This window comes from Urtica dioica, chromosome 7, assembly GCF_054948205.1.
Source record: "Urtica dioica subsp. dioica isolate 48M chromosome 7, U.dioica_male_clone48M_v1_H2, whole genome shotgun sequence".
NCBI classification, from domain to species: domain Eukaryota; kingdom Viridiplantae; phylum Streptophyta; class Magnoliopsida; order Rosales; family Urticaceae; genus Urtica; species Urtica dioica.
In genome coordinates this window covers 30,437,001-30,506,931 of record NC_142762.1, presented here as the reverse complement: position 1 = coordinate 30,506,931, position 69,931 = coordinate 30,437,001, and the positions used below count along the sequence as shown (strand labels likewise).

The following is a 69,931-nucleotide window of genomic DNA, read 5'->3' as shown; positions in this document are numbered from 1 at the left end:
CCGTCATTCGTAGCTTTCATATCTCTGAGTTGCAGCTTTTGGTTGTAGCTACAAAATACAATCTGCTCCAAGTGTTTGAAGCCAATCGGTTCCTTTGTTTGGTGTGGATCAATGCAAACTTACTCCAATTCCTCTCGCATGCGGACAATTATGTTGTTTGGGACAAGATGCGCATTCCCAACTTTCGCAATGTGAGACATTCATGCCCAAAAACATTCCACCATTCGGCTGCAAATGAAAACAAGTCATATACCGTGTAATTAACAAATTGATACTTATTCTTAAATTAAAAAAAAATAACATACTTGGTGGCGTGTTTGTTGTTGCAGCTATGGCAACTCGCTCTCCAAATCCACCCTTTGCATCACGGAAAAAAAATCATCTACACAAAAAAATAGTACATGACTTCAATTCTGTACGTACAAAAATTAATATGCATGTACTCAATATCGAATTTAAAATCAAACAATTTCTTACTTCTTTGCCAATATCAGTGTAGTTTTCATGTGGATGCAGTTTATCGAAGACTCTAGTCACCATTTGCATATATTCGCTACGCATGTCAATATTGGGATTATATTGAAGCATTGGATTAAGCCAATGAGCTGCTTCATGTAACGGATGATGTAAGTGTTTCTTCCACCTTTCAGTCACAATGTCTATCACCCATTGTTTGCATTGAAGGGGGACAAACGTTAAACCATCGACTCAAAACACGTTGTACATCATTCCGAGAGTGGGAACCACTTCAGTGTTCACGACACGTAGAGTTGGGTACATCAGATCGTAAATGGAGCAAACCATGTCAAAAGAAGTTCAAAAAGAGGTGTCCATCACCGTTTACTCCACAACTTTACTGGCGGCAGTATTCTTGAGCTTGGACACTTTCCACGATTATGATATGAACATGTTTCGCAGTTAGACTATGTTGCTACGTATGCTCTTACATGCCAAGTAGTTCGTCGCGAATCGTGTCTTCCCAGGACGAATAAGCTCAATCGGGAAGAATTCACTCATCGTTGCTTACATGTTCAAGTGGTTGTAAATGAACTTCGTGATGTTATGAGCTTTCACAACTGGTTCCGCAATAATAGTACGTTTCCCGATGTCCTCGAACATGAGTACGATACAATGTGTGGCGCGCAGCGTCCAATACACTTGGTACTTCTTCATCACTAACAACTTGCACCACGTTGTGCACCTCAATATCGTCTATGGCGTCCTTCAACACGTCATATTATATATATATATATATATATATATATATATATATATATATATATATATATATGCGGCATCTATGATCTTATTCGACACATCGATAGACTTCAAGGATATTGTACGTCCAGCGAAGTATACCATTATGTTGAGACATAATGGTACATCCATATTGTTCTCACGTGGGTCATTGTGCATCCACGTACTTCTTGAAATCTTCAACCTCCATCGGTAAGTACATAGAGAATATCTCATAATGCGATGGAGGAATAGGCACACTGGGACCTGTACAACGATAAAGGAAAAATTTATATTTAAACTCGTCGGAACATAACTAGTTCTATATTTAAGCATTTAAAAAGTAACTTCTTACCCGCTTTGGTGACTCCAGCTATTATGTTCTTGAAATGATGGGATTTTACTTTGTTTAACGCGATATTCGTGTGGATGACAAACTTGCTAATTAGACGGCCTACTCTTTTTTTCTTACCCGGATTCACTATCTCCGGAATCCTTTTCAGCTTCGCACTCTATGATCGATATAGAGACAGAGATGAGGAGGGCACTGTCCCCGAGCCTCCACCGAGACCCTCATACCCTAGCAAATCTTTCGCGGGTTTTTTCTTTACGGTTCTTTTTGAATTGTCTAAACAACTCTCTTTCCACCTCGACTTCTTCATCTGCATCTTCAAGAGTTTGTGTCAACCTTCAACTGACGTTAATATTAGGACTCTTCTTCTTCTGCCTCTTTTAGGATCTTTCTAGGATCTCGGTTCGAATCTTGGAGGAACTTTAGTGCATGCTCTCGCATTTTTATTGGGATTAATACCACTCAAGTGGTATTTCATTCGAGTTATCCCGCTACCTTTCATTTGCCAATCACAAAAATGGCACGTGAACCCATTCATATTCCCATGGATGGACGTACAAAACTTTCTTACCCCTTCGTTGGTCATTTCAGTGAATAAAAAATTCACAATCACAATCATAATTTTTAATTCGCAAATTAACAACCTTAATCACAATTTATGATTCACGATTCTTTAATCACAATCACAAGTTTTGATTCGCATTTTCTAAAATCACAATTTATCAATCCTAATTTCAATATCACAATTTCCTATCCACAATCATAAATTCCAATTCACACGCCGGAATATTCCAATTTCTACACTAATCACAATAAAATAATGATTCTGGAAATTTTCAACTCACCAGCAAATTCACCGGCCACTGTCAAAATGGGTGGTGGGTCGCCGAAAAATTGAAAAACTAGCCGAAACTTAAAAAAAAATGGGAATCTGAAAGATAATCAAATACTAATCTCAAAAATGCAATTTATGTCAACAAAATTTGAGTTAAATCCATGTAAAAATGAAAAACAAATTTTTCCACAATCAAAATCAAATTCGAAACTTACCATGCATTTATGGTGGATATATCGACGAGTATCGGCGATATGGCATAAGAATCCTTCTACGCTCGGCGATTTTCTACAAAGATGAATGAGAGATGACGCAAATCGGCGATATGGCATAAAATTTCAAAGAGACGGGTGATATCGGACTGGTATGAATCTGTCGATTTTGTTGAAAGTATAAGTGATATTTTGCTATTTAAAACACTCGAAAATATTGTGATAAATAAAAAAGACAATATATCGTGATTTTTTCGATATTTTATTAAACGATAATGTCTATTGATGATATTTTACAGAGATATGAAAAAAATGAGATATCGACGATATTTCGAACCTTGGTCTAAAACATTATAGTTGTATCATTGTTTGTGAGAGAAAAATGATAGTTTTTATAATCAATAATACAATGGCTGAGTATATTTTATTTAATTTAGGCATACTACTAATGAATTTGTCAAATTATTTTACTTTTTCAGCATTTGTATTTATTATTTTTCAACTCTTCATGTTTTCCATACTCCACGGGTCTCCAAATTAATTCACTTCTATATTCATATATCAAAATCACATGTGTCACAGTTGTTTTTTATTTTTATTTTTTTTTCTTTTTCTATTGTCTTGTCGTTTTGGTCTTCTCAAACTGATCGGTTTCTCTCCGATATTTCTACGACCGCCATGGATATTCCTCTTCGTTTTCTATGAATTCTTCCGTTTCCTCTACTTCTTCTCAACCAAGCTTGTCTCTCATTTATTAACGGACGAAAAATCCTCGAGCTGGCCGAGCAGCGACGCCGAGTCGCGGTGCCGCGGTAATCAAAGAATCTTTACTCAAATCTAACCTGAATTCGATCAGAAATCCGCAGCGATTACGGCCTGGACGTTTGGGCTCTCCCGGAAGGCTTTTGAAATCGATCGCCGGTGAGATAAGTGCCTCTTTAAGCCGCAGGGTGTCAGGAGGAGAAAGGTATGGATGAGTTCGATAGTGGTGACCGGAGCGGCGATAGAGCTGCCGGAGCAGCTGAGGACGAAGGAAGCACAGGTCCTCTGCCGGAGAAGGTAGATTAATTTTTCGGTTTGAATTTATTTTGGAGTACTTAATTTGTGTAGTATGCCTGTTTTTCGAGTGGAACAAGTGTGAGCCTTTGTCGCCCTAGATGAAATGTGAGGTTGTGGAGAGTGGAATGTGGAGATTTTCTTGCTCTGTATTTCAGCGTCAAACCCAAACGAAGTTTCATAACCTAAAATCACGGTGGATTGTTTTTCCGAAACTTTCAAAAGGAAAAAATATTATAAAAGAAAGAAAAAGAGAACATTTCCATACATTTCAGAATCGGTATAGTTAACACTAAAGCATTCTGAAGAGAACCTTTTATGGTTCATTTACTCAGAGAATTGCTAATGGTTTTGGGGAATTCAGCTTCATGCTAATGATTTTGTTTTTTCTACAGGTTCAGGTTGGTGGCTCTCCAATATATCGGATAGGCAAGAAATTGGGGAAAGGTGGATTTGGGCAAGTTTATGTTGGTCGGAGAATCAGTCCAGCGAACTCAAATGAAAGAGGCGCTGGAGCTTTAGAGGTTTGACGTTAAAACAATATTCGATAATCGTTTGCTTGGTAATGATTGTTGTATTCGCTGTTTCGATCACACGAGCTTTGCTATCTCAGGTAGCTTTAAAGTTTGAGCACAGGACCAGTAAAGGATGCAACTATGGATCGCCATACGAGTGGACAATTTACAAGTGAGAATACTGCCTCATATGTGTATGGCTCTGCATATTTCATTTGCACCAAAATGTTCTTTCCGTAACTTGGTTTATTTGCACTTTTGTAGTGCGCTCGGTGGTAGCCACGGGGTGCCAAGAGCTCATTATAAGGGCCGCCAGGGTGACTATTACATCATGGTATTGAGTCCTTGTTATACCTCCTAGCTTGGATATTTCACCTTTTACTTTTTTATCTGCTGTGAAATGCAAGTAACCCTACCACATGCAGGTTATGGATATGCTCGGACCTAGTCTTTGGGATGTCTGGAACAAAAATTCGCATACGTGAGTGCTTCTTAGAGTATTAAAGATTTTATGATCAGTATAAGCAGCCTTATCACATAACTTTGAATGTGCTTTTTTTTTTCCTTTTCTTTTGCGCTTATTGTTTACTGCTGTTTTTCTTGCCTACAGAATGTCTATAGAGATGGTGGCATGCATTGCTATTGAGTCGATATCCATATTGGAAAAGATTCACTCTAGAGGGTAATACTTCTAACTTAGTCTTGTGCTGCTTGAAGTTGATGTGAAAGTTTGCGTTGTCGAACATATCAAATTGTTACTAGGTGATATCCAGTTAAAGGATCTCTAAAAGGTTCATTGTATTTGACTGTCTCATCCGTGTAAAACGTCTTTTGAGACTTTTTACGTTATAACGTTTTTACATTTAGACAATAACAGTTCTCTACGTATCTTGTTAAGTATAAGGTTTTCGGTTACGATAACTTAGGCAGAATGGGATCACTTGATTTTCTATTTTATTAAAAGAGCACTATGAACTCAGGATCTTTCTAGCAAGATAATGACTACCTGATATATATGTGATTACTATTCCTTGTTCCTTTCCTGTTAGAGAGGATTATAAATCTAAGTTTCACCCTTTTTCCATATGGGAATTGCAATAAAAAAAAAGTAGCTTGCTCAAAAAGAGACAAGAAAAAATATATATGGAATAATTTTTCTTCTTCAGATATCGAAGAAATTAACCTCAAGGAAATTACATTAGAAAGTTCATAAAAACAGAACCTCTTTCTCCGTCTGATTTTTGGTAACTTTGAGCCCGATTTTGTCAACATGGAAAGAGAGATATAACACATACGCAGGGTCGAAGTTGACCAGGATTTGTTCCTAATGTGTTTCATTGGGATACCTATTGACATGATCTTTTAGCTACTTGATTGTTATTCATTTAGTGTTTTTTTTTTTTTGTGGCTAACCCTTTTGCTGCTCATTTCATGAAAGGTATGTACATGGGGATGTGAAGCCTGAAAATTTTTTGCTCGGCCCCCTTGGAACTCCAGAAGAGAAAAAGTTATATCTTGTTGACCTTGGATTAGGTAAGTTCTCAAAATTCCAGTGCTTACCTAAATCATGATACATGTGTAGGGAACTAATTCTTTCTTTGTTGTTTTGAGCTTTCAGCTACTAAGTGGCGAGATAGTTCGACAGGTCAGCATGTTGAATATGATCAACGCCCTGATATTTTCCGGTACACATATGTTATTTACTTAATCATTATTTTTTTTCTTTCCAACCTCAACAGTAATCCAATGGTATACTATATTCTAGGAACTAAGGTTAAGAGTGGGTTACTCTGAATTTGAGTTATCTCTGCTCTGTGCAACATAAAGTTTCCACTATGACCGTAAAAAAGTAATGATAATTAATTACAATCTATCATATAATTCTGTAAAGCTACTTATTTATCTAACCCAAATGGTGACAACCAAAACTCTCTTGTGCACAAGGAGAACTGAGGATACCAAAATGGACTTGTATTTCTCCTCATATAGCCTTAATAAATAGGGTCAACATAACACACACACACACACACATCTAACAGTTTGATTCATTTTTATAGGGGTACGGTGCGATATGCTAGTGTACATGCCCATCTTGGTAGAACTGGTAGTAGAAGAGATGATCTCGAATCTCTTGCCTACACCCTTGTATTTCTACTCCGTGGCCGATTGCCTTGGCAAGGATATCAGGTTCACAATTTTCTTATGTTGAAGCTGATTTATTCTGAATTATCCAATTCTAAATGTATATACTGACCCATGCATTTATTAGGGAGACAATAAAGGCTTTCTTGTTTGTAAGAAGAAGATGGCCGTTTCTCCAGAGCTTTTGTGCTGTTTTTGTCCTCAGCCATTCCGGCAGTTTGTAGAACTTGTTGTGAATTTGAGGTTTGACGAAGAACCTAACTATGCAAAGTATATCTCCCTTTTTGATGGCATTGTTGGTCCAAATCCAGAGATTAGACCACTAAATACCGAAGGTGCTCAGAAGGTACTTTTGATATTGTGTAACTATGCTAATAAGCTAAAAGCTCAATAACTTGGGTCTGGATTACTTCCTCATAATGTGTTTGTATCTATACTCTATATAGCTCATATGCCAGGTGGGGCAGAAGAGGGGACGACTGACCATGGAGGAGGAAGATGAAGAACAACCAAATAAGAAGATTCGTATGGGAATGCCTGCTACACAATGGATCAGCGTTTATAGTGCTCATCGGCCAATGAAGCAAAGGTCTGATTGGCTCTCAATTTAACTCTCGAAAATGTATTTTGCCAAAAGCTTCATATTCTGAGTATCCCATTTCTTCCTGCAGATACCATTACAATGTTTCTGATTCAAGACTACCCGAACACATTGTAAAAGGAAATGATGATGGGTTACTTATCAGCTGTATTTCATCCTGTCAAAACCTTTGGGCTCTTATAATGGATGCTGGCACCGGATTCTCAGATCAAGTTTATGAACTCTCTCGATACTTTCTTAACAAGGTTTCTTGATTTCCTTTCTGCTGATTGTGAACACGTGCATCTAAAATCTTGAGTTACAATATGTTTCGTCTGCTTTTGATTCTGCTTCAGAATCATATCATGATGAATGGATTTTCTTAAGACCATTCCTCATTACGTATTGTATTAGTGCTTGTGAACAGTGCTAATGGGACTTTAGTTTCTCTTTAACCATTTCTTGCTGCTTCTTTGAGGAAGGAACAGATTATGGAACCGTAGGAGTTGATTTCTTATTATTTATTATTGCTGTCATGGTTAATGCTAAGAGAGCTAAATTTATGTTAAAATATGTCTTATTGCTTTATTTTTTATGTGAAGGAATGGATTGTGGAACAGTGGGAGAAGAATTTTTACATCAGCGCTATAGCAGGAGCTACTAACGGAAATTCATTTGTTGTAATGTCCAAAGGTTAGCCCAAGTCCAGTTGCAAAAATATTGTGGAAAATCGTGGCCTAACAATTTATGTTTCTTTGAAATAGGAACTCAGTACTTACAACAGTCATACAAAGTCAGTGATTCATTTCCATTTAAGTGGATCAACAAAAAATGGAAGGAAGGATTTTACGTTACTGCGATGGCCACAGCGGGAAGTAAGTGGGCAATTGTCATGTCTCGAGGGGCCGGCTTCTCAGATCAGGTTTACTTAGTATACTGTATATGAAAAACTCGAGTCCACAGCTTCACTGTTGCATTCGAGATTCTGATCGCTTCGTCGTCGTTCTCAGGTTGTGGAATTGGATTTCCTTTACCCGAGTGAAGGGATTCACAAAAGGTGGGACGGTGGGTACCGCATTACAGCCACTGCAGCAACGTGGGACCAGGCTGCTTTTGTTCTTAGTGTGCCCAGGCGAAAATTGACAGACGAAACTCAAGAGACGCTTCGTACTTCAGCTTTTCCTAGCACACATGTCAAGGTGCATCATATTATCAGTCGTTTCTTGTGAAAGCTCAGTTTATTTTTATGGGTTAACTCAACTGTTACATGGTGGTCTTGCAGGAGAAATGGGCAAAGAATCTATTCATATCTTCGGTCTGCTATGGACGAACGGTCTCGTGAGCTTCCGATGGTTCTTGTGGAGCTGCTGACTTACTGTTAACCACACACATTTAGGACCGGACACACGTTTTCTTATTTATCGTACTTGGAAGCAGAGCCCGTGCAGCTAATTGATTGGTCATAGCATTTTGGAGGTCATAGTATGCTTAGTGGTTTTTTTATCCAAAAATTACAATGCATACCTTGCAAGACCCTGTGAACTATATCAATTTTGACGAAAATATGAGCTGATTTTGATCCCTCTGCGTTGCTCAGATATTAATCTAATGTTCAACTTATAATGGTTTTTTTATTAGCTGTAGTTACATGGGGGATGGCATGTGTACAGGTCATTTTCGTTATTTATGGTACTTTGAGAATATCCAGGTGCAATTATTAGCAGGAGTGTTTTTTTTTTCGTTTTTATTATTGGAAGTGTTTTGAGTCTTAAGTTCAAAAAACAGAGTAGGTATTGTGTAGTCTGTGTAATGGCATATATATTGTTGCTATAGTTGCGGAGAAATACATGAATTACGCATATACAAACCAATTGGTTATGTTCATGGCTTGCTTTAAATTTGCCGGAGTCGACTTGAATTTGCACTAGTTTTTTTCTATTTATTGGCAATATTTATACTCTTGTTCCGCTCATTTGAATCGCGAATATTGCATGACTTAGTGATAGAGTTGAGAGAGGCGAGCAATGGAATAGTGTTTGGATAAATCTCAACTTACACAAATGAAATACAGAGTCTGAGATATTTATATAGGAGATAGAGAGAAGAGAGTGCCACGCAGGACATAACTGGACATAAAGAAGAGTAAAGTAATATACTATGGAAGTAGTAAAATGACACATCAGCTAGTGACTTCAATAGCCCCCCTCAAACTAAAGTCAGAGTGAGACATGACTTTGAGTTTGGAACGAAGAATTGGGAATGCCGAACTGGAGATCGCCTTGGTGAGCACATCGGCGATTTGATCACAGGCAGGAACATGCTTTACCTGAATTAACCCTTGAGCAATCTTTTCACGAACAAAATACAAATCCATCTCCACATGTTTAGTCCGGGCATGAAGAACCGGATTGGCAGAGAGAGTAACTGCACTTTGATTATCACACCAAATATCCGGAACACGAGACCGAGTAAGACGAAGTTCCTTCAGTAAGTAACACAGCCACGTAACTTCTGACACCACAGCAGCAATACTCCTAAACTCTGCCTCAGACGAAGACCGAGAAATGGTATGTTGTTTCTTGGAGCTCCAAGCCACCAAATTACCACCAAGAAACACACAGTGACCAGAAGTAGACCGTCTATCATCTTGACTAGCACCCCAATCAACATCACTGAAAGCTGTAACATTGAAGTGTGACCCAGCTGAAAGATGCAGACCAAAATCAAGAGTACCAGCCAAGTATCGCAGAATTCGCTTGACCGCAACCCAATGAGATTGAAGCGGATTGTGCATAAACTGGCAAACTTTATTGACTGAAAAAGCCAATTAAGGCCGTGTAACAGTCACATACTGCAAGCCACCCACAATACTTCGATACAATTCCACATCTTCAACTCCATCACTTCCATCACCAGTCAAGCGAAGACCACTCGTCATTGGAGTGTTGCTGGGTCTTGCAAATTGCATTTTGGCCTTCCCAAGTAGCTCTTTGATGTACTTAGATTGACACAGAAGCATGCCCTTGGCAGTTCTGAGAACCTCAATCCCCAGAAAAAAATTCAACAACCCCAGATCTTTCAGAGAGAACATAGCACTTAATTGTGTGATCACTGATTCCACTACCTTAGAATCACTCCCAGTGACCAAAATGTCATCAACATAGACAACAATATACACCTGACACACCTCAGATGCTTTAATAAAGAGAGAATGGTCAGTCTTAGATGCCTCAAACCCCAACGAGCAAAGAGCTGCACTTAGCTTTCCAAACCAGGCCCTCGGAGCCTGTTTAAGGCCATACAGTCTTTCTTCAAATGACACACCTTTGAGGGATAATTTGGGTCCCCAAACCCTTGAGGCTGAATCATATACACCTCCTCTTCCAAATCACCATTTAGAAACGCATTATCAACATCCAACTGACGTACCTGCCACGAGTTAGACAAAGCCACTGACAGAATAACATGGATTGTGATGGGTTTGGCAACTGGTGAGAAGGTTTCATTATAATCAAACCCAGCTATTTGACTATAACCTTGAGCCACTAACCGAGCCTTGTGCCTATTCAGTGTGCCATCTGCGTTTTGTTTCAACTTGAAAATCCATTTACACCCAATCACCTTTCGATCAGCAGGTAGATCAGTGAGATACCACGTGTCATTGCGCATAAGAGCCAAGTATTCTTTCTTCATATCCTCTAGCCATTCAGGAACATGAACAGCCGCAGTCACTGAGTCCGGTTCTAGAGCAGCACTAAATACCTTTGGCTTGAACACACCACTATTTGCTCTAGTAACCATGGGATGAGTATTCAGTAGTGGAGTAATCTCTTACAGCTCCTCAACTCCAGACTGAACTGGCAAGTCAGGAGAAAGTGAATCAAGACCAGAGATAACAGCCGGAGGTGATAAAACTGAAGGAGTGTCAGCACCACGACCTGCACTGTTAGTGACAGTATTGATAAGAACAGATGATTGCACACATTGGTCAAAAACACAAGAAAGACATGGTGAGGAAAGAGATGACACTATGGGAATATGTAAGGAAGGAATAGGAGGTGATGAGGACACATTAAGAGGCACAGAATGTTTGAGAAACAGTTTGGGATAAGGAAAAATTGTCTCAGCAAAAATGACATCACGAGAAATATAGAGACGACCATTCCCATCTAAACACTTATACCCCTTATGATCTGGACTGACACCAAGAAAAACACATAAAGTTGAACGAAAAGCCAGTTTGTGAGCATTGTAGGGTCGAGTATTGGGATAACATGCACAGCCAAAGACCCTGAGATGATCATACTTAGGTGGTTGAGCAAACAAGGAAAAATAGGGGGTATTGCCATGAAGCACATGGGTTGGGAGTCTATTGTACAAATACACAGCAGTTTGGAATGCCTCATCCCAAAATTTAAAAGGCATTTGTGCTTGAGCAAGGAGAGCTAACCCATTTTCAACAATTTGTCTGTGTTTTCTTTCCACTAAGCCATTTTGTTGGTGAGAATGAGGACACGGTTTTCTGTGTATGATACCTAAACTCTCTAAAAATTTTGTGAATGCTCTAAACTCAAACCCCCCCCCCCCCCCCCCCCCCCCCCCCCCCCCAATCAGATTGAACACATTTAATTTTGTGAGAGAATTGGAGTTCAACTAAGGCTTTGAATTTCTGAAACACAGAAAACGCTTCAGATTTGGCTTTAAGCATATATATCCACGTGTATCTAGTATAGGCATCAACAAAGGTTATATAATATTTGAAACCATGTCGAGACAATAGGAGATGGTCCCTATAAATCAGTGACAACAAGCTCAAAGGGTTTTGAATATTTAGTCTCAGAGGTAAAGTATGGAAACTTGTGAATCTTACCATAACAACAGGCTGAACAGATATCAACTGAGTCTTTATTGATAGAAAACGAAATGTTACACTTTGAAATGACATTTTGAACAATTTTGCTAGATGGATGGCCTAGCCTATGATGCCAAAGTTGAAAAACACGAGAGTGAGGAACACTAGCATAAATGTATGCTTTACAGTTTGAGACAGACTCAGTTGAATGATGTGGAGACCTGGACATACTAGGACTGATCTTAGATGCTGAACTGAGGGCAACTTGAGAGTTGTCAAACACATAGAGTCCATCCCTAAGCCGTCCCTCCAAAAGTGTAGTCCTGGTAATCTGGTCCTTGACAAAACAATGAGACGCATGAAATTCAAACAGCACATCATTATCTGAACATAACTTAGACACACTAAGCAAATTTTTGGTAATATCAGGGACATGAAGGAGTGTTTTGAGTTGGAGATTATGACTAGACAGAGGAGATTTAAACAATGAATGACCAATATGTTTAATCAAGAGTCCCTTACCATCACCAACGTGCAACTGTTCGACGCCATGGTATTCAGACTTGAGATCGAGATTCTAAAGATCAGCTGTAACATGATTGGTTGCTCCAGAGTCCGGATACCAATCTATCTGGTGTGTACCATGAGTGCTCTTGTGTGTGCCAATTGTGGCTTTGAACGTCTTGTGGAGTCACCGCTGCAACATTCCCTTGAGCTTGACCTGTTAAGTGAGCATGAGGTCCAGCTGACTGAAGTTGCGCAGGTCCTTTGAACGACTCGTCGAACCGATAGAAGCATTGAAGAGCGAGATGACCAATCCTTCCACACACTTGGCACTGTGGTTTATTTGATTGAAAACCTCACTGACCATATCCACGACTACGACCCCTAGGTGCACCACGACTCGAGCCTCTGAAGTTGTTGAAACTCTGACCACCTGAGTAGCCTTGACCACCTCCACTGAAGTGATTACGTGGAGTATTGTGACCACCGCCTCCACCTGAGAATCCACCACGGCGATCATTGTAGGAGGAGTAGTTCTCTGAGATTCCTGATGAAGTCTTCTGGTGAGGTAGATCTAGCTCCGAGTTTTTCGCATCGATCCTAGCTTCTTGAGCCAGGAGAAGAGCCTCGACTTCCTCTATTGAGAAATCACCAGTACGAGTGATAGTTGCCATAACAAAACTCTCATATTCATCTGGAAGCCCCTCGCAAATAGCTTCCACATGATCATTTGCAGTAAATGGAGTTCCAACAAGAAGGATTAGATCTACCATATTTCTGATCTTCAGTAGATACTCGTTCATAGTCATATCCAGCTTCTTCGTCTTGCGAAGCTAAGTCTTGAATTGTGAAACCTTTGCTTTGATTTGCTGAGCGAAATAAACTTGTAAAGTCTTTCAGATCTGAGCAGAGGACTCGCAATTGACTGTGCAAGACAGTACACTTTCAGTCATTGATGATAATAGCCATGAGACCAGTAATTGGTCTTGCCTCTCCCACATTCTGTAGGCTGGATTCACCTTCTCAAGTTCATCATCTCCGACCGCCAAATACTTCGCCGGAACTACGCCGGTGCCGAGAAGGAAATCCTGTAGATCATGGCCTTTGACTGTTGAGAGAACCTGTTTACGCCAAACCAGAAAATTATTGAGATCGAGCTTCATTCCAATTGAATTGTTGAAAACAATTGGAGCTCTTCTCGCAGGTGAAGATCCTACTGTATCTTCCATGGACACTGTTGATGATGCCATGCTCTGGATTGCCTTTTTCCGAAATCGGAATTATGGCTCTGATACCATGATCGAGTTGAGAGAGGCGAGCAATGGAATAGTGTTTGGATAAATCTCAACTTACACAAATGAAATACAGAGTCTGAGATATTTATATAAGAGATAGAGAGAAGAGAATGCCACGCAGGACATAACTGGACATAAAGAAGAGTAAAGTAATATACTATGGAAGTAGTAAATGACACATCAGCTAGTGACCTCAATACTTAGTGTCTTGCATCAAACCTAGCTATCATCGTTCGCTGGGCACTATGGGCCCAATAATGTATCTCCTATATCAAAGGAGGATTGTATGCTAACAAATAACAAATAAGTTTTCCATAAAGGATTTATGTTAAAGTTAGGAGTTTCTCTTTTCTCTTGATGTTTATATTCATGTGGTTTGTCGTGATGACTTATGTAAGTGATATGTTCATGAGTAAGACTAAAGTAGGCTGAGATATTTTAAATTAGGAGGTAAACGTCTCTAAATGCCATATTTTGTTGGGAAAATAACACATATATACCTTGTGTTTTAGTAAAATGTCGAGTTTAACCTTTGGTTTTCAAAAATATCGAGTTCATACCCTCTGTTTAACTAAAATGACGAAATTATACCCAGAAATAGACAGCAGTGCCACGAATCTTCTTTTTATTGAATTTTTATTGATTTTTCATTGACGTTGACTATAATATTTATATGTAAACACAAATAATCTTTATTCATTCGCGCCATATATGTAATTTATTTAAAAACTAAAACATAAACAATAGTCTCTTAATCGTGAAGAACACAGAAAAAGGCAAATGGGTACAAATCGATAGTTGATAGTCATCAAAATCACAGATTCGAATTAAGAATCCATGATTCAGAGTTGAAATTCGAACACGGAATTAAGTCATCTCTTGGGATATATGAATTTTATTATTTAATTTCAATTTAATGATATTTTTATTTCAAAATTGAGAATCTGGAAATTAGGGTATTGGTTTGGATTTGATTCGGTTTTTCTTATATAAGAGCTAATATCAATAAAAGGGAGATTTATGACACTGTTATCCATATCAGGGTATAATTTCGTCATTTTAGTTAAACAGATGATATAAACTCGACATTTTTGAAAATCAAAGGTTAAATTTGACATTCCAGTAAAACACATGGTATATATGTGTTATTTTCCCTATTTTGTTTGCAAAAAATACAGTACTTTTCATCATGTTGTCACAAAATACTGTAAAAAAACATTGATGAGGATAGTCACAAAATATTTTTTTTTTTTACAACCTTGTAAAAAAAATACTATTGTTTTTAACAATATTGCCAAAAAAAAAATACTACATTAGCGTGGCGTAAAATAACATATTAGTACCTCGTTGGTAGGTATGATTCTAAAAATACGTGTGCGACACAGTTTGGACACGGAGAGCATCCGCAAGGCTACATGCTAATTAGTTTGAAGGTCGTGAAACGCGAGTTTTTATATCCAACAAGACAACTTTATAGACCGAAATAAATCAATTGGCTAATGATCTTAGAAGAACGAGTTTTGACTAGCATATCTATAAACAATTCAACGAAAATGCTTGAACAAAATTGTCTTGACTCTTCGTCACCGCCAGAGTCACTCCTCATCAGTGACAAGGGGTTTCTTAAGAACCCACTCTAGGACTCTGCCCGTGGGCGACAGCATCTTCTACGAGGCTTTATTGGGTTTCTTCAGATGAAGCCATTTTAGGGTTCTTTTTGTCGGACACTTTTTCTTCATTTGAAGTTCTAGGGTTCAAGAATGAAAAAAAAAAAAAAAAAAAAAAAAAAAAAAAAAAAAAAAAAAAAAGGAGAATAGGAGAGTAAGAAAAGGGTGTTAGGACGGCCGTTTGAAATGAAAAGAAATAAATAAGATGAAAAGGAAATAGTGAGAATATTAAAGAAAGGATAAATCTATAGTTGCACCACCCAATTTCAAGTAACTACTCGGAGATGTGGAATTTTTTAAATATAGAAAAGCGAAATTCTCCAAATTTTACTGATAGACGTGTTTATTTCCCAAATGAAAAACAAATATCAGAGCTAAGCGTGAGAGTGAATAGCCACTGAGAGGTACACATCTTGAAGACCGTTGGGAAGCTGAGAGGATATGGAGAAGGTTGGGATGGGTTTCCTGTGCCATATTTTTGCTTGTCGACGCCAAATTAGAACGAGGAATTCGATAAATTTATTTGCGTATATTGCACACGTGCTTAAAAAGGGATTTGATACCTTTTTTATGTTTACCATTGATACATGCTAACAAAAAGTCTACATAACTGAGTATACTTGGGAAAACTCCTAATTTCTGGCAAGGCTAACAATATTGTTCAAAATGAGCCAAAACGATGAACAATTAGAATATTAAAGTAATTTTCATTTATCAAAATTTCATCATTTAAGTACACGCCACGATTGTTGCATCTCATAAAACAATACAAATCCCCTTTGCACTCCCAACACCCATCTCGGGAAAAACATGCTGCTAAGAGTTTTCTTTTCTATCTTTCTTTCATTTTCCCTTCAAAACCAGAAACAAAAACAAGACGATTCACTTACACAGTCAAAGCCAGTGAATCATCTTTTAGATCACCTCCGAGCAGGTCATCATCGTAAGAAACAGGCACCCTCAACCTCTCATGCACGGGCACTCGTTTCTCAACCTCATTTGACTTCCGTTCCTCGTTCTGTGGTTCAGATTTCATAACCTGTTCATCACCTGAATCATTTGTAGTCATTGCTTTATTCAACGAGACATTACTCATGCCCTGAGATGAGCCGTCCTTTTCCTTCCCTTGATGAACCGCTGGCTTCATATTTGGTCGCTTGAATTGTTTCTGCACGAGGATTAAATTAAAGAAAAGAAAAGGTTAAAAAAACGCATAATGTATAAAATGTTCTTGATGGGATCAGATGAAGCAAAGTCATTCTTGCACCTCGAATTCCCTGGCTTTGTTCATGATCTCCTTGAAAGCTTTCGGTTCGCGTGATTTGATGATGCTCCATAGAATGCCGCCACCTGTGCGAGATCGCCTTCCATCCGAAGTCATCTGACCTCCACAAGCCTGTACTGCATCCACCTGATTCAACTTTAAACTTGTTAAGACCCCCATACGAATAGATTCATTCTTTGAGAGAGAGAGAGAGAGAGAGAGAGAGAGAGAGAGAGAGAGAGCAACTAGACATGGTTTAAGAAAAAAGGAAGATTAAGATTCGTCAGTTGTGAAAGTAAATAGGAAATGGTGTATAATGATATACTATAAAGATGAGTTCTCAGATAAATTTTTATCCATAACATACAAAAATATGTCTCCCACCATATCATATGACATTATCACTACGGAAAAAAAGTGTTTGTTAGCCATCACAAAGACAAAAGAGGTTTTGCTCAAATGACTCCTTCACTCACCAAAAAAAAAGTTGTCTCAATCTAAAGCGTGTCTATTGTTCAAAAATAATACAAAAAGAAAAAGAAAGGAAACGCAACTCTTCTAAACGAACTGTAATCACCCAGTAGAAAATGCAATCATTGAAGCGCTGCAAATGTGGCTATAGCGCAAATCAAAAGGCTTCATAAATATAAATTGTCTTTGATCAAAAGACTTCTTAAATATAAAATGTCTTAAAAGGCTCCTTCATCGTGTTTTTTAAAATCTTGAAAAAATTGGATGCGTGGATGCTTATAAGCAATTGATTAAAAAGAAAATAAACAAAAAAAAAAACCACCTACAGAAATATCATATCACGAAGATTCATCCAGGGAACATCAGAGCTCAATGCAGAGGACTTGAAGGATCAAAATAGCATTTACTTCTACAAGAGATATCTGCAAGTGTTGGGAAATACCATTTTATTAGAAAGTAAAAAACCACTAGATGGCTAGCTGGACCAGGGAAAGCATTTCCTGTCCTCGGGCTGACCCCACAATCAAATATGGCCATTTTTCTCACCGTTCATTAGAAGGCTGGTTTCAAAATCTGAATTTGGAGGGGTATGATAAAGGAGGGTGGTGAATTATATTTAGTAAAGAAAAGGTTCGGAAAGCAAAACCAACCCTACATCCAAGAACAAAATGTGTACAAAAACAGCAGAAAGGGGGGATTCAACAGAACCTAGAACGACAACTCAAATTCACACAAATCGAGTTCTGGTACTGTTTAGGATTTCCATCTTGATTAAAGTAACTGCTCAAGAATATAAACACATAAAGACTCGAAATGCTGTACAGACGGGAATCATCTCGAGCAAAGGGAGCTAAAAAATGACTGTGTAACATATTTCACGACGGCCGCAAAGAAGAAACATGAGATATTCATTACTTGCAAACATTGTAAAAAAATAATAATAATATTCAAAGAAGGGGGAAAAATGACCAACATCAATGGCCTGTGAACCAGTTCTTCATTCTCGATGTCATTCAATAGTATATTTATCTAATTTCTAGTATGATTCCAGAGAAGTGAAAAGAATTCAATACCTCTTTTACAAGATCGCATAAAGCTGAAACCCCCAGACATCCAACAGCAGTGTAAACCATGTATGATTTCTTCTCCCTCAAACGCCTACACGTATCCAACACAAACCTGAAAAGCACAAGACTTCAACAGCTTCAATCACAGACAAGCAAGAGATTGTTGCACCATCTTAGCAGCAAGCTTCTTTCGGAATTTACAAGCTAATTTAAAAGGAAAAAAACCTCACTATGCATTTAGAAAGAAACATCAACAAAATGAGCTCCAAAAACAAAACTCTAGATGGGTTCATAGTGCTTCAATAAAGATATGCACATTACCTGTTTATATCTGTGATATTAGGATCGCCATGTTGAACATTCTTCTTTCGCTTGTTCCTCTTCTTGTTTGCTCTCCGCTTTTGATTTTTGCTTTGTGATTTTTGACTGGTTGGGTTCTCGTTGACATCATTGGTTCGATCCACGTCATGCCGAGAAACGTCGCCCAATAGTTCCCCTTCTTCCACATCAAGCATTTCGACATCATCATCGCCATTCTCAAATATGTCCTCTTCGTTTAACGCATCCAATATGCTCTCTCCACCTTCCATGTAATGATTCAAACTGCAAATCAATACCATACAACCAAAAATATCAAGCCACATACATTAAGGGTATCATAATTTAAAAACTGAGCTAAAATTGAAAATAAAACAGAAAGTCTCCAAAATGTATCTCGAAAGTTCAAAGTACTCCACCATTCTTTAACCTTAGTATAAAAAAAAATTATTCTGAAATTATATATATGCACATGGTTTACATCAATCCAATTAAAAAAAAAAAAAAAAAAAAAAAAAAACACTACTCCAGAACACATTTAACCACTAGGTGAAATAACTCACTACCAATTGAAAAATTGTCAGCTCCTCGTAGTAGTTCTTTATGCCCAATCACAGTTACATTCCACAAAATTCTACGTGTTTCATGAATTTCACACCAAACTGCACACACAAAAATCACACGTAGGCAAATCTCATTCTATCTACTCTACAAATACAACAAAAAAACGAACTACCCAAATCATCACAGAATCGAAACCTCCTATCAGAAGTCAGATAAAAATATAAATAAGTAAATAAAAAACCCTAAGCCAGAACGATGTGAGCACAAAAGAGCTGACACCCATGCTGCCATTTCAACAGCGTTCAAAAACCATAAATCCTAACGGATAGCCAAACACTCACATGTGATCCTCAGCACTACAAAATTCAAACCAAAAACAACAAACGGATTAGATACCTGTTTCTGAGCGAGTTAGCTCTGAGGCTCGACTCAAAAAAGGCCCAGACGGACTCCGATCTCCGGCTCACGGCAGTCGATGGAAAGCAGAGAGAGAGAGAGAGGACTGGGCTACGGTGACTTGATAGGGACAAGGACAGTGAAGCGAAGCGGCGTAGGGGAGAGGGAAATGGAGAGGGAGGAACGAAACAGGGCTTATGAATTATACTAATAATATTTACCAAATTAATTCTCTCATATATGTTCTCATTCTGATTTCTGATACAACATTTTCACATCCTTTACGATAAATTACATATTTACCCCTTAAAATGTTGCACGTCTAACAATTTACTCGTTCAGTAGTTTTTTTTTTAAATCGTTCTCCTTGATCATTTAAATGCTTGCAGCAATCCTCCTTCTATTAATTTTTTAATGGTGTTAATTTTTTTTTACACGTGTTATGTGCTACTAAATCATTTTACCAAAAGAGGCAATTAGGTCAGTATCATTTTGGAGGTGTCAAACACAAATTCGAACTCGTCGGGCGCTTGAAGGAGAGGCCGTCGCGGATGATCCCGCTGGACGAGTCCGCTGGGAACAACGTCGTGGCCGCCAAGGCCGGCCCAAAGTCACCGTGGGCTCTAGGCGATTCAATATTTTGGGGCCCTATAATACTTATAAAAATTTAAATTTTCAGAGTAAAAATGTAATTTTTTTAAAAAATGGGCCAAAAGTGTAAATTTTTAGGGTAAAAATGTAAATTTTCTTAAAAATAGGTAAAAAGTGTAAATTTTTTGGGGCCCATCCACATATGGGGCCCTAAGCCTGGGCCTAGCCCGCCTTAGCCCAAGGCCGGGAGTGGTGGCCGCCCAACTCTATGCCGCCTACAATCAGGTCAATGTGGAAATTACGAGGAAGCTCTTTCGAAGAAGACCGACCTTCGAGCTCTTCGACAGCGTCAAGGAGAAGATGATGGTCGCGACCGAAAATGCGGGAGAATCTCGAGAAGAAAAAGGCCGAGCAAATTGAGGGGTGAAAGAAAATGTGGTGGCACTGAAGAGACAGAAGAAGAGTGTGGGGGGAGAGGAAGACTCTTCAATGGAGGAGCCGCAGAGTAGGCGATGGTGGTAAGGTCGTATATTGACCGATCTAGGAATTTACGAATTTTCAAGCACTTTGGTTAATTTTCTTACATCGTGATATCATTGTCACGAAATACAAAATTTAGTGACACCGATATCACAAATTTTTTTATTTTGTGACACCTTTATTTCAAAATTATGTATTCATCATACTAGTGTCATGAAAAGCTGCGAAGTATATAACAATCTTGGTACACCTTAATAAGTAATAAATTTGTCAAATTTTAAGTTTTGGTTAAATTTGAGAATGCCACTTATTTTATTAGTAACATTGATATCAAAACATATTTTGAACCTAAATTAAAGTATTAAACCTGTATTAACCTAAATTAATATACACCACCATAATGTAGATTATAACCTATTATACTAAATTCATTTTATTGACATATATTGAATAAAGTTCAAAAATCATATTTAGAGCATTTTAAAAAAATGTATTAAAAAATTAGTTTTTGGACGATCATAATTCAACATTTAAACTTGATTCGAATTTCGCTTATTCAACATATCATAATTCTTTAATTAGATTAAGGGACTTTATGGAGTATTGACACATACGAACAAAGATTAAAGATTTAAACATTGGGTTCAAAACAGTATAAAAGTTTCTTAATTTTCATTATCGATATCCATTGATTCAACATAAGTATTGATATATTGAAAATTTCTCGATTCATATGTTTTTATGTTTTATACTCTATGCAATACGTACTTCTTAATACATTTTGGATCCATTGAATATCTTTTAATATTTACCATTCGTGAGAATTACAAACTACAATATTACCCTTTTACATGATAGTTATTAATTCATTCAACTCCTTTGTTGTTTGTGAATAAGCACGAGCATTCTCAGTAAAATGTAGCTAACACATCAAAATGCTTGAAATGCTTGATTCAATTAGAGAACTCAATGAATACTAGGTATACTTAATTTATTCACACTACTAAAGAACAAAGCATTAGGTGATACATTGCATTTCGACAATCTTTTTCATGAATTATATATCTATAAGCACTCATAACTCCAACATGAATAACTCATTTCGCCAACTGTCTATCCAATAGTCACTAAAAGGAACATTGATTAGTAAAATATTAAATGAATTTAAATAGCCATAAAAATTATATCGCATCTCGGGATTGATGTTACTATGCGTGTATTCATACATAGTAGTAAATTGTTTTAACTCTAAGTATTGAAAACTACACTAATTTTATTCAATATCTTTTTTGGATATCTAAGAAGACTTATAAAGTCTCTTTTCTCTATATTTCAAAGTCAAACATCATGAGTTCTCCTAACGAAGCAATTTTTCTCTTGATCCTAACATTGTGAATAGTGTTTTAAACAACTTAAGAATAGATGTTATGCAGATATATACTTAAATTGTTACATGTTATGAATTTTTCAAGACAAAGGCTAACAATCATAAACACACACTTGATAGTAAGAAAAAGTGTTTCAAGTTTCAACTCTATGGATTCCTGAATTATGCATAACGATGAATTTGATAAGGATGTTGTACAATAAGTAAAATACATCAGTTACATCTATTTGAGGTCATCAATTCGAAAAAATTGCCATATCCAGCCTTCGTTCGATCGGATCCACGCACCACACGTTTCAATATGCTACTGAGAACACATCTGGCTCTGATCTTGTGGTTCTACCGCAAGGTTTCCTAAGAGTTGCAGAACTCATCTCGTTTGAGAGATGTGTTGGGGAGGTTGAAGAGACCTCGAGTCTCTCAACTACCTTGCCATGAAAGTGTAGCTTATCCCCAATCGTCGTCATCCTCTACTTGAGTAGGTCCAAACATTGCAACTCAAATTTGATGCCCCCTAGTTGTTCACCCACTACTATCACACGAGCTGCTATCGTATTGGTTGACATCGTCACAACATCGACGATCTAATACTAAGAGTAATTCCAATGAGGGTTGCCCATGCTTAGTTGGAGTTTAGGTGGAAAGTAACTCAAATTGTTATTGCATTGTGAGAAACTTAGAATGTCATCATCATTATGTCAATGGTGCTCATATATGGCACTAATGTTCACCAATATTTTTATATAAAAATAATATAAAGTGGATATAAAATAAATAAATAAAAAATAATAATATGTCTTAAAATAATATTACAGTTGACAACTTTTATGAATGCTCACATTAGAATATTTTATCTAAAAAAAGTCCATTAGTAATATAAAAATAATTTTTAATAATATATAGTATTTGTGATGATGTGTCGTATGAGTGATCATCTTTTAGCATTGGAGTTGCTCTAATTTCGTGGATTTTGTGTACTTGGTAAAAGATAACATAATTCGTAATTGTATTGAATAACAAAGAGTCACCTGGCCTATCAAGAAGACCACTGCTCTCTCATTTACTACAAAATATGAGTAAACAAAAGACCTCATTTTTTCACTTGTTCCCATTATTACATTAACGAAAATGACATACCACAAATATTCTAAATGGGTCAGTAACAAAAATGTAAAATGACAACAAAATGGTGAACCGGCCACGTAGATGAACCGGATTGGGGTTTTATCTGTTGTGTTCCTAACATTTTACATCAGCTGTGTTCTTGACAACTTACAATACTGCTATGTTTGTAATCGTGTATATATATATATATATATATATATATATATATATATATATATATATATATATATATATATATATATATATATATGTGGCATAAATAGCTAATGATTTCAAAAATATACTTAAATAACTACTCTTTTTTTATAAAAAATATTTAATGTTGAGTTTTGTCGCACCGTTAAATAAAGTCGATTAAGTTTGACGGAAACACAAGTGCCACCCTCAGATTAAACATTAATAATATCACTTTTATAATAAAAAAAAATGTAATTAAAAACGACTTTTATATCATATTAAGCTTTGATGATATTATTAAAACGATTTAATATCTATTTCTTAAACTAATCAAGCATTAGTAATATATATTTTAGAAAAATGCTTAATTAATAATTTAAATAACTTTGCTTAACGGTGCAACAAATTTAAATCTAAAATGAAGTATTTTATCCGCAAAATATATATATATATATATATATATATATATATATATATTTAAGTGCATGTTCATAAAAATATTAAATATTTATACCGTCATTTCATCTAGATATATGTATATATTTTCTCTCTGTAAATTTCCAGATCACAAATGATATAGCAATTCACAAAGTTGAATGTCGGAAAGAGAGATAAATTATGTGTATTGGTGCTCAATGTGATTGATATTTTACTTGAAAACTAAGTTAGCTAGTTCAATGTGCTCAATGTATTGGTCCTCGTCAGTGACTATTTGTCCAATTTTGTTTTTTTTTTTCATAAAGTGTACAATCACATACTAGCAGGACCCTACTATCCTTGGAGAATGTACTCGAGATTAACCATTGAGACGCTAGGCATGCGCTATATTAACACCGTAATATACAACACTTGTAAGTAAGATCTGCAAGTGAAGCTTCAAGTTGACGCGAATAGGTAAACCGTCGAGGAGCGTTTGTTGATTCCTATTTCCTCACAGTCAGCTCAAACTTAATCGAACAAAATGCAAGCCGAGCATTTCCTATTCAGCTAAGACGACGGTCTACGGCAGAGTCTCTTCAAAAGAACACTTTCCTGCAAACATACAAGCAAAACACTTACCGGCTATTTTTAAACTGTCATGAACAAGAAAAGCAATTTCAGAGAAGGGAAAGAAATAAAAACACACTTGCCTCAGTGTCGTCATGATCGTACCGAACCAAGAAAACACATCTGCATCCTCTTATATCGTGCAATCTCCTTTGGATTTCTAATACGTGAGCATCGAAATAGCATGCCCCGTTTTTCCTCTCCTGAAATTTCCGTACTTGTATGAGACGATGTAAGAGAAATCTGAGAGCTTAAATCCCCTTTTGAAACAGAACCGTGACAAATTTGATTTTACAAGAACCTGGAAGCAGAGGACGAGATCTCCGACGTTGACTTTGTTACACTCGGAGTTCTCGAGAGGAATAGAACGCTCTCGTACAGCTCTTTTTATGTTGACCCACTCATCCTCTTCTGCTCCAAATCCAGCATATCGGACACGAGCTTCCTTTACAAAATATCGTATTCATACACAATTATTACAATGGATGTAAAAACATGTTACAGGGTAGCTAAATTTTATAGTTTGCTATGTGGTGTTCCTCCAGGAATTATACGTGACATTATGCAGAGCTGTGGATTAATAGAAATTACTTACGGGTTCACCCGTACTGAGAAATCTGTGAGCAAGGAAATAATCAACGTCGTACCTGCAACGCCAAGAACATTCAGTACTGAAATCAATCACATCATTTTTTTTATTGCAATCTTCGTTGCATACATGAGTTTTTTATGGAAAAAATAATCTTTGTTTTTCTAAGGTAAGACTAAGACGGGGTTGGGTTCTCTGCTCAAATGAATCGCTCTGAGAGAAATTTTATTTGACTTAATTACCGAGACAGTAAATAAATTTGTAGTGTCCCTTGCGAGAATGAACTCCTCTTGTTTCTTTTCAACCCCCAGCCAAACCCTACCATTTTTTTGGGACCCTGAAATTCTCGGTGAATTCCGTAATCCTAGATCTCAAGCCTTTTAAGGTTACCTACCAGATTGGGTTAAATCTCTTTTAGACTTTTGAAAGAACGATCACCCAAATTTAACTGTTGAAAACCAATATTAAAAAAAGATCTTACCACGCCCCATCTTTTGAAGACCTTGCCTCAAACTCGAACTTTGTCAAGTCCACCTTCTTCTCTTCTGCTTTTAATTCTTGAAGAAAAAGATATACAAAATCAAATTTCCATATAATGCATTATTAAAATAAGTACATGCATATCTTTGTACCAGTGGATAATCATAGTGTTGTAAGAGTAGCTAAATATCGGGACACACTTTCTAAACACGGGCTTAATATAAGCTTATTTCTTTTCTTTTTTACCATTCACTAGTTTTTTTTTAAAGAAAAAGGAAATTTTATTAATAACTAGATAATTCCCAGAAAGAGGAAGAACAAAAACTCAGAAAAACAAGAAAGACCTAAACAGCGGCCAGACCAAACTGAATTTTTACCATTCACTAGTTGGCAAAGCATCCTTTAATATACTACTTAAAATCTCGACCTATGTTATTGTAAGCAAGGTCGAGGTTTGGGAATACCAAAAGCCTTTCAAAGCGCCGTCTTTGCAACTGAGGAGCAAGAAGAAACCTCGATCTTAGTGCAGTGCTGATGAAGCGTCGTGACAAAGAGTATAGGGAACATCGAGAGACAACCTCGAGGAGGGGTCTCATTTACTAGGTTTTCGAACTAGAGGAAGGTTATCGAGATCTGCTATGGCCCAGGATTCGATCTCGAACGGAAGTTCCACCAATCTTTCACAGAGCTTAATCTCCCATCTTTTTGGAGAGGCTAAATTTTATTGTGATTGATTATTGGCTCCTTTCCTCATTAACCAAGGATTACAACCTAATGGGCCGTGTCCAAAACCCTAAACCTAATTACATTAACTATACCCTGATTGCATAAATAGTTAAATCTTCATCCGGGATAGTAAAAGTGCAGACCTTTAAATTCTAATTCCTAACTTTCAGGCGACACCAATACAGAGCAACTGCATGTACTATCATCGAAATATGAATCTCAACCTTCACGAACCTTCCTTTATGATTGGCAAGATCATTGTAACAAATTCCTAGGGTTGACACTATCTAGTCTGTGATCTCCCTTGTGCTAGATTTTATGAAAAACAATTCCCTAAGGTAATGGGGAGCTATGTTGCAATCTCGGCATCCTTGTTAGTTACTTAGATCTTAGCTCCCATGTCTTTCGCATCACTCACTCTCACTCTCAATCTCTCTCTAATTGATGAGAACCGGGCCTTTTGACCATGGAAAGCTTCTTACTTTTCAGAAGACAGTACATATGGTTTTCGTGTTGATCCAACTTTCAGCATTGAGAACCTCAAAGAAGAGTTTCTTAGACACATTATATCTATCTACCATCAAGAAAACAATGCAACTAAAGAATCAACATGACAGTCCAATGCCATACTGACCCAAAAAAAACCCTACTATACCACTGGTTTGATATAAAGCTGCTTCAGGAATCAACAATGGAGAGTATAAAAGAAAATGTGGATCACCTTTACACATTTCGGGCTTTTCTAACTCCTTAACTGGGGGAGAGGCTGCTGGAATCTTAGGCGCTAATCTGGGCCCATTTGCTGATTCTTGCTTTTGACTCTCAAACCATTTCTGAACCTGACATTATCCGAAACTTGAAAGGATTATAGACCAATATAAAATAAGAGGACATTAATGAAGAAGACGCGCGAAAAAAATAAAAGCAGTGTGAATCGTGGTTATTACAGTACAATAAGAGAAAGAGAAAAAACCCAACCACCTCAATCCATTTTACAAGTGGCTTCCCAGCCCGTCCGGAGGATCGACTGTAGACACGTAACATCCAAAAAAACATAACTCATTGTCTGGGAAAACACTCTAAGAAATACCAGCATGTATACAAACACACACACATATAATTGTATAAATTTAGAACCGCAACATGGGAGAAATGAGCTTTCTTTACCTAAAACGTGTGGCTATGGTCTGACAAAACTCCTTGTCCAAAACATTATCTCCCGAGTCGTTCAGCAATTTCTCCATTTTCTCAATCTGTTTGCAAGTAGAGAGAAAATACTGATTATTCTACAGCCACCCCTTATCTAAATACTAAATATTACAGCAACTACCTTCATTCCTTAGATCTTAACACTTATGCCATCAAACTGATAATATTTACAACTCTATGAAGAAACGAAAACGGCAACTTCTTTTCATGTGAGCTTCTAGATGTTAGAGCTCACTGTTAGCTGTGATCAAATGCTTGTAGTTAATTATCTTCAATTTTTCACGTGCTAGAGCTTCACGTTGCCTAATTGCCATCTATAAGAATTTTAAAGTACGTTTTTTTTGTTTTCCGAAGCCAAGGAAATCGACAATGCACTTATATATTATGTAAAACTGAATATATACGACATTTTGTTTGGGGAAATTTTCTATACAAAATGAAAAAAAAAATAATAATAATAATAATTGTTGAATCACAGCGAAAAAGAAAACCCCATAGATCAGTGCCATAGCTAAAGCAAGTATCAAAATTAAATGACTTGAGGGAATAAAGAGGAAAATAAATACCTCTGTCTTCGTAAATCCAGAGAAGAGTTTCTTCTCTCTGGGACGAAGACGATGATCCATGGAGAAATAAGCAAAACCCCTAGGGTTTAGCCAAATTTATGGGAGTCAACAATTCGATTCTGAAGAGAATAGCAAAAGCCCTAAAAACTGTAGAACTCAGACGCCATTGTTACTGACGCTGAATATGCGTTGTCGTCGAGTGATTTCTGTTTTGTTCGTTCATGTCCGTAAGTTTTTATCTTTTAATTTTATCTAGCAAAGGGAAATTAGAAAGAAAAAAAAAATGAAGAAACAAGCAAGAAACGAAACAAAATTCAGCAGAGTAGTTGGGGGGGATAGTTGCTGTAAAAAGGAAATGGAACCAGTATATTCTTTACCATTTTATCCCTATAATTCCTCGTTTAAGCTTTTTAAATTTTAACAAAATAGTCAAAATTATGGTGTTTAAATTTTTAAATAATTGGCTACGTAGTCATCTTAAACACTAGCAATTTGGTTTTAGTCAATCTTTCGTTAATTTCCCGTAAATAATCATCTTGCTTACGTGGCATCTTATTAATTGAATTAGTTTTACACATTTGGCCTTATTTATTACGCCCGCTAGTTAAATTAGGCATTTTTTTTTAATCTAACCGATTTGGAAAGATTTTTAACGTGTATTTGGAAATTTTCAGCGTTGACTTTAGCTAATTAGTTTCTATTTTCGTGACAATTCATTATGGATAAAATCTATAAATATATTCTTCATTTATTGATATTATTTGTTTTCATTTCAGTGATTATTTTGATCACCGCGCAAAAATCTTTGAATTTTACAATTCTTTTGTCTTTCATATATTCATAATTTTAGAACGTCCAAAATATTTCCAGAATTTTTTTCAGTTTATTTACACGAATATACTGTAAATATGCTTTGTATTTACAATGCATTTACGATGAAACAATTGGTATTAACTATAAATCAACGTCGTATTTACAATACTGGATGAAATTGACCAAAAATAAAAAGGACCATTTCCTAGTAGCATATGTGCATACCCATTAACCCATATATAGATCTAATTTTTTAAAAAACAACATCTAATTTTTCTAAAAAATGACATCTAAAAAATCGTTGGGTTTATGCAAACCCACCAAAACCCTAACAAGCAAAACAATGGGCATTAAGTGGAAGTTTTATCGCCGTGGGCGTCGTCGGTTCTCCGGAGGTTCAGCTCTGATCCTGAAAGCCAGCGCGTGATCGAAGCGAAGACCCAAATCATAGCGCCGCGGCTTCGCTGATGAAGGTTTAATTACTAGCAAAAAAAATCATAATGAAATCTTCGTGATATAAAACATTCCAATAATTTTAGAAGTGCATTAAGAAAACTCTCCAAACAAATATACCTGGAGAAGAGGAGCTGGAATTTTTTTGTATGGATATGATGGAGGTACATACGTAAGAAAAAAGAATTGTTGATACGAAAATCAAAATCTTGCCCTAAGAAGAAGACTGAAAGGAGATTATAATACAAAGAATCAGAAGAAAAGTGAGGAAGTGGAAATCACCTTGGGGCAGACTTTAGACGGCGGTGGGGTGAGGTTGACGTACTTGAAACAGAGGAATCCGTGACGCTCGACATTCGTGTGTGAGGCACGACCTAATCGTCGTCGACCACCATTAATTACGAATTTCGATTCATTTCCGACCGCCATCGACCTAATCGCCGCCTCCAAGAGGCGGAGGCTATGGAGAACCAAAAGAGCTTCCTCACGCTCGGAATCTCCGGAAAGGACGATCGAGGCGAGAAATTTAGCGACGCCGGAGGATTGGAGCGACAGTCTGTTGGCCTCACTCTCGACGGCGATGGATCTGAGTCGACTGAGTCAATCAATCGGATCATGAAAAAAAAACAGTTCACCATTTTTTTTATTCTTTGAACGCTTAATGAGAGGGGAGAGAGAGACACTTTTTTTATGGGTATTTATTGAGTTTTAAATCATCACTCAATTTGTGCGAGTAGTTATGACCGAATATTTGTTTTCCATTTAAATTAATAGGCTGAAAATAATGGGCCGAAATTTGACTGGGGTTATTTGAGGTCATTCACGTCTTTTAACATGTTGTTAATAAATTGTTGTGGCTATTAACAGAAAATTAACAAAAAGTTGGCTAAAACCAAAACCTCTATAGCTGCGTAGCTATATACCTATATAACCTTTAAATTTGTTGACACTTTCAATAAATTTGTTGACCCTATGTACAAGCCATATCTCGCTGTAAAATAATTCAATGACATAGTTTAAAAAAAAAAATTGACGCGTTATTGATATTGATACTTGCACAGTTTTATTTTTAAATTTTGACTATTTTTATTATTGTAGAAATTTTTTAGCTATTTTATAAATATATTATTTTTAATTGACTATTTAGTTAGAACACTTTTTCCTAAACTAATGATCAATAGGAGCTGCAAATGATGACTGTTGCGATTTTTACGCGCGCAAGTGCACGTGTCGCTCAAGTAATATATTGAATTAAGTACGAGTGTCGATCCCACGAGAAAAAAACTTAATTAACAAACAAATCAACTAGCACGGATTGAACTTAAAGGAGAGATGGAAAGATGTCACAAATTATTGACAAGTTCTAACGCAAATAAATAGCAAACCACTCAAATAGTTGTTAGCAGAAAGAGAGGCTAAGGACCAAGACTTCACGGGTTTATTCAACGGTTTGGATGCACGAATTTCACGCACAATCAATAATCAACTCACTAAACTTTGCTAATCGTACTCACAAAATAATATTGCTAAATCTCTCTCGAGCATCTAACAACTTATATCAAAATTAGAAAAGTCTTCTCTCGATCTCAATCCCTAACAAAAACACGCATTGATATTAAGAGCATTCAAACGATTCTAAGGCAACCTAACTATCTCTAACCTAGAAATGCATCATAGTAATTCAAACCAAAACACTAACAACCTAATCTTTCTCAAGCATCAAGTTGAAGTATAAAATCATGAACAAGGTAGCTAATCTCGATCAAGCGTTAAAACGGATTTGAATTAAGCAAATCAGTAGAGAATGGAAATTGAACTTCAATATATTAAATCATATCCATAACCGAATCTTAAACCCGCTACGCCGTAGTCCTTAATGAAATTAGTTCATAGCGTAGCGAGAAAACAAAAAGAGAATGAGAGAATAGGAATAAGAAACCATAATTAAAAATTCAATTGTGACTTAAAATACGGGAGTTCAAGAGTAAATGAGAAGAATAAAACTGTAATTGGCGCGAATTGATGAAGAACGACTCTCCTCTTTTTCTCTATCTCTCCAAAACACGAAGTGAAAACAATAAAAAAAAAAAGAACTAAGATCCTTAAACAAGAGATTGAGAGGTGTATTTATAGGCCTAGGTCGAAATCCTTGGGTTTCTCTTAATTTTTCGGAGCAGACTGGATAATTAAAATTGATCCAACGGCTCCACGTTTCCTCTTTTTTTGTCTCGGCGGACATCGCGGCGCATGGTACGAGGGTCGCGCTGCGAGGTTGACATATTCGGGACTTCGTGTTCCGCGCCTCATGCTCGGAGATCGATTTCGGCGATTTTCGGAACCTCACGGCGCGGCGCACTTTTTCTTCCCGCGCGCACCGTTTTTGTAACGGCCATAACTCCTAGCTCCGATGTCCGATTCTTGAAAATAAATATGCGTTGGAAAGCTAAGAGGGAGCTCTATCCAATTATGGAATTGGATCATCCAAAATCTTTACTTAAAACTCTCAGAATTGTTCACAAGAGGACGTTGTATTTCTTCTTTGCTCTAACTTGGCGAAAAGTCTTCGAATCTTCTCAAAATTGCTCCGTTACTTCACGTGATGCTCTACTAATCTCCTTTATACCTCATTGGGCTCTAAAACCTATAAAACACACAAAAAAAAATCACAAGTACTCGAGAACAATCTCAGATTTAGTCGGGAAAATAGGATTTTTCCGCGTGATTAACGCACCTATCAAATACCATCAAACTTAAACCATTGGTTGTCCTCAAATAACAAAACAAATAACACAAAATAAAACACACAAAAGAAGTTACCTACACTAAATTGGTAAATCTCAATGCTTTGAGTAGGGTTGACCCCGCTCAGCCCATTGCGAGATTTCGTGCGGGACTTTGCAAGGGACCTTAACCTATTGTTGTTGTTTTTTTAGCTTGAGCTGTATTTCGTAATTATTTTCTTTGACAAGAAAATGATCTGGAACATGTCTAATAAATAGAAATTGTTTCTTAAACTCGTTTACTCTCTTGGTTGAATTAATGATCCAACTTATAACATCTCTAATTTTTTAATAGACAAAATAAATATTTTGGATCCAAATTTTACTATAAGGTTAATGAATGAGTTGTACATATTTGGTGCAAAAGTTATCCTCACAATGTGAGGCAATTTTTTTCTTAAACCCGTTACCATGGGGCTATTACTAGTTACATTGTATAAGGTCATGAAAATAATAAATATCACATAAATTTCACTCTTTTATAATTCATGTCGCCAATGTGGCTTCCTATATTTTTTTACTTCTTCTGAGAAGTGGCACTATTGATCAAAATTACGCGATATAAAGCGCAAGTTGCACAATTGACCATATTACATAATTTAGTACATATACATTAAGTTGAAAGATGATAAATCCTCCACGTGTAAGGGGACATGCATTTTTGCCGCCCAGAGGCAATGACCATTTGGCTTTCTATTCTTACCCTAAAGGCAATGACCATTTTGCTTGAATTCCAAGACTCATGCAATGAGTAATGGGACTCGTAAAATCAATCTTGAAATTTTTCGTCTATATATTGGAGGTTAACGGTACATTAAATAATTCCAATGTTAGAATGTCATTCAAATTTTTATTTTCTTCTCGAACGTGTTTTATAAAGTATGTTCTTATAGAACCAAATTCGAGTTCTAAATATTAAATAATGCATATATTTACAAAACTCCTAAAATTTAACATAACTAAATGATTGATTAGTAGAACTGATATACTCAATAAGTTCTCGTTCTAAGTTTAATAGGATAGTGTATATTTATTTGAGATAAAAACTTGCATGATAAATAAATAAAAATATGTATTTTGTGCTAGTTACAAATTAAGTATATATGAGTTAAAATATACTATATACAACATTGTAAAAATTATTAAAATTATAAATATATAAATAAGAAATATGTATTTTTGTGTGTTAAAAAATAAAGTTTTAGATAAGAAAAAAAAACAATTTAATTTGAATAGAATTTGAGAAATTGCTCAATTTACCACCAATTTTATAATTTTTTCCCACTTTCCACCAAAAGACTAATTTTTCTCAAAATGCCACCGAGATGTCAACATTGTTGACATCTATGTCAACAATGTTGACATCTCATAGTGAAGCGCAAAAAATAGATGTGAACATTGTTGACATAGATGGTGGCATTTTGGGAAAAATTAGTGTTTTAGTGGAAAGTGGGAAAAAATTATAAAATTGGTGGCAAATTGAGCAATTTCTCATAGAATTTTGACAGGGAATTGTTCTAGAGATTTCAGCTTCTTTATTAGTTGTTTTTATTTATTTATTTTTTTTTCATCATCCTACTTGTTAAACCCCGCCACGCCTCCCCACTCCCCAGCATAAATATTTCAATTCTCAAAAAGGTGAACTATAGTACAATACTTCATTGGCCTGCTTTGTCTTGACAATGGAATCATTAAAATTTGACCAATTTACGATAAACAATACCGTTTTTCCGAGGAAAAATAATCACCGTGAAATGCAAAAATTCCGATAATCGAAACCTCAATTCAATCCATGGCTTCCGCTTCCGTTGCCCTCCTCTCCGCCCCTATCACCGCTGCCCCTCGCCGCCTCAATCGCCAAACGCCTCGCTCGGCGACGAACCTCGCTTTCGACCAAACCCTAAGGCTTTGGAAGCCGGTCTCTCTCGGCCCCGAGCCCCGCGGATTCGTTCAGCGCCTCCGAACTCCTTCGTTCGAGCTGCGCGCCGTCGAAAGCTCCAAGACCTCTCCGCCGACCGTCGGCGAGGACTCGGCGGCGTTTGACTTGTCCGAGCAGAAGATATCGTCGTGGATATACTTCGCTGCGATTCTCGGGACCGTTCTGTATATACTGGATGTTGCTTGGCTGGATAACTCGACTGGATATGGAAAGACTTTCATCGATGCCGTTTCAGGGATTTCGGATAGTCCAGAGGTATCTTAACCACTATTCCAAATTACCTATCTTATTTTGCTTCGTTTCTCTACGATGAAACCTGTGTTAGATTGATATATCAAATTAGCGAGCTTATCTTTTTCGTTACGAATACTGAGATTCATTTTGTTTTGGTCAACCTTGCAAACGAATCTTTGTTGCGAAATAAAATATTGAAAGATCAAATTTGGGAAAAATTTGTTCGCTACTTTATCTTATGCAGTGGAGTTCTTCTGAATCCGCAGGTTGTAATGTTGGCCATAGTTTTGATATTCGGAAGCGTTCATAGCGGTCTGGCGAGCGTAAGAGACTCAGCCGAGAAGATGATTGGAGAGCAAGCTTTTCGGGTTTTGTTTGCCGGCACGTCCTTACCATTGGCTGTTTCTACCATTGTGAGTCTCTCTCAAATATTTGACTTATCAAACACTTGCTTTCTTTGCTTCCTGACTGGTTGGTTGCGTGGCGATTCAGGTGTACTTTATGAACCACAGGTACGATGGGCAACAGCTATGGCAGCTTCAGGATGTAATCGGGGTTCGTCAACTTGTGTGGATATCGTCTTTCGTCTCCTTTCTCTTCCTCTACCCTTCCACATTCAATCTCTTGGAGGTCGCGGCTGTCGATAAGCCCAAAATGCATCTATGGGAAACTGGGATTATCAGGATCACAAGGCATCCACAGGTGAACTAAACTCCCACATTCATCACCTGATTTAGTTTATTATTGATATTATTGGATGCGGTTATGCTCTTTTATTTTATAGTTGTAGATCATTAGGGGTCATGAGAGACTGGAATGAGTTAATTAGCTTAGCTCTTTTAGGGGTAAATTAGTCTACCTCTTGTTGTATCCCGATTTGGTATGATTATTGAGTTTATGATCGGTATAATTATGTAGTTGTGCTCTATATGATCCTGGGTCGTATTCGATACCACACAGTAGGAATCAATGTCAAATTTCAAAGAAAAAAGAAGGTCTTTTTTTTTTTTTTTTTGGCGAATAGTCCAAGAACTATTATGCGAGTGGCATTTCGCTCCCTTTACTAGTATATATGAGCATAATAGTTTTTAATGTATTGATTTGTATGTGTTGTGTTGGTCATCTTCATAAAAAGAAAAAAAATATATCTTTTTATGAAATTCAACTTGAATTACATTTATGTATTATAGTAACTTGTTCATAAAATTGAAAATATATATAACTAATACAAGATCTTACTCTGAAAATTCCAAATTTAACTTTTATGTAGTGTTTTTAGGGAGAGAATATAATTTCATTATTTCTTTCCCAAACTTAACAAGTTACTTGCACCCTTGTAAATGTGTTTTAAGCTGTTTAGGGTTGAATTTCATCCATAATTTTTTTAAAAAAATATTATTAGAAAGGGGTGAATCCTACAAAATCAATAGTTGGAGTGTACATATCTGCTCGAAAGTTGAAACGAGCAGACTTTATTATAAATGATCAAACTACCTCACTTAAAAGGCTTAAGTTTACTCACGAATCAACCCAATTCATTTTCAAAAGGAGTATCGTGTAATCATTTTGTCTTGTTTCGTTGATAGTTGGTAGGGCAGGTGATTTGGTGCATTGCTCACACAGTGTGGATAGGCAACTCTGTGGCTGTCGCGGCCTCGGTTGGCTTAATTGGTCACCACTTGTTTGGTGCGTGGAACGGCGACAGAAGGTTAGGCTTAAGGTATGGCAAAGCTTTTGAGGACGTGAAGAGCCGAACAAGCGTTGTCCCATTTGCAGCCATTCTCGACGGCCGCCAAAAGCTGCCCATAGATTATTACAAAGAATTTATTCGTTTGCCTTATATGGTTATCACTGCATTAACACTAGGAGCATATTTTGCACGCCCGCTTATGGAAGCAGGAAGTTCTGGACTTAACTGGTAAGTCCGGAAGAAAATAAATAAATAAACTTCCTTTTATTTTGGTTGCATTTAGTTCTACTTCTGTATGTATGTCTTGGTTAAACTTATTAGCTAGATTTAAATAAAAGTATTGCAGCTTCTCTTGCCCCAATCGGATTGTATAAACAGGAAAGATTCACCTATTGAAAATAAATCAGAGTTAATTTTGTAAAAAAAAATCTATATAAACCAGATTTTCTTTGACAATCACGCCATATATTTTTAATAACGACATTTGTATTATTATTGATATTGATAAAGAGTGGATAATACATAGGAATAGAAAACTCCAACATTACAAATGTGATTCCTTAAAGAAAGAGCACTAGTTTAAAACTAAAAGCAATACCATGATACAACGAGTGACGTAGGCGGTGATGGATATTAACGTTTGAACAAAAAATTTCATCATCAAATTTTGCTAAATTAACCACCATGTTTTGCTATTGTTTAAAATTTATTGATTGAGTAACTATTTCATAACAATAGCTCGAGGTATTCTTAGATAAAAGGACATTACCCAAAAGTACAAATATCTTTCAACATAGATTATAAGACCTCAAGATAACAATTATTGTGAGAACTTTCGATGACCAAAAACAAACATATTAAAATCTAAAACACTTGAGGACCACTGATCGTAGAGAAAAACTTAAAACACTTGAGGATCACTTACCGTAGAGAAAAACGTATGAATGGAAAAAAAAAAACCTAAACTTAAAATTTGAAAGATGACTATATCGTTTTTGGGCTACAAAACCACTCATGGATGGTGGACAAAATTTCAAGTCTAAACAACATAGCAAGCCAAAATTTAAACAAATATAAACTACTAATACAAAAAAAAACCGGCTGATAATTTTAAGTCTAAAAACTTAAACCTTCCAAAGTAACATTTCCATCATCTTGAATCCAACCCAAACCCACACAACCATATCTTGAGAAAATCTCTTTAGGAAAAAACATAAAAATGGGGATCTACGGAGACGATGGTCAGTATCGAATCACCAGGACTCGCCAAAACGACGTAGCCTCCTCTGGTCCTGAGTCCACTCGATGTGGCTGATGTCCACCTGCGCGAGAGCCATAATCATTCTACCACGTCGACCTGAAATAAAACCCTCTATATGAGAAATGGTGATCTCGGTCCCGGCCACAAAGAAGTTCGCCGAAAAAACGCAAAAGGAAGATAAACACAGGAACATGAAACCTAGAGGGCAGAAGGAAAAGGATGAATTCAAATTTGAAAATTTACTTTGATCAAATTTACTTTTCTTATATTAATTTTTATAAATTAAGACGGAATATCAATAAAATATTGATGGTGATCATGGACGGAGCCAGCGTAGGACTAGGGCCAAGGAGACAATGGCTGCTGACCTCTCGGCTTGCCACAGAGGACATCAAGCTCAAGTTCATTGACTCATCCTCCAAGTTCGACCACAGTCGTTTCCAGACTAGCAACGAGAAAGCAAGGTTCTCAAGACATAGTCAGGGTCTGCCCAAACTATTATGTGGCCTTAATAAAAAAATTAAGAATTTTTTAAAAATATATTAAAAAGAAATTATGTATAATAGTTTATTTGTCTACAAATCTGAGACATTTTCCCTTAAAATTTGAGGCCTTTTGAGTCTTTTTCACAAAAAAAATTGGGACCTTAGGCAATGGTTTAAGTGGCTTAAGCCCTCGGACCGGTCATGGTCATAGTCTCCTTCAACATGATGTATGGTTAGGTAAATTTTTAAAGCTCAAATAATCTATCCATCTTGGTCAAAATTCATGATCTCTTCTCTACTAAATAATTCGGCCAACTCTATTCGCTTTTATTTTATTTGGTCCATTTATGTTATTTTTGAACAACTTAAAATATTTGTTACCCCTTCAATCAACTATTATGTTATTAGCTAATTAAGTTTGGGGCACTCTAGCTATGTAGTCATATTGAAACATGATATTTGGTATATAGCTAACGTTTGAGAATACATAGTTAATTTGCCCATCGAAACACTTACCAAAATAAAAAAAAAAAAAAGACAATTTTGCCCAAACACGGTTTTCCCACCTATAATTTCCACGAATATTTGTTTTAATTTTCAAAATTAGTCATTATTAGCAGTTAGTTGTAATTGCTACAATTGAGGAAATAAAAACTAACACAACACACAATTGTGTAGCATTCACGCCATTTCTGTTTTTCACCCTGGAAAACAATTAGATTTCTTCGCACAATCAAGATAACAAATGAAAAAAAGTTTGAATCTAGATACATTATAAGTACGATTTCGACTTTATATTTACTATTAATTATTAATCTATTGAATGGTTCCTTGCTAATATTAATAAAAAATTAACTACTGCGGAAAACAACATGAATTTCTTTCTATAAATATTAACATGTTTCTTATTTTCTTCTAATTTCTCATACATTTTCAAGGTACATAGAGTATAAGACTATAGAGAGAATAGTAAACATAGACTTTTGATTATAAAAAAAACATGGACTAAATTTCTTAAAGGGAAAATAACACATTTATACCATGTGTTTTAGTGAAATGTCGAGTTTAACCCTCAGTTTTCAAAAATGTCGAGTTCATACCCTTTGTTTAACTAAAATGACGAAATTATACCCTGAAATGAATAACAGCGTCACAAATCTCTCTTTCATTGATATTAACTCTTATATAAGAAAAACCGAATCAAATATAAATCAGTACCCTAATTTCCAAATTCTCAATTTTGAAATAAAAATAGCCTTAAATTGAAATTAAATAATAAAACTCATACCGCCTAAGAAATGACTTCATTCCGTGTTCGAATTGTAACTCTAAATCTTGGATTCTCTGTTCGAATATGCGATTTTGATGACTATCAACTATCGATGTATACCCCTTTGCCTCTTTCTGTGTTCTTCACGATTAAGAAACTGTTGTTTATTTTTTAGTTTTTAAATAAATTACATATATGGCGCGAATGAATAAAGATAATTGGTGTTTATATTATAAATATTATAGTCAATGTCAATGAAAAGTCAATAACAAAATATTTGTGACACTGTTGTCTATTTCATGGTATAATTTCGTCATTTTAGTTAAACAGATGGTATAATTTTGTCATTTTAGTTAAACAGAGGGTATGAACTCGACATTTTTGAAAACCGAGGGTTAAACTCGACATTTCACTAAAACACAGGGTATAAATGTGTTATTTTCCCTTTTTTAAAAAGGAAAAATAGGAAGTTTGGCGCCAGATTGAAAAGTTGAAAAAATTGTATTTGTTTTAATTAGCGGAAATGAGAAGGAAATATATAAATACATTCATCAAACCCATTTCGTTTAGAGCGTAAGGAAAGGAATCTCAGGGTCTTCTTCGAGGTACACTGGTCTCTTCTCCTCATACTTTCAGTTTCGTTACTCAATGATTCCATCGATCAGTCAAGTCCAGAGCTGAATCGATCGATCAATCAAACCCTAACCTGTTCCAATCTTCTTCTATTTTTTTTTTCTTTTTCATTTTGTTTGAACCGCTTTTAGCTTCAGATAACGGATCGAGTATTGTTATCGAAATTTCTTTTGTGTTGTGGTCTCTCAAAGAATGGATGATGAAAATTGTTCTCGGAAACGCGCTCACGTACGTATAGACTCACTTGTGATTACTAATTAAGCACTAATCGACCTCGTCTGAACTGAACCATTTTTCTTTGTTTTTGTGGTCACTAAATAGCTTGAAGAGGACGAGACATCAGAGGCAAAGACAGAGATCGATGCGAACGCCGAAGGATCAGAAGAGATGGAGCTTCGGATCTCTAACATCCTCGAGAAGATTGAACACTTCACTCACCTCGTAACGATCTCAGATCTCCGTAGTCTCTCACTAAAATTAACATAATGAAACAGATAATAATCGCAAGTTTGTGCAGGTGTCTGAGCTTCTCGAGTCGGGGAAGGCGATGTTCAAGGATCTGAGCAACGATTTCGAAGAGCGAATGATAATGTAAATCTCATCCTTGTTTTACCTTTTTTTTGCTCTTGATTTTAGCAGAATTTCTGTTTGTTTTGATGTGCAGGGTTCACAAGGAACAGACTGAGAAATGGCAGGAAGAATTGAAGCAGCTTCGGTCCCTCGACGCCTCCAACGAGGAAGCCAACGCTCTTCTTCACAATGCTCGGTATTTGCTCCAAAATGCTCAAACAGATTAAATGATTTTTCATCAACTAAACAGTATGAACCAAAACAAATTTGGTTCTCGGTTACTAGTAATTTTGTTTCCCTTATATTTGTGTTCTGTTCTGTTCTGAACTGAAGGAAACAAGTTGTTTCACTGTGCTTATCTTGTAGCTCGCTTTTTCACTCCCGGTAGAAGTAATGTGTTGCATCCCGGGTTTGTTAATTCATCCTTTGACTGTTTGACATGATAATGAGTTCGTTTAGTTTCATGATTTGTATATGAAGTAGATGTGTTACATCATGTACTATTGCTCATCGCTGCATATATTTCTGAAGAGGTTTTTTTAAATTAGAAATCAACTTGTCAGCGTGTTGTTTCACTTCAAACGAAATTTGCAATGTTCTGGGCAAACTTGCAATCAACTAGACTTGAGGAATTTATATAGAACTGGACCGCGGTAAGTGTGACTGTTCCATTCAGCAGTTTGCTTTGAAGAATCGATATAATAAGATGATAAGAGGTAATCATCAAATAGAGACATTAGGAAGGTGGTTCTGGAATGAAGCAGAATTTCAAACTTAAAATCGATTGAGTTGGAAGAATTTTGCCCCTCACATTATTTTAATTCATACATATCGAAACTCATATGAGTGCATTGCAAGCAGGGTTTATAAAAATTAGAAATGCTCATCACCAATCAATATTTTGAGGCTTGGATGAAGTGGGAGATGCAACTTCTCAACTCAATTCAAGAGTGAAGCTTTTATTCTTCTTAATCTTTCCTACGAGCATTCGGTAAAATGACACTAAATAATTGACCATCCCACAAAAAAGACGTGCTCAATAAGAAACAAACAAACTACGACAACTGATGAAATAAAGCCAGCCTCAACCCCTCTTATTATACAACGAGTTTAGATGAACCATGGAATTAGCGAAAAACGTAACTGATTTAGGTCAGGTGTGTTATTAGAATGACAGTTATCCTCGAGAAAAATATTAGCAATTATGCAATAGCAATGAATAGAATCTTTCTTAGCCATATATTGACAGAGCTCAGCCAAACTTCAAGTGCCTTGACTTTATAATAGAGTCCCTCAACTATTTGTGGCTTGGATCTTCTCCATCTTCTTTGTAGCGAATTGGAGTGCATTTCAGTACCCACAACTTGAGGTGTTGCCCTGAAACAAAACCTTTGTTCATGCATGACGTTATTAAAAAAAATATAAATGTACGTATTTTTTTATTTTATTTTATTTACCTCTCCAAATCTGTATCCTCGTGGACCTCCTTAAAAGCAGTGGCCAAGGATTAGTCCTCTAATATCCTCTTCAACAGAATACGCTTCATCCTTCTGAGACCCTGATCTCACACAACAGGGCACAAGTTGATAGTGGCTTTGATAGAATCTATGATAATAATTGTAAAAGCGACAAGAACGAGGGAGAGACATGAAGTTACGAGACAAGATCCGGTTAAATTAAATTATATAAAAATTGATGTACTACCGTAGGGCGTCTTGTTTGTTCTGCCAATAAATATTTGGACTAGTGGTAGTGGAAACTACTAATTCATGAACTTTGTTTGCAGATCTAACTTATGGAGCCTGAAGACATATCAAGAGTAGATGAAATCGTTGAAATGTTTTTTTAGTGCCATTGAAATTAAGTCATGTGATTTATGCCTAGCTTTTAAGTTTTGGACACAGTGCGCGTGTAATTTAATAACATTGTAAACAGGTCTTTTTAATGATAAGCTTTTAGCCAACGATCTAATTTATTGAGCAACCTGAAAAATGCCCAGCAACAAGACGAGTTCGAATGGTACATATGAGGGTCGAATCATAAGATCAATGTCCTTGGTTCATAAGATGGACAGCCACATTTAAAATGGATAGCTGTGTTCGGTCCATTTGTCTAGTGTAAGTAATTGTCAAAAAATTACAAACAAAAATTCAAACTGCGTATACTGGTGACATAAATTTATGGGTACAAAGATGTCAAAACTGTAAAAGTGTGAATATTAAAACTAATACAAAAATTAAACAAGTTTTACTACAATAAACAACGCTGAAAACAAGAATAATAACAATTAATTCAAATAATAACCTGTAATAAAGACGGAACACATAAAATTAAATGTTCTCGACTAGAAACAACGTAGATTACAAATAATGACCAGCTAGAAAAACTGACTTCATTTAGGTTATAACGTAAGAACATGGTAAATTTTAATACTTGATTTTACAACTATCATTTCTCTATTAGTCTTTGACTTATTAAATAGGATTAAAAAAAAATAGAATTGTGATTGGTTAATGATAATATCACAAGAATTAAGTCTTGGCTGTGGCGCCCTTGCATAATCAAAATCGGTAAATGAATGATAAGCCACATAGGATATTGATTTTTTTTTTCTCAAGTGATAATTTAAATAACTTAATGTGTGCTTAAACCATATTTGTTGGGTTATTTTGTCAAAGAATCAATTTTGGATGTGTAACATTATGCGAGAGAGGAATAGATTCACCCTTAGTGAGGTGTTAATCTAGACCATTGTTTCAAATCTCACGTGGGATCTCGTATTTCGCACTCACAGAAATGGATGAGTATCCCGTGGGATGGGTCAAATCCCGCGATATCCTCCTGCAAATACCGCATAAATTTTACAATTTGCACAGATTCGTCACATATTTAGCGAAATAATGCAGATGGCGCACATCTTAAAACTATTTTTTTTTTCCTCAAATACCGCACATTAACCTTTACAGTAAAATTTTATATATATATAAATGTTGTGGTATGCTTCAAAACTGCGGTATACCGTAAGCGATATACAAGTTGCCAGTAAAAGCAAAGGTGTAACGCGACTGCGGTATTTGAAAACTTGGTTTAAACTTTATAATTGGTGGATCTAAGATGACTATACACGATGTTGAGTAGCCATAATAGCCTTCATTATCACTTGGAAAAATCACACCATAACAAACATCCTTTATGTTCTAAATAATTCTTTCTCCCCCTCTCTCTCACAAAGGCACTCGGCCTTCTCTTATACACAAGTTGGCCGAGAATTCCAAGTAGCGTTTGACTAAGAAAATTAATGTATAATCACTTGATTAACTTGTGCCCATACACAGCTCCTAGACATATGTCTAAGCGTATATGCAGATTCTTTTGTGGTTGCTCATGCATATCAAGCCATGACCAAGATTAAGATACTAAGGGTGTGTTCAAAATCTAAAAGCTTCTCAAAATTCAAGCACGCTTCAAGAGGTCGGTAGGATTTTTGTTATTGCTTTATATGTGCATTGCTTAGCTTTTTTAAATGTGATTTTTTTAATTCCGCCATAATGAGTTATGTCAAATTTTTTCTAAACCTGATTTATAATTTTTAACATAGAGTCTGAGGGAACTTTTTGTTTGAGATTCTGACCCTTTTAATGAAAACTCGTTGTGTTTGTTAGTTTGAACTTTGTTGCTTGGTTGACCTCGGCTTAAATTGGGACATATAAGCCAGATTTTAGTTTTTGTAAGTTTTTGATGGTATTGACAAATGAGTCATCTATAAAGAGGAAGAGTTATAGGATGTCCAGAAGAGAAAACAAACGAAGGATGCATCAAATTTCTAAGAAACTTTGTTCGTAATTTTCGTTCTCTCCTTATTTTTTTTTTGGGTTATTTAATTATATAGCCACACAGATATAGTGGATTGAGATATAACTCACCTTTGATTAATTTCTTGTAAATAGCCAAGTAAACTTATTAACAAATTAATAAAAACCTTATTTAACACAACCAAACATATATTTTAGGTAGTTAATAAGCTGCCACGTATGCAAGTTGGCTATTTACAAATTATTTACCAAAGGTTGGCTAATTTACAATTCATATAGTTTAGGTGGCTTACGTAGCCAATTTTTTGTTTTTTTTTTTCACATAAAGATTTTATATTGATTTTGGCTATGTGATAGCTGTCTTGCAAGCTCTTTTGTTTCTAAATCAATTGCCTGCTTATAAACTAAACAACCGGGAAAAAAAAATTTGTTAGTTGTTACAGATCTGAAGAATATAGGAAGAAGAAGACAAGTGAATGTTTAGTTAGACTAATACTATGTGTATGTATAGGATTACATCAGAACTCAAAGAATTATGGAGACTGTTCTGGAGATCTCAAGACCATCATCTCAATGGACTCATAAAAAATCAAAGACTTTTGTCGAGACTATTATCGAAATCTCGAGAGTCGAGGTCGCGACCACATCCCCAATAGCATTTATGGTAAATTTTTAATTTTTATTTATGTATGCAGTATGTGGCATATAGTGTAACTTTGCAATTTGTGGGACTTTTCTTATCTGAAAAACTTCCTTTAAAATTTTGTAATTATAAAAGTTTAAAAGGGTTATAAAGCTTAATGGCATACATGTAATTACATAAATTTCAAAGACATTCTTATCACTCCATTATAAAATGAACAGTGATAAACGTACTCTATTTTATATATGTATAATAATAATAATAATAATAATAATAATAATAATAATAATAATAATAATTTGATGTCAATTATCATTCATATTTAAAATTTTATAAAAATATAATTAATTAATAATTTCAAATTAATTGATTAATAAAATAGCGAACACATTTAGAACTATATTACCTTTTAAGAAACAAATTAAAGATAGTGTCAAATAATTTTATTCTTTCATCAATAAAAAATGGCAAAATGATACAAAAAGAAAATGAAAACAAATATATGAAAAACACTAAGATAAATTAACTTTAAATGCTTTATTATATAAACAAGCAAACTTAATGAATACGTAGAATTTGACATTAAAGAAATCATATTTTAAATGGATCACAATGAAGAACAACATAAAGGAAACTGAACGGAATGTGAGATTTCAAATATGAAATTTACCAGGAATTTGTTTAAAAATTGAAATAATACCGAGTTTTAATTAGCGCTAATCTTGAAAATTATAATATTTCAAGTGTTCTAGCTCGTTATATTATTCGTTTTACAATCTATAAATTTGTAATGGCTATGTTACTATAACATGGATGAATTAAAGTGGAAGTTGAAATAATCAACTTCTGCAACATGGTATTTTTTTAAAAAATGTTCATTAATTTGGAATAGTTTGATTATCATCCATCCATACTAGACCACTGTCAAGTTGAATGTTGAAATATATTATTATAAAAAAGGAAACAAAAAACACCTTTTTTTTCGAATAAGGAAACAAACAACACTTTTTCAGCTACATTTGACTTTTTTTTTTTTTTTTTTTTTTTGTTGAAAATTGCAAATTTATATTAATCTTCACAAACAGTCAAGATAATACAGATCAATAACAATAACATATTCTTGCGAGGCCGAATTTATTTCAAAACGTATATAAAAAGTCATGACCGGTCAAAGTCAATTTCCTCGAGCTATATATATATATATATATATATATATTTTTTTTTTTTTTAAGGCATACCAGAAACTATTTATTGTTTCTTAGGTTTTTTTTTTTTTACAAACTCAAACGTCATTCTTCACAAACTCAAACGTCATTCTTCACCAACTAAAAACCCTTTTCACACTATTAACGGACCAATGTGTACACATGAATTCTTGCATGTACACATTTGTGCATAAGACCCGGCCGAGACCCAACCGTGAGGAATTGGTCTGATTCTAGGGAAAAAAAAACTTTGTACCCACAACTTTAATCTTATATACCAACAAAACAGAAACAAACTTCTATAACAATTCCGAGGAAGCTTTAAAATGTTAACAAACTATAAATTGTATAAATTTTTTGAATAGGAGTATTTATTTTTCAAGTCACTGGATAAGTAGATATTTGACGTGTTTGGCACAGTTTTTTTAAGTCTGTTTTTGCTGTTAGCAAAAACCAAAATGCAATCTTACTGTTTGGTAAAACAGTTTTTAGAAAAAATTTCAAAAACGATTTTAAAAATTGTACATGAGTCACAAAAGCTAAGAATCTTAGCTTTTAGAAAAAGCGTTTTTGTATCTGATATAAAATTACTTTAATATCCTCACGTGATTATCCATATCACTGTTAAATATTTATTTTATGTCTATTTTAGTCTTTTTACTATAATATATTTATTTTACCAAACGCTAAATCAGTTTTTGTTACCAACAACAATTGTTTTATAAACAGTTTACCAAACAACTTGTCAGTTTTTGAAAAAAACAGTTTTTTTAAAAAACTGAATGTAAAAGCACTTTTTTTTTAAAACAAAGCTATGTCAAACGATGCCATTATATATTTTTAGATGCTCCACTTTTTTTGTGCTAGACATCTATGCTCCATTTTTTAAGTTTGCTTATATATCAATGTCCGCTTGTATTAAACCATATATGAATGTGAAGCATTACTAGATAAAATAGAAGATAAAAAGGACATATAAGTTAACCTTAATAAAATAAGAGGCAATTAATGTTTTTTTTTTTCTCTGTTTCTGCCATCGACATGCAGAACCAGATCCGCAAAAATAGCCAGCCGTTCAAAGCAATCTTAACCGTTGGATCAACAATTTTTTTTAATTTAAATTATTATATATATATATATATATATATATATATATATATAAAATAAGAGCAAGTCATTAATTGAATGGAGTCAACTAAATTAGTTGTTATGAAGTTCAATACAATTCGGACAATAAAAAGCCAACAAATACGTACTATTGTAGAAATTAAAGGACTTTCGGATGAGTACACGAGCAACATTGATTCCCCGAGCTTCTATGAGCGAGCTTCAATTTTGGTGACTTCGATTCCTAGCATACTAAAACTCGTACATACTTAAACTTGTAGAGTTAAAACTTTGTGGGAATTCGCATCGTCGGTGAGCACTCACATTTAAGGGTGACAATTTGGACCGTACACGAAACACGACACGGTTACGACACGGTGTAAATGGGTTTGGGTCGACCCAAAATGGATCTGAGTCCATCCGTGTCGAATACGATTAACACGATTAAATAACGGGTGAACACGACACGAACACGACAACACATTGTGACCCAATTAGACACGAATATTAAATGGGTTGTTAATGGGTAAACACGATAAAGACCCATAATGACCCAATGGATTGTGTTTGAACTTCTCTTTTGTAGTAAAAATATTATGTTGGTGGCTTAGTTGATTATATGGAGTATTTTTATTAATTACTTATTCTGACTAATTTGTTATTTAATTTGATTTAGAGGATTTCAATATTTTGAAGTAAACATGTCTAAGGGCCTAAACCGATTCGCATGTTCAAATGAGTTTAGTGGTCTAAATGGGTCTGTGGGTCTAAGTGGGTTCGTGGGTTACATGGTCCATTGAGACACAATTAATAAAGGGAAAATAACACATTTATACCCTGTGTTTTAGTGAAATGTCGAGTTTAACCCTCGGTTTTCAAAAATGTCGAGTTCATACCCTCTGTTTTACTAAAATGACGAAATTATACCTTCTGTTTAACTAAAATGACGAAATTATACCCTGAAATAGACAATAGTGTCACGAATATTCTTTTTATTGACTTTTCATTGACGTTGACTATGATATTTATATATAAACACCAATAATCTTTAGTCATTCGCGCCATATATGTAATTTATTTAAAAACTAAAAAAATAAACAACAGTATCTTAATCGTGAAGAACACAGAAAGAGGCAAATTGGTAAACATCGATAGTTAATAGTCATCAAAATCGCATATTCGAACAAAGATCAAGGATTTAGAGTTACAATTCGAACACGGAATGAAGCCATCTCTTAAAAGGTATGAGTATTATTATTTAATTTCAATTTAAGGCTATTTTTATTTCAAAATTGAGAATTTGGAAGTTAGGGTACTGATTTAGATGTGATTCGGTTTTTCTTATATAAGAGTTAATATCAATGAAAGGGAGATTTGTGACGCTGTTATTCATTTCAGGGTATAATTTTGTCATTTTAGTTAATCAGAGGGTATAATTTCGTCATTTTAGTTAAACAGAGGGTATGACCTCGACATTTTTGAAAACCGAGGGTTAAACTCGACATTTCACTAAAACACAGGGTATAAATGTGTTATTTTCCCATTAATAAATGGGTCTTAGTGGGTTAGGTCCGGGTTTGACAAAAAAATAGTGGGTCGTGTTTGGGTTTTGCTCCTAGACACGATTAATAAATGGGTCGGGTCTGGGTCTGTCAAAAAATACATGAAAACGAATAAGACACGGCACGAACACGACACGTAACCCGAATTGCCACCCCTACTCACATTTATCAGATAACGATATGGTGATATGGAGTCACTCATTCATTAGTCTCCAAATAAAGACCTTAACTTTTGTATGAATCGTTTCATAAGAAGAAGAGGAAGCCATCAAATTAATTATCGTCCTCAAAAGCTGACGTCTGACTGAGAGCTCGTCCATATAAAGCATCTAGGTCGGTGAATATGAAGTGTCACAAGAAGTTGTGTCTTACTTCATGATTGAGTATGATTGAGGCTAAATACAAATGTATTTATGACATTAAGACTTTAAGTAGTTTATCTTCCATACAATTAACAACATGTTTTATTTAAAAACAGTGATGATGAAGATGATTACTCGTAATTGTATACAACTATGTAAAGCTATGGTTTTTACTAAATAATTTAAGCTTAACTTTTATTAGATAACCAGTTAAATATGATTTCATCACAATACTTCATAGTTCATATTCATTACTTTCCTTACTATATAAATGTTTGGGATATATATAACTGTCTTGAGGTAATTTTTGTAATAAAAGAAAATAGTACAAATGAAAACAAGTCGTAAGCAAGAAAACAACACGAATATTGATTTTTTTTTCAAGAAAAACGCGTTCAGAGTCTATACATAAAAGAATTTACGCGCATTCGTTACACGTTCCTCAAATGATCTCGCTGATGAAAGCACATAACTTTCTGGTACGCACTTTCTATTTCTATTATCGATAATGTTCACCAAATCTAAAACGAATCATTATTCTCAACGCTGACCTGGACAACAACAAACAATCCCACTATTTTCAAATATAAAACTAAAAAAATATGCTCTTAGTCTTATTCAACGGTCTCGAGTCTTGACAAATCCCCACTTTAATATTTTCTTCAATCGTGTCTTCATTTGGGCCTCTGTATATATAGCAGACCGTATCATTTGTGTTTCCCACAGAAAAAAACGAGAAATACATACAAATTGTATTTGTGCTTGCATTTTAATTTCAGAAGAGGAAGAGAAGTGTTGTTGGTGTTTTTGCGTCGTTGAGAGAAGAAGATAGGAAGTCGTTGTTTTGTTCGTTGAAAGAGAAGATTATCACAGCGATGACGAACGGTGGAGATTCAGCGTCTGAAATGGATAACAAGGTCAGTCATGTTGCTGGTGGTGTTGACGACGTGTACGGTGAGGATTTTGCCACGGAGGATCAGCTTGTCACTCCTTGGACTGTCTCTGTTGCGAGGTAACAGATTTTATAACACAACATTCTACTATCCTTCTTTGTTTCATTTTGTAATACATTTTTCGGTCCTAGAAGCCATCGATCTAATGCTAAATAAACAAATTAAATTAGGAACAAATTATACAAAATAGTAACTAGCTCATTAATAAAATAGTCAAGTTTGTAGCAAAATAGCTAAATTAGGTGGTATATATATAATATATTTTTTTATATTGTGTTAAATTTTTTTTGAAATTTATATAAGAAAATTTTCTTTTCAAAACCCTTAATCAGTGTCAATTTTTTTTATTGAAACTTAGTATTTACACATTTTGACTATTTCACTAAATTTAAATTTTGTAAATTCATTAATTTCAATTGGCCATTTATTTACCTATAACACCCTTAAATTAAAAGAAAATCCAGTAAAAATATCACAAAACCAAAAATTCTAGTGAAAAGTTGACAAAAAACCAAAATTTGGAAGATTTTGTTTAGACTATAGAAAATAACAAAATTTCGGTTAAAAAATAATAAATAAAAAAATCTAAAAAAAAAACTAATTTTAAATTTCTCTAAGATATATCTTCGAATTTACATCGACAATATTGATTTCCGTAAAATAAAAAATCACGGATAACTAGCATTTTAATCCTCGGTTGTGAATAAATAGTGGTTACAGTTTGCTGAGGGATCCGCGGCACAACAAAGGCCTCGCCTTCAGCGACAGCGAGAGAGACGCCCACTATCTCCGTGGCCTCCTTCCACCCGCCCATTTCTCTCAGGACCTTCAAGTAATTTCATGCTCATTTTTACCCATAACATGCCTCTTTTATTTCACTCAAATGCTACTATAACTTTTCATAAAAAAAAATAAAAAAAAATAGAATAGTTTTGCTTATGTTGATTTTTTGGTGTGCAGGAAAAGAGAATGATGCACAACATTCGCCAATACGATGTCCCACTACACAAATACACAGCCTTGATGGATCTACAGGTATAAAAATAAAAAAAGATGGTAGTTACTTGGGTTACAAGTAACTTCTGTTTTTTTTCTTATTTTGTGGGGTTTTTTTTGTTGTTGTTGCAGGAGAGGAATGAGAGGCTGTTTTACAAGCTTCTGATAGACAACGTGGAAGAGCTTCTTCCGGTGGTTTACACTCCGACGGTGGGCGAGGCGTGCCAGAAGTACGGAAGCATCTACAGGCGTCCTCAGGGCCTTTACATTAGCTTGAAAGACAAGTTTGTCCCTCATCACTTTTTTTTTTTCCTTTCCAAAAACACTCTTGTATAGTTTTCCAATAAATAATTATCCAATAAAATGTGTTAGGGGTAAGATTCTGGAAGTGCTGAAGAACTGGCCGGAGAGGAACATTCAGGTCATTGTGGTGACCGACGGCGAGCGTATTTTGGGGCTCGGAGATCTTGGTTGCCAGGTATATAAATATATATATATATATATGACCTCATCAATGTATGACTGTACTAATATATATGTGGTCGGGTTTCGAATTCGTTTCAGGGGATGGGAATCCCGGTTGGAAAGCTCTCATTGTACACGGCACTTGGTGGCCTTCTTCCTTCTGCAGTAAGTCAACCTTGTTGACTTTTCATGTTCCATTACTTTTGAGTGACATTGTTTCAAAGAGATTGAACTAAATTTTTGTTGTGTGAAGTGCTTGCCTGTTACCATTGACGTTGGAACAAACAACGAGAAGCTGTTGAATGACGAGTTCTACATTGGTCTCAGGCACAAGAGAGCCACCGGGAAGGTTTGACTTTTTCCTCCTATCTCTCTCTCTCCATTCGTTATAATTTGAACTATGAACTTGTTTTGATTTTCTTGCTATTCTTGTAACAGGAATACGCGGAGCTTGTAGAGGAGTTCATGTCCGCTGTTAAGCAGATCTACGGCGAGAAAGTCCTGATTCAGGTATATCATCAAACATCCTATATTCCTATGCTTATTTCAATTTAACGCATTCAAATTTATCATTTTCTTTTTTTCTGTTTTCAGTTTGAAGATTTTGCGAACCACAACGCGTTCGAGTTGCTCTCCAAGTACAGCCCAAGCCACCTTGTTTTCAATGATGACATACAGGTAAGGATATTTGCATCCAATTCTCTGGATGATCATGTTTTCTATTACGAGTTTCAATTTCTTATTCATTTTTTCCTATTCCATATGTGACTCAGGGCACGGCGTCTGTGGTTTTGGCCGGCCTTATTTCCTCATTGAAACTTCTCGGAGGAAAACTAGCCGATCACACTTACTTGTTCCTCGGCGCTGGAGAGGTACTCCTAAAAAATAAAATTAATAAAACCTGTCTATATATTATTGTATTTTTCGTGCTTTGTACGTAGCGTTGATTCTCAATTTGTTTCTTGCGGTGGCTTAATTTAAGGCTGGGACTGGCATAGCAGAGCTCATAGCTCTTCAGATATCCAAAGAGGTACATTCGGATTAAGCCATGTGAGTTTGTTCCACCTGAGAATGAAATATAATTAACTCAAACTGATTCCCTGGCAGACAAAAGCTCCATTGGAAGAAACCCGGAAGAAGATTTGGCTTGTGGACTCCAAGGTAAAATAATTAATAACAGACTTGGTAAAAAATTACAAGGGAACATATATATATATATATATATATATATATATATATATATATATACTGAATCTAAACAAGGCTGTTGATTCTGTTGCAGGGACTGATAGTTAAATCGCGTCACGAGTCGCTTCAACACTTTAAGAAGCCATGGGCTCATGACCATGAACCTGTCAAGGAACTCATCAATGCTGTCAAGGTATGGAACTAAGCTTTTTTTTAATATTAATTTAGTATTATGGTTTGGTAATACTAAGCTCATTAATCTGTTTCAGGCCATCAAGCCAACGGTGCTGATAGGATCATCCGGAGTAGGAAAGACTTTCACAAAAGAGGTGGTTGAGGCTATGGCGTGCTTCAATGAGGTATGTTTCGGATCCGACTAGAGTATTGCTGTTAAAGTCTCAGACCACATAAAACTTGCATTTTGGTTGTCTTGCAGAGACCTCTCATTCTTGCTCTTTCGAACCCCACGTCACAGTCCGAGTGCACAGCCGAGGAAGCTTACACATGGACCAAGGTACAATTTTCTGGCTTTTTATAAAAAGAAAAAAATATTGAAATAGTTGGCAAACTACTTTTTAGTAGCATTTTTGTGCATCAACTAATTTAATAGGCAAAAATACCTTCAAAGTTCCAACTATTGATCTTATAGCAGCTTTTATCTGATCGTATAAATGCAATTTTTTATTTATTTATTCATTTTTATGAATTTTGATACTAAATAAAACATATTTAAATTCTTAAACAGCTTATAAACTTTGCTAGAGAAATTAATGAAAATATAAAATTACCCTAAAAAACGTTTTACATAGCTAAACAACTACGGAAAAACAGAATACGATTCTCTTGTAATAAGGTATATTAATTTTGGTGTTGGATTCTGTTTAAAAGTTCAACATCGGTATCAAAAGAATCGAACTGTCTGTAACAAACTAAATAATTGATGATATATCTCTTAATTAAATTAGTTTAAGGACCATAATGCAACTCACATAATAACAATTCAAGATTATTTATGGGAATCTTACTCTCTCGATTTAACAGGGTCGGGCCATATATGCTAGTGGAAGTCCATTCGACCCCGTGGAATACGAGGGACAAGTATTTGTGCCCGGCCAATCCAACAATGCTTATATTTTCCCCGGCTTCGGTTTGGGCTTGATCATCTCCGGAGCCATCCGCGTACACGATGACATGCTTTTGGCTGCCTGTAAGTACACCAAAAAACTATACTGTTTCGAACGTAAATTTTTCTTCAAATAACTCGGGCTCATGTAATAACATCACTTGTGCAACAGCCGAAGCTTTGGCGAGTCAGGTGACACAAGAGAACTATGAGAAAGGACTGATTTACCCTCCGTTCACAAACATCAGGAAGATATCGGCCCACATTGCAGCTTGTGTCGCCGCAAAGGTGTATGAGCTTGGTGAGTCATCTTTTCTAGGCACTAGACTCTGTATTACAAAATGTGTTCTTATCTCAAATGGCATGTCTTTTTTGCTATGCAGGACTGGCTTCGAATCTTCCTCGTCCGAATGACCTTGTTAAGTACGCCGAGAGCTGCATGTACAGCCCTCTCTACCGCAGCTATCGCTAAAAGTTACTATCTGAGCCACTGATTTTTCTGTATTATGCGAGTTATCAATGTTACATTGTTTGTTTGATTTTTCGAGATTGTAATTTGTTTTCAACTACTGTTTAAATTCAATAAAAGTTAAGTGTTTTGAATCAAAGTTCAAAGTCCATAATTGGCGTTGTTTTTCTTAGTTGCACGACATTCATAATTCTTTATGAACTGAAGTTGACAGAACCTACATACCTGATTATGAAAAAAAGGGAAATAAAGCTACCAAAAAAAAAAAAAACCCAGTTCCAACTTCCAAGTGCCAAACCAGGAACTACATTTATAGCTGGGATTCTAATGCAAAACTGGACCCACTGAATACAGTAGAATGTTTACACAAGCAGGCTAATTTACAGATAAAACTGGGTATAATGCACAATCATGTTTTGTTAATGTGTATTATCAGAGACTTGAGAGCCACGAATTCCCCAAAACAACCTAGGCTTCAGATTCTTCTTTGTGGCTGTAAATAGCCATCCCATCTGGGTTTCACATGAAGCGCAGTTTGTTATCGTCCATGCATATCTAAAAAAAAAAAAGTCAGTTTTATTCACGGTAACACCATACTTCTGAATGAAGAATACTATATTTTTACCCTGGAAACCAGCTGTATTCGGTGACAGGCCGGCCTATAACTGCCAAGCCAGTTGCTCTGTAGAGAGTCATGACCTCGTGAACGAAACCGTGAGGATTCACATAAGCACCCAATGGACCCTCGCTAGACATCACAAGCATATCGCTTCGTCTTGCTATTACACTCTGCATAATCAGCTTGACTAAGATTTTTCTTTTAGGAGACGAGAGAAGATATGTATGTACATACCTGACAGTCTCTACATCGAATAAGATCTACACTCTGAAGCAGCTCAATCTCTCGACGCAACCGATAAGAAATGCCATCAATTTCCAGAAGCTCTTGCCGTGTTGATTCGGACACTGGGATTTTACTTGCGATGTAGAATGACAAAAGATCAGGCTTATTTACGAGTCCTTCCATACTTGGTGATCCAACTATCTGTTTCCACAGCTCTGCATTAAAAAAATAGAGATCTCCACAATATGATATTGTGACTTGTAGCGATGATATTATGATGGCCATGCTCCATGAACTCAGAAGGCTTGAAAAATTGAAATCTGCTGAAGCATGAAAAACAAAAACAACAAAAAAAATAAATAAAAAAACACTCAAGTACCTGCTGCCCTCTGAGCTAGACAATAAGAATCATACATTCGATAAACCCAATAGGGCAAGAAGGTTCTTGATACTCTTCGCAGGTGGTTAATATTTCTATTCCTCCAATATGTCATGTGTTTCCCTTTGTGCGACTCTGTTGTGGAATCCTCGTTCTCAGGTTCTGAGTTTAACGAATGAAAGGAATCAGAGTCGTGATGATCTTCTTCAAGCTGAACTTCTGATCTTTCATCATCGGTACTGGTTGATTCATCAGAGGTATCAGATTTATGAAAAGACCTAACTGCAGACTCGTGAATTTTCCTTTCCGCTAATGAAAGAGACCTCTCAAAGCTTCCATCTGAATTCGCCACAGACTCATCCCCGAGATCTCTAATTTTTTCTAATGTACTACCAAGTGAAGCCTTTGAAGGCGTCTGATATTGGCCACTACCAAGTGGTGCTAAATCTCCCATTGCATCACGTGGAGTCCTTAATGGTAAATCTTCCTGGATGATTTGTACTTCACCGCAGGGCTGTAAAAAAAAGGTATTTTGACAATCTATCAGTCTATATTTGCGAAATAAAAAAAAGAAGACAATTACTAAATAGTAACTGAAGAATGAAGAATTTCTAACCACTCCTTCCACATCAACCCAACGTCGTAAGAGACGAAATCGTTGCTGACCACGGGTTACAACATTCAATGAACCATCCTCTAATCTCCGGAATTGTCGAATCTACAAGTAATGAATCAAGAAAGTGAACAAAGGATTGATCAGCACATCAAGAGGCGGCTGTGAGTCATAAGAAGCATGATTCATGGATGTTTTAAGATGTTTCTTAACATACAGAACCACCATAATAATATCCTCGAAGCATCTTACTGCTTTAAAACTATAGACCGCGTCGCTTTAGCAGAATCAGAGTGCATAGTACAGATTTTAAAAGTCACATACAATAACACAGAAAATTCAAAAGTTGGCCTGAGAAGCTCCGTATTACACTGAGTTCTTAAAACTTGTTTTTAGTTTGACTAAGAAAAAATTTGACAGTCGAATCAGTAAAAATCCCATGTGTTTGTACCACTAAAATTGCTTGATGAGTTAAGCTAACATCTGATTTGATAATGAAGTTGCTTCTTATGGACTTTGACAAGTCAACATCCTCTATGAAATAAAAAATAAATAAATAAAAAATTCATTGGGTCTAGAGAGGATCCCTCTAAACAGCATGCAAACTGAGCTTTACATGAAATCATGTAAAATTACAGTTGGATAAAACCCATGTATGTATGTACAAAGAATATACTATGCAATGGGATAAGTGTTGACTGACCTGTGCAGTAGTGCCAACAGTAGAAAATTGTATTCTTCCATTTTCTCGATTCCGATGAACTCGAACCTAGGAAATTTTCCAATTCAATCTCAGATTCCAATAAAGATGAAAAAAAAAATTAAAACGATAAAATTAAGCATATAACAAAATTTTGTTAGCATAATAGTCTGTAGGCTATATAGCGAGTTTTCCTACCACACCAACTGTATTGGGCGTATCAGCTTGGTGGATCAATACTCTCTCAACAGCAGCAATGAAATTGGGCTCAACAACTCTGAGAGGAAGGGTAGCCTCCGGAAATAGAACAACTCCTGAATATAGCAAACACATCAAGGTTAGAATGACTTTGTTTCAGAAAGAGCTGTGGGTTAATAGAGGGAAAATCAACAATGCTAATTATGAGCAGTCTTATGCCTCTCTGTTCTAATCGACTTAAACTCAATTGCTTATAGTTAATCTAGTTGTGTTTGTTTGAAGGAGCAAAAACCGTGGAAACACCATCTCAATCCTTGCGAGGAAGGCTGTATGGACTTTGACTTTGCTAGCTTGTAGCTCGCAAACACACCAATGTATTACATTAAACAAATCAATCAGCTACGCTGATTAGGTAGATACGAGATTAGAATCCAAATGCAAACAAAAATGAAAGTATGTAAAAGGTAAGAATCATCACCTTCAAGATAAAAAATGGGGATCATCAGAGTAGCACCGCCCTCCAGAAAGGAGACCCTGTGGTGTGTATCGTCAACGTCTGCAAATGCAAGAAAGGCGAAAATTTTAAGAAAATTAATTAAAATATCTAATCATAAAAAAAAAACACAACATTTATACCCCCAAGATAAGTGTGCAGTGAAGCCAAAAGAGTGTTGAACGTAACTCCGCCTGATGCTCCGGCGCCATCATAACTGTGGCCGCTTCAATTTGTTGAAGCAAATGCCCAATTAAATCATAGAAAACGGTATAAAATCGAGGTCTCATAACAACAGAAATCGTTTGCTCTATCAGACTAAGATTGCCATAGACCCACTTGCTCAGCTAAGTTCGAAGAGCAAGCGTTTTTACAAATTGTACTCTACAAACAAGCTCAGTAATTTCGTAACCCTCAAATCAAACAGTGATCCCTACGATTTAAAACTCTAGATTGGTGTTTCCATTTTCTTTGCAAAACCCTATGTCGTAAAATTTATGAAACGGAAGCCAGAAATTATGTCAGAACAACACAAGATAGAACCGCAACCAAACAACAGGAGAAAAAGGCTCGGTCGAAACGAGCCAGGAAAGATGGAGGATTACTTGGCACGACGATCGTCGTCGTCGTCGGAAGAGTCGTTGAGATCATCGACCTCTTCAACGAGCAATTCCTCGAGATCGAGCTCCATAATCTGCTCGATCTGGAGTCTCTCCCTCTCGCTGATCGCCGCTTCGTCGTCCATTTTTTTTTTTTTTTTTTTTTTTTCTGAACTTGTTCGTCTTTCGTTTGGGTTTTAGAGAGAGTATATCAATTCATTACTGCCAAAGTGTTTACCCGCGAACGCCGATAATTAATGTTTTGGATTTGGGATTAATCCCCGCCGAACAACGAAACCTTCCATTTTGTGTTTTTTATTTTAGAAAATAATTACCTAATAGGCGTTCAAAATCAAAACTAATTAATTGCAAAAATGGCTAAAGGTTTAATGTAATTTTAGAGAAGAAAAAGAAAACAGCTAAATTTTAATTTCTTTAAAAAAAATTCAAGAATTTAACAACACCAACAATTTTTTATTTTAAATCAAGGAGTTCCGTTAGACCGAAGATACATTTGATGTAATGAAGTCTCACGAAGACTCTTGTTTGTACATTCGAGTCCTGTTGCTTTTGTTATTCAACTTACGTTATTTTTTGACGATTTCGTCAAGATACTTCTACTCCTCAATTTGGGGTTTAGAGTGGGCTTACAAACCTCTCATGAAAGGTGGATATCGTCACGCGACCCGGAATATGCACTTTCCACTGCCGTCAGCAACAATAAGAATGACGCCAAGAAGAAGGAAGACGACGACGGCCTCGTCGTGAAAAATGAAGACATCGGTGGCGTTGTGAAAAACTATGATGGCGGTGATGGGAATGAAGATTACAACGGTGGCGGCGAGAAGGCGGATGAGAAATCTAGCGACGACGGCGACGCGAAGGCCGATGAGAAGGAAGACGGCGAATGGATGGCCGACAAGAAGGATAAAATTTATGTGTTTTACGGATAGAATGATGATTAGGATAAACTTTATAGTGGTGGTACTGAAGTTATTTTCGATCACATGGATGCTGTTTAGGTTGACATTTGAGCCGGAAGATGTGAGGCCTATTACTTTTGCTATTCAACTCACATTATTTTTTCCGGTTTTGTCACGATACTTCTACTAATCAGTTTGGGGTTTAGAGTGGGCGTACAAACCTCTCATGAATGGTGGATATCGTCACGCGACCCGGAACATGTACTTTCCACCTCCGTCGGCAACAATAAGAATGACGCCAAGAAGATGGAAAACGGCGACGACGGCGGCGACGTCGTGAAAAACAATAACGGCGGCAACGGGAAGGAAGACGACGACAATCACGACGAGAAGGCGGATGAGAAATCCAGCGACGACGGCGACGCGAAGGCCGATGAGAAGGAAGACGACGAAGGGAAGGCGGACTAGAAGGATAAACTTTACGTGTTTTATGGATAGAATGATGATTAGGATAAACTTTATAGTGGTGGAACATGAGTTATTTTTCGATCGCAGGGATCTTGTTTAGGTTGGGATTTGAGCATGAAGATTCGAGTCCTGTTGCTTTTGCTATTCAACTCACGTTATTTTTTGCCGATTTTATCACGATACTTCTACTCATCATATTAGGGTCTAGAGTGGGCTTACAAACCTCTCCTAAATGGTGGATATCGTCATACGACCGGGAACATGCACTTTCCACCGCCGTCGGTAACAACAAGAATGACGCCAAGAAGAAGAAAGACGACGACGACGGCGGCATCGTGAAAAACGACGATGACGGCGGCGGCGTGAAAAACGACGACAACGGCGATGGGTAGGAAGACGACGACGGTGACAACGAGAAGGCGGATGAGAAATCTGGCGACGACGACGACGACGCAAAGACCGATGAGAAGGAAGACGGCGAAGGGAAGGCCGACAACAAGGATAAAATTTACGTGTTTTACGGATACAATGATGATTATGATAAACTTTATAGTGGTGGTACTTGAGTTATTTTCTATCGCATGGATGCTGTTTAGGTTGGCATTAAAGCAGGAAGATTCGAGTTATGTTGTTTTTGTTATTCAACTCACGTTATTTTTTGCCGATTCTATCACGATACTTCAACTCATCAGTTTGGGGTTTAGAGTGGGCTTACAAATCTCTCCTGAATGGTGGATATCGTTACGCGACACGGAACATGCACTTTCCACCGCCGTCGGCAACAATAAGAATGAAGCGACGAAGGGAAGGCGGACTAGAAAGATAAACTTACGTGTCTTACGGATAGAATGATGATTAGGATAACTTTATAGTGGTGGAACTGGAGTTATTTTTCGATCGCATGGATGTTGTTTAGGTTGGTATTTGAGCAGGAAGATTCGAGTCCTGTTGCTTTTGCTATTCAACTCACGTTATTTTTTCACGATTTTATCACGATACTTCTACTCATCATATTAGGGTTTAGAGTGGGCTTACAAACCTCTCCTAAATGGTAGATATCGTGATGCGACCCGGAACATGCACTTTCCACCGCCGTCGGCAACAATAAGAATGACGCCAAGAAGAAGAAAGACGACGACGACGGCGGCATCGTGAAAAACGACGATGACAACGGATGCGTAAAAAAGGACGACAGCGGCGATGGGTAGGAAGACGACGACGGTGACAACGAGCAGGCGGATGAGAAATCTGGCGACGACAACGACGATGCAAAGACCGATGAGAAGGAAGACGGCGAAGGGAAGGCCGACAACAAGGATAAAATTTACGTATTTTACGGATACAATGATAATTATGATAAACTTTATAGTGGTAGTACTTGAGTTATTTTCGATCGCAGGGATGCAGTTTAGGTTGGCATTAAAGCAGGAAGATTCGAGTTATGTTGTTTTTGCTTTTCAACTCACGTTATTTTTTGTCGATTCTATCACGATACTTCAACTCATCAGTTTGGGGTTTAGAGTGGGCTTACAAACCTCTCCTGAATGGTAGATATCGTTACGCGACACGGAACATGCACTTTCCACCGCCGTCGGCAACAATAAGAATGACGCCAAGAAGAAGGAAGATGACGACGACGGCGGCTTCGTGAAAAACCACGATGACGGCGACGGGAAGGAAGACGACGACGGTGACGTCGAGAAGGCCGATGAGAAATCTGGCGATGACGGCGACGCAAAGGCCGATGAGAAGGAAGACGGCGACGTGAAAAACGACGACGACGGCGGCATTGTGAAAAACGACGACGGCGGCGACGGGAAGGAAAACGACAACGGTGTCGACGTAAAGCCCGATGAGAAATCTGGCGACGACGGCGACGCGAAGGCTGTGAGAAGGAAGACGGCGAAGGGAAAGCGGACAAGAAGGTTTAAATTTACGTGTTTTACGGATATAATGATGATTAAGATAAACTTTATAATTGTAGTACTGGAGTTATTTTCAACCGCATGGATGTTGTTTAGGTTGGCATTTGAGCAGGAAGATTCGAGTCCTGTTCTTTTTGTTATTCAACTCACGTTATTTTTTGTACTCCTTAGTTTGGGGTTTAGAGTGGGCTTACAAACCTCTCATGAATGGTTGATATCGTCAAACGACCCGGAAGATGCACTTTCCACTGCCGTCAGCAACAATAAGAATCACGCAAAGGAGAAGGAAGACGACGACGGCCTCGTCGTGAAAAATGAAAACGTCGGTGGCGTTGTGAAAAACGACGATGGCGGCGATGGGAATGAAGATTACAACGGTGACGACGTGACGGCGGATGAGAAATCTAGCGACGACGGCGACGCGAAGGCCGATGAGAATGAAGACGGCGAACGGATGGCCGACAAGAAGGATAAAATTTACGTGTTTTACGGATAGAATGATGATTAGGATAAACTTTATAGTGGTGGTACTGAAGTTATTATCGATCACATGGATGCTGTTTAGGTTGACATTTGAGCCGGAAGATGTGATGCCTGTTACTTTTGCTATTCAACTTACATTATTATTTCCGGTTTTGTCACGATACTTCTACTAATCAGTTTGGGGTTTAGAGTGAGCGTACAAACTTCTCCTGGATGGTGGATATCGTCACGCGACCCGGAACATGCACTTTCCACCTCCGTCGGCAACAATAAGAATGTTGCAAAGAAGATGGAAGACGGCGAGGACAGGGGCGGCGTCGTGAAAAACAACGACGGCGGCGAAGGGAAGGAAGACGACGAGGATCACGACGAGAAGGCGGATGAGAAATCCAGCGACGACGGCGACGCGAAGGCCGATTAGAAGGAAAACGACGAAGGGAAGACGGACTAGAAGGATAAACTTTACGTGTTTTACGGATAGAATGATGATTAGGATAAACTTTATAGTGGTGGAACTGGAGTTATTTTTAGATCGCATGCATGGATGCTGTTTAGGTTGGCATTTGAGCAGGAAGATTCGAGTCCTGCTGCTTTTGCTATTCAACTCACGTTATATTTTTGTCGATTTTATCACGATACTTCTACTCATCATATTAGGGTTTAGAGTGGGCTTACAAACCTCTCCTAAATGGTGGATATCGTCATGCGACTCGGAACATTCACTTTCCACCGTCGTCGGCAACAATAAGAATGACGCCAAGAAGAAGAAAGACGACGACGACGGTATTGTGAAAAACGAGGATGAAGGCAGCGGCGTGAAAAACGACGACATCGGCGATGGGTAGGAAGACGACGACGGTGACAACGAGAAGGCGGATGAGAAATCTGGCGACGACGACGACGACGCAAAGGCCGATGAGAAGGAAGACGGCGAAGGATAGTCCGACAAGAATGATAAAATTTACGTGTTTTACGGATACAATGATGATTAGGATAAACTTTATAGTGGTGATACTTGAGTTATTTTCGATCGCAGGGATGCTGCAGGAAGATTCGAGTTATGTTGCTTTTGCTATTCAACTCACGTTATTCTTTGTCGATTTTATCACGATATTCAATTCATCAGTTTGGGGTTTAGAGTGGGCTTACAAACCTCTCCTGAATGGTGGATATTGTTACGCGACACGGAACATGCACTTTCTACCGTCGTCGGCAACAATAAGAATGACGCCAAGAAGAAGGAAGATGACGACGACGGCGGCGTTGTGAAAAACCACGACGTCGGCGACGGGATGGAAGACGACGACGGTGATGTCGAGAAGGCCGATGAGAAATCTGGCGACGACGGCGACGCAAAGGCCGATGAGAAGGAAGACGGCGACGTTAAAAACGACGCAACGGCGGCATTATGAAAAACGACGACGGCGGCGACGGGAAGGAAGACGACAACGGTGTCGACGTAAAGCCCGATAAGAAATTTGGCGATGACGGCGACACGAAGGCTGTGAGAAGGAAGACGGCGAAGGGAAGGCGCACAAGAAGGATAAACTTTATGTGTTTTATGGATATAATGATGATTAGGATAAACTTTATAGTGGTAGTACTGGAGTTATTTTCGACCGCATGGATGCTGTTTAGGTTGGCATTTGAGCAGGAAGATTCGAGTCTTGTTGCTTTTGTTATTCAACTCACATTATTTTTTCCGGTTTTGTCACGACACTTCTAGTCCTTAGTTTGAGATTTAGATTGGGCTTACGAACCTCTCATGAATGGTGGATATTGTCACGCGACTCGGAAGATGCACTTTCCACTGCCGTCAGCAACAATAAGAATGACGCCAAGAAGAAGGAAGACGACAACGGCCTCGTCGTGAAAAATGAAGACGTCGGTGGCGTTGTGAAAAACGACAATGGCGGCGATGGGAATGAAGATTACAACGGTGACGACGAGAAGGCGGATGAGAAATCCGGCGACGACGGAGACGCGAAGGCCGATGAGAAGGAAGCGACGAAGGGAAGGCGGACTAGAAAGATAAACTTTACGTGTCTTACGGATAGAATGATGATTAGGATAAACTTTATAGTGGTGGAACTGGAGTTATTTTTCGATCGCATGGATGTTGTTTAGGTTGGTATTTGAGCAGGAAGATTCGAGTCCTGTTGCTTTTGCTATTCAACTCACGTTATTTTTTCACGATTTTATCACGATACTTCTACTCATCATATTAGGGTTTAGAGTGGGCTTACAAACCTCTCCTAAATGGTAGATATCGTGATGCGACCCGGAACATGCACTTTCCACCGCCGTCGGCAACAATAAGAATGACGCCAAGAAGAAGAAAGACGACGACGACGGCGGCATCGTGAAAAACGACGATGACAACGGATGCGTAAAAAAGGACGACAGCGGCGATGGGTAGGAAGACGACGACGGTGACAACGAGCAGGCGGATGAGAAATCTGGCGACGACAACGACGATGCAAAGACCGATGAGAAGGAAGACGGCGAAGGGAAGGCCGACAACAAGGATAAAATTTACGTATTTTACGGATACAATGATAATTATGATAAACTTTATAGTGGTAGTACTTGAGTTATTTTCGATCGCAGGGATGCAGTTTAGGTTGGCATTAAAGCAGGAAGATTCGAGTTATGTTGTTTTTGCTTTTCAACTCACGTTATTTTTTGTCGATTCTATCACGATACTTCAACTCATCAGTTTGGGGTTTAGAGTGGGCTTACAAACCTCTCCTGAATGGTAGATATCGTTACGCGACACGGAACATGCACTTTCCACCGCCGTCGGCAACAATAAGAATGACGCCAAGAAGAAGGAAGATGACGACGACGGCGGCTTCGTGAAAAACCACGATGACGGCGACGGGAAGGAAGACGACGACGGTGACGTCGAGAAGGCCGATGAGAAATCTGGCGATGACGGCGACGCAAAGGCCGATGAGAAGGAAGACGGCGACGTGAAAAACGACGACGACGGCGGCATTGTGAAAAACGACGACGGCGGCGACGGGAAGGAAAACGACAACGGTGTCGACGTAAAGCCCGATGAGAAATCTGGCGACGACGGCGACGCGAAGGCTGTGAGAAGGAAGACGGCGAAGGGAAAGCGGACAAGAAGGTTTAAATTTACGTGTTTTACGGATATAATGATGATTAAGATAAACTTTATAATTGTAGTACTGGAGTTATTTTCAACCGCATGGATGTTGTTTAGGTTGGCATTTGAGCAGGAAGATTCGAGTCCTGTTCTTTTTGTTATTCAACTCACGTTATTTTTTGTACTCCTTAGTTTGGGGTTTAGAGTGGGCTTACAAACCTCTCATGAATGGTTGATATCGTCAAACGACCCGGAAGATGCACTTTCCACTGCCGTCAGCAACAATAAGAATCACGCAAAGGAGAAGGAAGACGACGACGGCCTCGTCGTGAAAAATGAAAACGTCGGTGGCGTTGTGAAAAACGACGATGGCGGCGATGGGAATGAAGATTACAACGGTGACGACGTGACGGCGGATGAGAAATCTAGCGACGACGGCGACGCGAAGGCCGATGAGAATGAAGACGGCGAACGGATGGCCGACAAGAAGGATAAAATTTACGTGTTTTACGGATAGAATGATGATTAGGATAAACTTTATAGTGGTGGTACTGAAGTTATTATCGATCACATGGATGCTGTTTAGGTTGACATTTGAGCCGGAAGATGTGATGCCTGTTACTTTTGCTATTCAACTTACATTATTATTTCCGGTTTTGTCACGATACTTCTACTAATCAGTTTGGGGTTTAGAGTGAGCGTACAATCTTCTCCTGGATGGTGGATATCGTCACGCGACCCGGAACATGCACTTTCCACCTCCGTCGGCAACAATAAGAATGTTGCAAAGAAGATGGAAGACGGCGAGGACAGGGGCGGCGTCGTGAAAAACAACGACGGCGGCGAAGGGAAGGAAGACGACGAGGATCACGACGAGAAGGCGGATGAGAAATCCAGCGACGACGGCGACGCGAAGGCCGATTAGAAGGAAAACGACGAAGGGAAGGCGGACTAGAAGGATAAACTTTACGTGTTTTACGGATAGAATGATGATTAGGATAAACTTTATAGTGGTGGAACTGGAGTTATTTTTAGATCGCATGCATGGATGCTGTTTAGGTTGGCATTTGAGCAGGAAGATTCGAGTCCTGCTGCTTTTGCTATTCAACTCACGTTATATTTTTGCCGATTTTATCACGATACTTCTACTCATCATATTAGGGTTTAGAGTGGGCTTACAAACCTCTCCTAAATGGTGGATATCGTCATGCGACTCGGAACATTCACTTTCCACCGCCGTCGGCAACAATAAGAATGACGCCAAGAAGAAGAAAGACGACGACGACGGTATTGTGAAAAACGAGGATGAAGGCAGCGGCGTGAAAAACGACGACATTGGCGATGGGTAGGAAGACGACGATGGTGACAACGAGAAGGCGGATGAGAAATCTGGCGACGACGACGACGACGCAAAGGCCGATGAGAAGGAAGACGGCGAAGGAAAGTCCGACAAGAATGATAAAATTTACGTGTTTTACGGATACAATGATGATTAGGATAAACTTTATAGTGGTGGTACTTGAGTTATTTTCGATCGCAGGGATGCTGCAGGAAGATTCGAGTTATGTTGCTTTTGCTATTCAACTCACGTTATTATTTGTCGATTTTATCACGATATTCAATTCATCAGTTTGGGGTTTAGAGTGGGCTTACAAACCTCTCCTGAATGGTGGATATTGTTACGCGACACGGAACATGCACTTTCTACCGTCGTCGGCAACAATAAGAATGACGCCAAGAAGAAGGAAGATGACGACGACGGCGGCGTTGTGAAAAACCACGACGTCGGCGACGGGATGGAAGACGACGACGTTGACGTCGAGAAGGCCGATGAGAAATCTGGCGACGACGGCGACGCAAAGGCCGATGAGAAGGAAGACGGCGACGTTAAAAACGACGCAACAGCGGCATTATGAAAAACGACGACGGCGGCGACGGGAAGGAAGACGACAACGGTGTCGACGTAAAGCCCGATGAGAAATTTGGCGATGACGGCGACACGAAGGCTGTGAGAATTAAGTCGGCGAAGGGAAGGCGCACAAGAAGGATAAACTTTATGTGTTTTATGGATATAATGATGATTAGGATAAACTTTATAGTGGTAGTACTGGAGTTATTTTCGACCGCATGGATGCTGTTTAGGTTGGCATTTGAGCAAGAAGATTCGAGTCCTGTTGCTTTTGTTATTCAACTCACATTATTTTTTCCGGTTTTGTCACGACACTTCTAGTCCTTAGTTTGAGGTTTAGATTGGGCTTACAAACCTCTCATGAATGGTGGATATTGTCACGCGACTCGGAAGATGCACTTTCCACTACCGTCAGCAACAATAAGAATGACGCCAAGAAGAAGGAAGACGACAACGGCCTCGTCGTGAAAAATGAAGACGTCGGTGGCGTTGTGAAAAACGACCAATGCGGCGATGGGAATGAAGATTACAACGGTGACGACGAGAAGGCGGATGAGAAATTTGGCGACGACGGCGACGCGAAGGCCGGTGAGAAGGAAGACGGCGAATGGATGGCCGACAAGAAGGATAAAATTTACGTGTTTTACGGATAGAATGATGATTAGGATAAACTTTATAGTGGTGGTACTGAAGTTCTTCTCGATCACATGGATGCTGTTTAGGTTGACATTTGAGCCGGAAGATGTGAAGCCTGATACTTTTGTTATTCAACTCACATTATTTTTTTCCGGTTTTGTCACGATACTTCTACTAATCAGTTTGGGGATTAGAGTGAGCGTACAAACCTCTCCTGAATGGTGGATATCGTCACGCGACTCGGAACATGCACTTTCCACCTCCGTCGGCAACAATAAAAATGACGCCAAAAAGATGTAAGACGGCGACGACGTCCGCGGCGTCGTGAAAAACAACGACGGTGGCGGCGACGGGAAGGGAGACGACGACGATCACGACGAGAAGGCGGATGAGAAATCCGGCGACGACGGCGACGCGAAGGCCAATGAGAAGGAAGACGACGAATGGAAGGCGGACTAGAAGGATAAACTTTACGTGTTTTACGGATATAATGATGATTAGGATAAACTTTATAGTGGTGGAACTGGAGTTATTTTTAGATCGCATGCATGGATGCTGTTTAGGTTGGCATTTGAGCAGGAAGATTCGAATTCTGTTGCTTTTGCTATTCAACTCACGTTATTTTTTTTTCCGATTTTATCACGATACTTCTACTCATCATATTAGGGTTTAGAGTGTGCTTACAAACCTCTCCTAAATGGTGGATATTGTCATGCGACCCGGAACATGCATTTACCAACGCCGTCGGCAACAATACGAATGACGCCAAAAAGAAGGAAGATGACGACGACGGCGGCGTCGTGAAAAAACACGACGACGGCGAAGGGAAGGAAGACGAAGACGGTGACGTCGAGAACGCCGATGAGAAATTTGGCGACGACGGCGACGAGAAGGCCGATGAGAAACTTGGCGACGACGGCGGCGCAAAGGCTGATGAGAAGGAAGACGGCGACGTGAAAAACGACGACGACGGCGGAATTGTGAAGAACGACGGCGGCGGCGATGGGAAGGAAGACGACGACGGTGTCGACGAAAAAGCTGATGAAAAATCTGGCGACGACGGCGACGCGAAGGCTGATGAGAAGGAAGACGGCGAACGGAAGGCGGACAAGAAGGATAAACTTTACGAGTTTTACGGATATAATTATGATTAAGATAAACTTTATAGTGGTAGTACTGGAATTATTTTCGACCGCAGGGATGCTGTTTAGGTTGGCATTTGAGCAGGAAGATTCGAGTCATGTTGCTTTTGTTTTTAAACTCACGTTATTTTTTGACGATTTCGTCAAGATACTTCTACTCATCAGTTTGAGGTTTAGAGTGGGCTTACAAACCTCTCATGAATTATGGTTACCGTCACGCGACCCGAAACATGCACTTTCCTATGCCGTCAGCAACAATAAGAATGACGCAAGAAAGAAGGAAGACGACGACGGCGTCGTCGTGAAAAATGAAGATGACGGTGGCGTTGTGAAAAAGGACGATAGCGGCGATGGGAAGGAAGATTACAACGGTGACGACGAGAAGACGGATAAGAAATCTAGCGACGACTGCGACGCGAAGGCCGATGAGAAGGAAGACGGCGAATGGATGACCGACAAGAAGGATAAAATTTACGTGTTTTACGGATAGAATGATGATTTGGATAAACGTTATAGTGGTGGTACTGAAGTTATTTTCGATCACATGGATGCTGTTTAGGTTGACATTTGAGTCGGAAGATGGGAGGCCTGTTACTTTTGCTATTCAACTCACATTATTTTTTCCGGTTTTGTCACGATACTTCTACTAATCAGTTTGAGATTTAGAGTGGGCGTACAAACCTCTCCTGAAAGGTGGATATCGTCACGCGACCCGAAACATGCACTTTCCACCTCCGTCGGCAACAATAAGAATGACGCCAAGAAGATGGAAGACGGCGAGGACGGGGCGGCGTCGTGAAAAACAACAACGGCGGTGACGGGATGGAAGACGACGAGGATCACGACGAGAAGGCGTACGAGAAATCCGGCGACGACAGCGACGCGAAGGCCGATGAGAAGGAAAACGACGAAGAGAAGGCGGACTAGAAGGATAAACTTTACGTGTTTTACGGATAGAATGATGATTAGGATAAACTTTATAGAGGTGGAACTTGAGTTATTTTTCGATCGCATGGATGCTGTTTAGGTTGACATTTGAGCAGGAAGATTCGAGTCCTGCTGTTCTTGCTATTCAACTCACGTTATATTTTGCCGATTTTATCACGATACTTCTACTCATCATATTAGGGTTTAGAGTGGGCTTACAAACCTCTCCTAAATGGTGGATATCGTCATGCGACCCGGAACATGCACTTTCCACCGCCGTCGGCAACAATAAGAATGACGCATAGTAGAAGGAAGATGACGACGACGGCGGCGTCGTAAAAAACACGACGGTGGCGTCGTGAAAAAACACGACGACGGCGACGGGAAGGAAGACGATGACGGTGACGTCGAGAAGGCCGATGAGAAATCTGGCGACGACGGCGACGAGAAGGCTGATGAGAAACTTGGCGACAACGGCGACGCAAAGGCCGATGAGATGGAAGACGGCGACGTGAAAAACGACGATGACGGCGGCATTGTGAAGAACGACGACGGCGGCGACGGGAAGGAAGACGACGACGGTGACAACGAAAAGGCGGATGAGAAATCTGGCGACGACGACGACGACGACGCAAAGGCCGATGAGAAGGAAGACGGCGAAGGAAAGTCCGATAAGAGGGATAAAATTTACGTGTTTTACGGATACAATGATGATTAGGATAAACTTTATAGTGGTGGTACTTGAGTTATTTTCGATCGCAGGGATGCTGTTTAGGTTGACATTTGAGTCGGAAGATGGGAGGCCTGTTACTTTTGCTATTCAACTCACATTATTTTTTCCGGTTTTGTCACGATACTTCT

General features: G+C 37.6%; 7 protein-coding genes across 14 annotated transcripts; 4 read left to right on the top strand and 3 right to left on the bottom strand.

Annotated features, from left to right (window-relative positions):
- The first annotated feature begins 3,261 nt into the window (after positions 1-3,261).
- Positions 3,262-8,509, top strand: LOC149390761 (Protein kinase family protein). The gene is made up of 16 exons (XM_089619364.1): positions 3,262-3,694; positions 4,087-4,215; positions 4,305-4,378; positions 4,471-4,540; positions 4,632-4,687; positions 4,817-4,888; positions 5,645-5,739; positions 5,825-5,891; positions 6,264-6,393; positions 6,476-6,694; positions 6,795-6,937; positions 7,020-7,194; positions 7,531-7,621; positions 7,693-7,850; positions 7,939-8,127; positions 8,211-8,509. The coding sequence occupies exons 1-16, from the start codon at positions 3,605-3,607 to the stop codon at positions 8,268-8,270; spliced, it is 1,818 nt and encodes a 605-aa protein (XP_089475490.1). The 5' UTR covers positions 3,262-3,604; the 3' UTR covers positions 8,271-8,509.
- Positions 8,510-15,889: 7,380 nt separating this feature from the next.
- Positions 15,890-19,542, bottom strand: LOC149390760 (phosphorylated adapter RNA export-like protein). Of its 4 annotated transcripts, none has more exons than XM_089621473.1 (6): positions 19,327-19,535; positions 18,930-19,028; positions 18,370-18,651; positions 18,055-18,160; positions 16,514-16,666; positions 15,890-16,414 (listed from the first exon to the last, which is right to left on the bottom strand). In XM_089621473.1, exons 3-6 carry the CDS (start codon positions 18,636-18,638, stop codon positions 16,133-16,135), a joined length of 810 nt encoding a protein of 269 aa, XP_089477599.1. In that variant the 5' UTR covers positions 18,639-18,651; positions 18,930-19,028; positions 19,327-19,535; the 3' UTR covers positions 15,890-16,132. The 4 variants fall into 4 exon arrangements, with proteins under 4 accessions (XP_089477599.1, XP_089477598.1, XP_089477597.1 ...); XM_089621472.1 differs by having other exon boundaries at positions 18,933-19,028; XM_089621471.1 differs by lacking the exon at positions 18,930-19,028 and having other exon boundaries at positions 15,904-16,414; positions 19,327-19,542.
- A 4,265-nt stretch (positions 19,543-23,807) lies between these two features.
- Positions 23,808-28,024, bottom strand: SHH1 (SAWADEE HOMEODOMAIN protein). 2 transcript variants are annotated; one of them, XM_089620153.1, is made up of 9 exons: positions 27,704-28,024; positions 27,096-27,181; positions 26,910-26,955; positions 26,650-26,767; positions 25,204-25,279; positions 24,729-24,780; positions 24,435-24,578; positions 24,213-24,336; positions 23,808-24,118 (listed from the first exon to the last, which is right to left on the bottom strand). In XM_089620153.1, exons 1-9 carry the CDS (start codon positions 27,761-27,763, stop codon positions 24,087-24,089), a joined length of 738 nt encoding a protein of 245 aa, XP_089476279.1. In that variant the 5' UTR covers positions 27,764-28,024; the 3' UTR covers positions 23,808-24,086. The 2 variants fall into 2 exon arrangements, with proteins under 2 accessions (XP_089476279.1, XP_089476278.1); XM_089620152.1 differs by having other exon boundaries at positions 24,217-24,336; positions 27,704-28,022.
- A 5,351-nt stretch (positions 28,025-33,375) lies between these two features.
- On the top strand, positions 33,376-35,857 carry LOC149390758 (15-cis-zeta-carotene isomerase, chloroplastic-like). Its single transcript, XM_089620151.1, has 4 exons — positions 33,376-33,943; positions 34,189-34,335; positions 34,415-34,624; positions 35,509-35,857. Exons 1-4 carry the CDS (start codon positions 33,542-33,544, stop codon positions 35,842-35,844), a joined length of 1,095 nt encoding a protein of 364 aa, XP_089476277.1. The 5' UTR covers positions 33,376-33,541; the 3' UTR covers positions 35,845-35,857.
- A 3,216-nt stretch (positions 35,858-39,073) lies between these two features.
- LOC149390757 (knotted 1-binding protein) lies at positions 39,074-40,295 on the top strand. Its single transcript, XM_089620751.1, has 5 exons — positions 39,074-39,233; positions 39,393-39,489; positions 39,583-39,702; positions 39,779-39,852; positions 39,926-40,295. The coding sequence occupies exons 2-5, from the start codon at positions 39,454-39,456 to the stop codon at positions 40,056-40,058; spliced, it is 363 nt and encodes a 120-aa protein (XP_089476877.1). The 5' UTR covers positions 39,074-39,233; positions 39,393-39,453; the 3' UTR covers positions 40,059-40,295.
- Positions 40,296-43,003: 2,708 nt separating this feature from the next.
- LOC149390756 (NADP-dependent malic enzyme-like) lies at positions 43,004-53,855 on the top strand. 2 transcript variants are annotated; one of them, XM_089620671.1, is made up of 20 exons: positions 43,004-43,302; positions 44,155-44,307; positions 49,302-49,534; positions 50,187-50,307; positions 50,436-50,510; positions 50,604-50,755; positions 50,844-50,949; positions 51,036-51,101; positions 51,190-51,285; positions 51,375-51,446; positions 51,531-51,614; positions 51,710-51,808; positions 51,919-51,966; positions 52,044-52,097; positions 52,219-52,317; positions 52,394-52,483; positions 52,561-52,638; positions 53,166-53,331; positions 53,420-53,548; positions 53,631-53,855. In XM_089620671.1, exons 2-20 carry the CDS (start codon positions 44,179-44,181, stop codon positions 53,717-53,719), a joined length of 1,986 nt encoding a protein of 661 aa, XP_089476797.1. In that variant the 5' UTR covers positions 43,004-43,302; positions 44,155-44,178; the 3' UTR covers positions 53,720-53,855. The 2 variants fall into 2 exon arrangements, with proteins under 2 accessions (XP_089476797.1, XP_089476799.1); XM_089620673.1 differs by lacking the exons at positions 43,004-43,302; positions 44,155-44,307 and adding an exon at positions 48,832-49,001.
- Positions 53,856-53,979: 124 nt separating this feature from the next.
- Positions 53,980-57,865, bottom strand: LOC149390755 (ATP-dependent protease La (LON) domain protein). Of its 3 annotated transcripts, XM_089620670.1 has the most exons (11): positions 57,549-57,865; positions 57,087-57,169; positions 56,929-57,006; positions 56,451-56,566; positions 56,256-56,321; positions 55,556-55,657; positions 55,263-55,453; positions 54,940-55,178; positions 54,570-54,775; positions 54,342-54,505; positions 53,980-54,271 (listed from the first exon to the last, which is right to left on the bottom strand). In XM_089620670.1, the coding sequence occupies exons 1-11, from the start codon at positions 57,686-57,688 to the stop codon at positions 54,136-54,138; spliced, it is 1,521 nt and encodes a 506-aa protein (XP_089476796.1). In that variant the 5' UTR covers positions 57,689-57,865; the 3' UTR covers positions 53,980-54,135. The 3 variants fall into 3 exon arrangements, with proteins under 3 accessions (XP_089476796.1, XP_089476795.1, XP_089476794.1); XM_089620669.1 differs by having other exon boundaries at positions 54,940-55,453; positions 57,087-57,160; XM_089620668.1 differs by having other exon boundaries at positions 54,940-55,453; positions 57,549-57,864.
- Between the last annotated feature and the right edge of the window lie 12,066 nt (positions 57,866-69,931).

Excerpts from the sequence above, each read along its gene's own strand:
- LOC149390761 (XM_089619364.1), top strand. The coding sequence starts at position 3,605 with ATGGATGAGTTCGATAGTGGTGACCGGAGCGGCGATAGAGCTGCCGGA. Across the intron at positions 5,892-6,263 it reads CAACGCCCTGATATTTTCCG|GGGTACGGTGCGATATGCTA; the intron begins GTACACATATGT and ends TCATTTTTATAG. Across the intron at positions 7,851-7,938 it reads GGGCCGGCTTCTCAGATCAG|GTTGTGGAATTGGATTTCCT; the intron begins GTTTACTTAGTA and ends CGTCGTTCTCAG.
- LOC149390760 (XM_089621471.1), bottom strand. The coding sequence starts at position 18,638 with ATGGAAGGTGGAGAGAGCATATTGGATGCGTTAAACGAAGAGGACATA. Across the intron at positions 18,161-18,369 it reads AATATCACAGATATAAACAG|GTTTGTGTTGGATACGTGTA; the intron begins GTAATGTGCATA and ends TGTGCTTTTCAG. Across the intron at positions 16,667-18,054 it reads TATGCGATCTTGTAAAAGAG|TTGAATCAGGTGGATGCAGT; the intron begins GTATTGAATTCT and ends ACAAGTTTAAAG.
- SHH1 (XM_089620152.1), bottom strand. The coding sequence starts at position 27,763 with ATGGATCATCGTCTTCGTCCCAGAGAGAAGAAACTCTTCTCTGGATTT. Across the intron at positions 27,182-27,703 it reads CTGGATTTACGAAGACAGAG|ATTGAGAAAATGGAGAAATT; the intron begins GTATTTATTTTC and ends ACTTGCAAACAG. Across the intron at positions 24,119-24,216 it reads ACGATCATGACGACACTGAG|GAAAGTGTTCTTTTGAAGAG; the intron begins GCAAGTGTGTTT and ends GTATGTTTGCAG.
- LOC149390758 (XM_089620151.1), top strand. The coding sequence starts at position 33,542 with ATGGCTTCCGCTTCCGTTGCCCTCCTCTCCGCCCCTATCACCGCTGCC. Across the intron at positions 33,944-34,188 it reads GGATTTCGGATAGTCCAGAG|GTTGTAATGTTGGCCATAGT; the intron begins GTATCTTAACCA and ends CTGAATCCGCAG. Across the intron at positions 34,336-34,414 it reads CATTGGCTGTTTCTACCATT|GTGTACTTTATGAACCACAG; the intron begins GTGAGTCTCTCT and ends GTGGCGATTCAG.
- LOC149390757 (XM_089620751.1), top strand. The coding sequence starts at position 39,454 with ATGGATGATGAAAATTGTTCTCGGAAACGCGCTCAC. Across the intron at positions 39,490-39,582 it reads GTTCTCGGAAACGCGCTCAC|CTTGAAGAGGACGAGACATC; the intron begins GTACGTATAGAC and ends GTCACTAAATAG. Across the intron at positions 39,853-39,925 it reads TTCGAAGAGCGAATGATAAT|GGTTCACAAGGAACAGACTG; the intron begins GTAAATCTCATC and ends TTTGATGTGCAG.
- LOC149390756 (XM_089620671.1), top strand. The coding sequence starts at position 44,179 with ATGGAGACTGTTCTGGAGATCTCAAGACCATCATCTCAATGGACTCAT. Across the intron at positions 50,308-50,435 it reads ATTTCTCTCAGGACCTTCAA|GAAAAGAGAATGATGCACAA; the intron begins GTAATTTCATGC and ends TTTGGTGTGCAG. Across the intron at positions 52,318-52,393 it reads AACTCATCAATGCTGTCAAG|GCCATCAAGCCAACGGTGCT; the intron begins GTATGGAACTAA and ends AATCTGTTTCAG.
- LOC149390755 (XM_089620668.1), bottom strand. The coding sequence starts at position 57,688 with ATGGACGACGAAGCGGCGATCAGCGAGAGGGAGAGACTCCAGATCGAG. Across the intron at positions 54,776-54,939 it reads TCTAGCTCAGAGGGCAGCAG|AGCTGTGGAAACAGATAGTT; the intron begins GTACTTGAGTGT and ends TTTTTAATGCAG. Across the intron at positions 54,272-54,341 it reads GAATACAGCTGGTTTCCAGG|ATATGCATGGACGATAACAA; the intron begins GTAAAAATATAG and ends TTTTTTTTTTAG.